The sequence below is a fragment of the Herpailurus yagouaroundi genome, unplaced genomic scaffold, assembly GCF_014898765.1.
Source record: "Herpailurus yagouaroundi ecotype Mexico unplaced genomic scaffold, PumYag 197, whole genome shotgun sequence".
Taxonomy (NCBI): domain Eukaryota; kingdom Metazoa; phylum Chordata; class Mammalia; order Carnivora; family Felidae; genus Herpailurus; species Herpailurus yagouaroundi.
Genome location: NW_024412428.1, coordinates 20,991,456 through 21,063,544, shown reverse-complemented (window position 1 = coordinate 21,063,544; position 72,089 = coordinate 20,991,456). Strand labels below are relative to the sequence as shown.

The window sequence follows — 72,089 nt, the reverse complement described above, 5'->3', positions numbered from 1 at the left end:
CCAGATCCTTCAAGAATGAAGGTTTGGGTCGCTCCATCAGGTAAAGAACCATGGCCAACTGAGGGGCTTGCTGAGGGTAAAGGGAATACAGAATGGGTAGTAGAAGAAAGTAGTTATAAATACCAGCTACAACCATATGACCAGCTAGAGAAACAAGGAGTATAGTTTTCATGAATATTTAAGCTATAGGATACCAAGGAGAAGAGTAAACATTACTTAAGGACTTTATCTCTTCTTCTGGATAAGGGGTTGGTGTGTTTTCAGCTGTATGCAAGATAGTTGTATTGTGTTTGGTGGAATTATGACTTTGCTATTGTCTTTATTTGGAGGTTAAGTATGGTTTAAGGAGATGCATATGGGTGCCATGCCTACAAAGTGTGGACTTGTGATGATTAATTTTATGTGTCAATTTGCTAGGCTATGGGGTACCCAGATATTTGGTTAAAATTTATTCTGGATGTTTCTATGAAGGTATTTTTGGGTAAGATTAGCATTTAAATTGGTAGACGGAGTAAAGCAGATTATCCTCCTTAAGGTAGGAGGGATTCATCCAATCAGTAGAATGTCGACCTTCCTCCAAGTAAGAGAGAACTCTTCATATATGACAACCTTTGAACTAGGAAAAAGGCTTTTTTCTTGCCTTCAGACTGAAACTGAAACATTGTTTCAGGCCTTCGGACTCAGATCAGAACTATTTACTATCAGGCCTCCTCTGTCTCCCGGTGGCCAAACTCACCTTGTAGATCCTGGGACTTGCCAAACTCCATAATTGCCAATTTCTCATAATCTCTCCCTCTCTCTCTGTATGTGTATATCTTTATATTCTATTTATCATCTATCTATCTATCTATCTATCTATCTATCTATCTATCTATCTAATCATCTCCTATTGGTTCTGTTTCTCTGAAGAACCCTCACTAGTACAGGGAGAATGGACATATCTCCCAAATCTATTCTCTGCAAATCTATTCTGCCCACAAGTAGGTGGAACATAACTCCCCACTCTAAGTGTGGGCTGTACAGAATGACTTCCTTCCAAAGAGTACAGTATGGAAAGGGGGGAAAAAGTAACTTTACAGTAGAGAAACCTGACGAAACACTACCTCAGTCAGGTGACCAAGGTCAACATCAACAGTGACAAGTGATGTTGATAGTATGTAACCTTGATATGGTGTGATGAAAATGGCACTTTACCTCTGTGGTCTTACTCCCCAAGAACTGTAACTCCATGGATCCAGCCTCAAGAGCAGGAGCATGGAGAAGTGGTGACTTGGGCTCTAATGCTCTCTTTTGGCACTGGGAAGGACTGTCCCTTTGCATGTATCAGCCCCAGGTTTTTTGGTGAGAAGTATGGTCTCCAAAGGGATGGAGTGATCATCTGGAGAAGGAAAGATAGACTTTTCATAGTATGAATTGGTGGAAAAGGTTATACTAGTTTTACTTATATTTTCTCTTTCCATAATTAGTATGTAACATTTTTGCCCTTTTTTGGGGTAACAACTTTATTGAGATCTAATTCATATGCCGTATATCTTATTCATTTAAAGTATACAATTCAATCGTTTTTAGTTTATTTACAGAGTTGTGCAACCATCAGCACAATTAATTTTAGAATATTTGCATCCCACCAGAAAGAAACATTCCCTTTATCATTCCCTGCCTCATTTCCTCCCTAGGCCCAGGCAACCACTGATCCACCTGTTTCTGCAGATTTGCCTACTCTGGACATTTCACATAAATGGAGTCATACAACACGTAGTCTTTGGTGACTGGCCTCTTTCACTTAGTGTTAATGTTTTCAAGGTTCATCCATGTTATAGCACGTGTCAGTACTTCCTTTCCTTTGTTGCCAAGTAATATTCCCTCATATGGATATACCACATTTATTCATTCATCAGCTTATGGACAACCAAGGACTGAATGCTTGTGTTCCCACCAAATCCACATGTGGAAGACTAATCTACAGTGTGATGGTGTTTGGAGGTGGGGTCTTTGGGAGATAATTAGGTCATGAGGGTGGAGCTCTTGATAGGATTAGTGCCCTTATAAAAAGAGGCATACAAGAGCTTACTCCCTCTCTCTCAACCCTCAGGAGGATATAATGAGAAGATGACCATTTGCAAACCAAGTAGAGGATTCTCATCAGAATCCAACCATGATCTTAGATTTGCAAGCCTCCAGAACTGTGAGAAATAAGTTTCTGTTGTTTAAGCCACTCAATCTATGATAATTTGTTGTAGCAGCCCAAACTGACTAAGATATAGACCTTTGGGTTGTTTCCACTTTTTGGACGATTATGAATAATGTGGCGATGGACATTCACGTATAAGTTTTTGTGTGCACATATTTTTCAGTTTCTCTTGGGCATATACCTAGGCGTGGATTTGCTGGGTCATTGTTAATTCTATGTTAACCTTTTAAGGAAGAGCCATACTTTTCCAAAGCAGTGCACCATGTTACATTCCCACCAGCAGTGTATGAGGGTTCTGCTTTCTCCATACCTTTGCCAACACTTATTATCTTTGCGTTTGATTATAACCATCCTTGTGGGTGTGAAGTAGTATCTCATTGTTTTGATTTGCATCTTTCTGGTGGCTGATCATATGAATTAATTGAGAGTGTTCTTGAAAACGATGGAGAATAAATCTTTCTTTCAGTGAATTAATGAAGCACGTTGCAGGCCCTGTTACCATTCCCATCATTTCCTGGAATTAAGGCACTGACTTAGACCATCAAGATCTCCAGATGGACCTTGGCCACAGCCTCCCACTGGCCTCCCTGCCCTCTACTCTTACCCTGCTCCAAACCATCATTCATACTGCTGCTAGAATTACTCAATTTCCCTTGTGTAAAATCCTCCTTTGGCTCCTCAGCCATGGGATAAAGGATAATCTCCCCAGCTTCGAATATAAGACCCTTCACTGCTGGATTCAGCTGCATTCCCCTGTTGCTGCCTGCGTTCCCCGACCAGGCTTGGTGCCTGTGCACATTGTCTCCTCTGCTTACAATGTTTATCTCTCAAAGCCTAGTTCTATTCCTTCTCCCACCGCAAGAAAGAAAAAGGTAACTGCCTCCTGCTGTGTCCCCATTACGCTTTTCTTGCACCATCACACCATGATGACCTCTTTTCAAATCTCTAGTCCCAATGACTCTGTAAGCAACTCAGAGGCAGAGAGCATTACTTCTTATTAAGCTACATACCCAGGGCCAGCCTAGCACCTGACACATCCCTTGGAGAGACTCAGCAAAAGCTTGTGGGCAGACTAGCTGAAACAAACTTGTGGAGATGTTTCTTTCTGGCAATAACCAGAATATATTCACTTTTTTTTTTTTTAAGTTTATTTATTTTGAGAGAGACAGAGCACACACACACACAAGCAGGCTTTGTGCTGACAGTGCAGAGTCCGGTCAGGGTGGGGGGTAGGCTCAAACTCACAAACTGTGAGATCATGATCTGAGCTGAAATCAAGAGTTGGACACTTGACCAACTGAGCGACCCAGGTGCCCCTCATGTTTGTTTTTCTTAATCAGATTGAGCCAAGTACCTATTATAGTTGATAGATTGAAGGTTTAAGAGACCCATCAGATATTCATTTGTTTGCTCACTGGGCAGGAATGGGTATGATGTCCAGTCAGGAGGCAGCTGAAGTGGTCTGGGGGGAAAGATGATGGTGGTTTATTTTCAGAACTTTGAAATAGCTGATGTGTAAAGATGCTGAAGCGTCCATACCTCTTCCTTATAGATGAGACGAAGTAAATGACTCGCCCCCTCATTTCCACACTCAGTTCCTGCACTCTCTACATTGATGGTAAAATGATTATCTGGTTTCCATCCATTAAGTCTATGACTCAATGAGGAAAATGGACAATTGTATCAATCGAGGGAACACTTTCTTGGGATTTTCTGTTTCCCTATGCAAAGGCTGGTTGAAAACCTTCCTTTCATGCATTCTCTAGGGCTGGGTCTTTAAGCAGAGGCTTAAAAAATTATTTAGGAGCTCTCTGTTGGCATCCACCCCACCCCTCCACACCACAAATGTCAGCTTTTAAAGGACAAGAATCACACATCTCTTTTTATATCCCCTTGCAATGCTTAGCTCACCCATAAACACTGGGCACTCAGTAAATGTCAACTAATGATTACATTCTTACAGATAGATGGACATGGAAGAAGCCAGAAATACTGCTGTTACTATCCTTTATTTAGTTTATTGGATTTAATTGTCAAATGAGAGAAGTGTTCTATTAGAGAAAAACAAGAGATTCTATCAGATGTGAATTAACAGAAATCTCTAGAACTATCCTAAAGCAAAATGAAACCTTACTTAGGAGTATATATAAAGTTTAAAACCTCACCTATTTAAATATAATGATAATGTTCTGGTAACACAGTAGTGATGAGCCACTTTCTGAACTAAGAACAACAATCAACTTCCGGCTATGTGTACAAATGAACTGCTATCTTGTTCTGCTGCTTTGCCAACACCACTTTCCCTCCTGCCTTCCTAAAAGCATCCCTTGTGCTTTATGTATATTTGGATGAAAATTAGGTGGGAGTCATGATCCTTTCAACGGTGGACAAAGATGAACACAAGTATTATTTTATTTTAAAAAGCCAGTTGCGCCATCTCTGTCGATGGGACTTCAGGGGAAGAGACGAAACATTTGTTGAAATTCTACCATGTGGGCCAGGCAGAAGGTGGGGAGGTAGAGTTGTTTAGGTCACAGCTCTTGTCTGGTTTGGTGAGGGAAGGAAGTGGAAGAGGAAACCTCCAAGGGGAGGTGCAGAGCCAAGAAATAAGTGTGGGCAGCATTCCAACAATGGAAGAGCCTGCAGGGTAGGGGTCAGGTCAGTAATGCTGTGAAATCAGGGTGGATGGAACAGGAAGGAGACGCAGGGAAAATGAGATCTGCTCTAGACGATTGGTAGAGGTAAAAGGAGTCCTGAGGGGTCCTGCCTTGCTGGAGAATTTCTGGGGATAGAAGCAGCAGCATAAATATCAGCATCAAATAGTAGAATAAGACTTCAAATGTCTGTCAAGGATTAGAGAAGGGGACATACAGTTAGGGGTAAAGCATGGGATTAAGAGAGGGCCAAAGGTGAGGTAAACATTATAGGACTGAGATGAGTTTGGAAGATGGGTTTTGTTCATCTCTAAATAAGTTTGCGTTACTTAAAATGCACTTGAAGAAAACTATAAAACTGCCTCAGAAGACCCGAGATTGAAAGATTGAAAGGAAATCATATTAATGGACAAAAAGACTGAATATCATAAAATGTCAATTTTCCTCCTATTAATTTAGAGTTTTAACACAATGAAAGCCACAACAAAATTTTTGTTTTATTTTTGGAACATGATAAATTATTCTGCAGGTTATCTAGAAAAATAAACAAGTGATAATACCTATGAGAAGCTGGAAAGGAAGAGTACCCATTGGGTATAAGCCCTATAAGGACAAGAGAACATTCAAAACAGCACTCTGTTAACACTGAACACTGAACTCTGTTAACACTGGTGCAAGGCTAGACAGCTTTGGGAAGGTTAGACCTATAACCAGTCCTAGAAATGCCATATAGGGGAGTAGTTAAGTATAGTGGGTTTGAACCCGCATTCTGCCACTTCTTGGCCATATGAATGTGGACAGTTTTAAAATGACGGTGACTGTAGCTACTTCATAAGGTTGTTCTGAATGTTAAATAAGGGAATGTATGTAAAGTTGTCAGAACAGTGCCTCGCCCACCATACTCAATCAATTTCACCTTCTTCTGTGGTCCCTCTGAAATGCAGAAATAAGTTATAATATCTTTACCTACACAATCAACTTTCAACTATCTTCCCAAACAACCTGAATTCACTAGATGAGTATTTGCCAAAGTATTGCACAACACCCTGTTCCTAAGAAAAGGAGTTCTTTGATTAAATGTTTAGGTAATGTTATACATCCTGTCTCCTTCTCTTGGTCACAAGCTGGTTTTCTCAAGTTCCATAGGAAATAGATATATTTCCTAAAGTAGTTAGACTTGGAACCATTTTTGCACAATGTCTATTAACATCCTCTAGAACTGGCATTCTCTGAAACACACTTTGAGAAACACTGTGTTGATTAGTAGATCAGTAGAAAAGCTTAACCACACATTATCTCCAAATACCAAGTGGCCAATTTTTATTGGCCAATAAAACAGAATAAAATATATCTTTAGTAACATATTAGATCCATATTTTACTCCAAGGCATATCTATCACACATGAATCAGTAGTCATCTTTAAATAATCAATATATAATGAAGATTGAAGCAGTTACTCAGATAATTAAAGCAAAGGTAGAGTTTTTACAATAGTTACTCAAGAAATTGTGCTTGTATAGAGCTGCCTTCTGTGGGCTTTAAATCTTCATTTTTCCCATTTTTTATGGCAAAAAGACTTCTGAATCACTGTTTCTTAAAAACTTTATTTTGTGCAAGGAACAAGAGAGTTCTTCAAATTAAATATGTTGGTTAATGACACCACAGAAATACAAAAGATTGTAACAGAGTATTATGAAAAATTATATGCCAACAATTGAACAACCTAGACGAAATGGATAAATTCCTAGAAACATAACCTACCAAAACTGAAGCAGGAAGAAATAGAAAATCTGAACAGACTGATTACCAGCAATGAAATTAAATCAGTAATAAAAAAACTTCCAACAAACAAAAGCCCAGTATCAGGTGGCTTCACAGGTGAATTCTACTAAACATCTAAAGAAGAGTTAACACCTATTCTTCTCAAACTTTACCAAAAAATAGAAAAGGAAGGAAAACTTCCAAGTTCATTCTAAGAAGCCAGCATTACACTGATTCCAAAAGCAATAAAGACATCACAAAAAAAGAGAAATACAGGCCAGTATCTTTGATGAACAGAGATGCAAAAAATCCTCAACAAAATACTAGCAAACAGAATCCAACAATACACTAAAAAAAAACATTTACCACAGTCAAGTGGGATTTATTCCTGGGTTGCAAGGGTGGTTCACTATTTGCAAATCAATCAATGTGGTACCTCACATCAGAAAGGATAAGAACCATATGGTCATTTTATAGACACAGAAAAAGCGTATGACAAAGTACAACATCCATTCATGATAAAAACCCTGAACAAAGTAGGGTTAGGGAGAACACACCTCAACATAACAAAGGTCACATATGAAAAACCCACAGCTAATATCATAGTCAATGAGGAAAAACTGAGAGCTTTCCCTCTAGGATCAGGAACAAGATAAGGATGTCCACTCTGACCACTTTCATTCGCCATAGTACTGGACGTCCTAGCCTCAGAAATAAGCAACAAAAAGAAATAAAAGGCATACAAACTGGTAAGGAAGAAGTAAAATTTTCACTCTTTGCAGATGACATGAAACTATATATAGAAAATCCTAAAGACTCCACCAAAAGACTACTAGAGCTGATAAATGAATTCAGTAAGGTCAAAGGATACAAAATCAATGTCCAGAAATCCATTGCATTTCTATACACCAATAATGAAGTAGCAGAAAGAGAAATTAAGAAAACAATCCCATTTATAATTGCAGTAAAAAATAATAAAATACCTGAGGTAAACATAACCAAAGACGTGAAAGACCTATACTCTGAAAACTATAATACATTGATGGCCGGGGCACCTGGCTGGCTCAGTTGGAAGAGCATGAAACTCTTGATTTTAGGGTCGTGAGTTGCAGCCCCACGCTGGTGTAGAGATTACTAAGAATAAATAAATAAACTTTAAAAAAAAACACTGGTGAAAGAAATGGAAAATGACACAAACAAATGGAAAGATATTTCATGCTCCTGGATTGAAAGAATATTGCTAAAATGTCCATACTACTCAAAGCAATCTGCACACTTAATGCAATCCCTATCAAAATACCAACAGCATTTTTTTTCTAGAACTAGAACAAACAATTCTAAAACTTGTATGGAACCACAGAAGACCCCAAATAGCCAATAGCAATCTTGCTAAAGAAAAAAACCCAAAAAACCAAAGGTATCACAATTCCAGACTTCAAGTTATATTGCAAGGCTATAGTAATCAAAATAGTATGGTACTGGCACAAAAACAGACACAGAACAATACAACAAAATAGAAAGGCCAGAAATGAACCCACAATTATACAGTCAATTAATCTTTGACAAAGCAGAGAAGAATACCTATTGAGAAAAGACAGACTCTTCAACAAAGAGTGTTGGGAAAATTGGACAGCTACAAACAAAAGAATGAAATTGGACTGCTTTCTTACAACATACACAAAAATAAACTCAAAATGTATTAAGGACCTTAATGTGAGACCTGAACCATAAAAATCCTAGAAGAGAACACAGGTAGTAATTTCTCTGGCATCATCCATAACAATATCTTTCTAGATATGTCTCCTGAGGCAAGAAAAACAAAAGCAAAAATAAACATTGGGATTACAACGAAATAAAATGCTTCTATACAGTGAAGGAAACAATCAACAAAATTAAAAGACAACCTACTAAATGGGAGAAGATATTTATAAATAACACATCTGGTAAAGGGTTAGTATCCAAAATCTATAAAGAACTTCTATAGCTCCATATCCCCAAACCAAATACTCCAATTAAAAAATGAGCAGACGACATGAACAGACATTTCTCCAAGGAAAACATACCAGATGGCCAACAGACACATGAAAAGATGTGCAACATCACTCATTATCAGGAAAAAGCAAATCAAAACCACACTGAGAAAACATCTCACACCTGTCAGAATAGCTAACATAAAAAATTCAAGAAACAAGTGTTGGTGAGGATGTGGAACAAAAGGAACCCTTGTGCACTGTTGGTGGGAATGCAGACTTGTGCAGTGGAAGACAGTATGGAGGTTCCTCAAAAAATTAAAAATATAACTACCCTATGATGCAATAATTGCACTACTAAGTATTTACCCAAAGAATACAAAAACAATATATTCAAAGGGATATACCCCCTGTGATTATTGATTGCAGCATTATGTATAATAGTTAAATTATGGAAACAGCCTAAGTGTCCAGCAATAGATGAACGGATAAAGAAGATGTGGTATATATGTGTGTACACACACACACAAACACACCACACACACAGAGGAATATTATTCAGCCATGAAAAAGAATGAAATCTTGCAATTTGCAACAATGCGGATGAATCCAGAGACTATAATGCTAAGCGAAATAAGAAAGTCAGAGAAAGACAAATACCATGTGACTTCACTCATATGTGCAATTTAAGAAAAAAACCAACTGTACAAAGAAAAAAAAAAGAGAGACAAATAAAAAAGTAAACTCTTAACTATAGAGAGCAAACAGAGGGTTACAAGAGGGGAGGTGAGTGCGGGGGATGGGCGAAATAGGTAAAGGGGGCCAAGAGCACACTTATCTTAATGGGCATATATATGTTGGTTAACAACCCAAATTTCCCAAATAAAGGTGCATAAAATAAATCCCAAAGATTCTAGTCTATTGTTACCATGAAATGAGTTTCACTGTGTTGCTGGAAAAGACACACCTATGTCAATTTCCTTCTGTTATTATTCCTGGTCGAGTAAAACCGCTGCAGAGCCATGAGCATAGTCATGCATGTCTTTGAAGGTGAAGACGGTCTTACTCGTCTTCACATCTCCTGGCCCTGCGCTTGGCACACTGTAGATGCTGAAAAATACTTGTCAAATGAATAAGGTCAGTCCTACAAAAATAATCAAAAAGAAAAACTTACTGTATAATGAGATTTCAAGAGCTTACTCAGTTTCCACCATCATTTCTGAGAAGAGCTGTGGAATACTTAAGTTATACTATCTTGTTTTTCAAGATACCTATCCAACAGGTAGGAACAGTTTTATGATAGCATGACAATTGCTTATACGAAGATATATACTTCCAAGATGTTGGAAAACTGTTTTTGTGATGAGTTTAAACCTTTTCCCTATAATTTAATTTATATTATTATATTTGCTTTAAAGTGTTCTTCAAAAGTGAAAATAAAAAAGGAGCTTTGGGGTTGAATCTTCATAAAATCTGAATCTGTAAAATCCAGCAAAAAATGAGGCTTTTCTAAAGATACTTCTAATGGGAGGAACAGGGTCTAGGAAAAAATTCCGAAATGACAACTAAAGAACATATATCATAGCAAACTTCATTAAGGTACTATGGATTTTCCAAGCTTCAGTGTACATAGTCCCATCTAATTACAAGGATATAACACAGGAGAAAAATAAAATGTCTTATCAGTCTTTGAGGCCACACCTCCATGTCTGCACATAACCCAGGGATGACAGTGGGTGAATCATTAACTGCTGTTTATTTGTGCTGATAGAGAGCTGTCACATAGATATCAAAAAGGTAGATATTTATTTCTTCATTTCTGGCAGCTTTACAAGTACCAAGCATTAAATAAGGGTGATCAAATATGAATACTACCTAATGGTCTATCCTGTCTTTGTCTCAGACAGTTGTATGAGGATATGTTTTATAAGGCTGCTAAACTGTCTTTCATGCTGTCAGTGTTAAAAATGATATTTTACTAAATTTCTAGCTTCTATCAAAAACTCTTTAGAAACCTCTAGAGATTGCTAATGGATTTATCTTATCACATGGCAGGGTAGAGTGAACTTTGTACAATGCCTGACAGAGTGCTTCTGTTTATTAATGAAAGTTGGATTACCTGGATTTTGCTGTGTCACCTAGGCCAAGACACCTAATCTCTCTTGGGCCACTTTGCCCATGTGTGAAGTGAGAATTAACACAAATAGCTTCCAGTATTTCTTGTTGCTTAACAACTCCATTTCAAGGGGCGCCTGGGTGGCTCAATCGGTTAAGCCTCTGACTCTTGATTTCTGCTCAGGTCACAATCTCATGATTCATGAGTTAAAACCCCTGCATCCAGCTCTGTGCTGCTTGGGATTCTCTCTCTGCCTCTTCTCTGTTTGTGCTCTCTCTCTCTCTCTTTCAAAATAAATAAATAAACTTAAAAACACCTAAAACTCAGTTTCGAAACTATGTCTCCCTATACCACCTCTGGGTAGAATAATCCCTGTTTCTTACACAGCATAAACATAAACCTTTTTGCCTCTAAGTATTTCTTTCTTAAGTTTTAAGGGTTGCTGCCTTAATTATTAGCACTCAGGAATTTGGTCAGTAAATCCAAGTTTAACCTACCCTAACCATCCATACTCACCCTGATTTTATGGATTTGGATAATATTCATTCTCAGCCTTGACTTCCAGACTGACAGGCCTACACGTCTAGTGGCTGGCCTTCTCTTGGTCACTTGTGCTATTTTTCTTTGGGTTTTCTTCAACTCACCCTTTCACCTGAAATGCGACAAGTAAACCATACATAGGTTAAGGAGAGACAAATTTTGTGTTTTGTTTCTTATAATGGTTGGTAAAATCCTCTGTTCAATTTTCAACCCCCTTCCTAATGGTTGCATTTTAGAGATACTTTTGTGACCACACCCTGGAATGGTAGCTATAGAGATCTCTTTCTGAGCTTAAATAATACATAGGAGACCATGGTACTCATAGTTTTGTCTATTTATCCCTAAACCTCACAGTTTTTTTGTTCATCACTTGTAAGTCACTGTTGTCTACTCACAAAACTGTGTGAGAACTCTGGCTTACCCTGTCGAGCTGGCACTATGTTCCTAAATGAACTTTAACATCATCTCCCCTTTCCAGAATTAACACAAAGTTAATATGACAAGTCCCAGTATAGATCCCTGGAACTCTTACATCTCCCATTTCTTTGTTTTCAGTTTAACTTATTTGGAGACTTGGCAACAGTCTGAATGAATTCAAATCACAGTTTTAGAAAACATCTACTTCAGCCTCTAACCAAGCAGGAACCATATTTATGATTTACGTAAACCAGCCTGTGTACTCATTACATGCTCTTATTTCCTGTATTCCTGATGCTTTGGCATCTGGGGGCCTTACTGACAGGAGAGGCACAGCCCCACCCCCAGTTAGCTGATTCCTAGAGACAGCCAGGATCCTGCCTTTCATTTACAAACCAACCAATCCAAAGCCCCACCTCGTCTATCTGGCTCATACACTGCCCTGTCAATACTCCCCTGTCCTAATCACCACAGGGCAAGGTACCAGACAATTTGAGACAGCCTCTATACCCCAGAGCCTGCTGAACCTATTTAAAGTAGCAAATCCTAAGTGTGTTTACCCTGTCTTGACCACGGAAACCACAATAAGGGCTCACGCTTTGCTTTCCCCTTGTTCCTTCTGCCTCCTGACCTAACCTGACGCTTACCTGTGTGTGCCTGTGTGGCATGGTGTGTCCTTTCCTCTTGGGAACTGTAACAAATTAGCTTTTTCAAGGGCAGTCATCCCCTGATCTGTTGGCCCACGATACCTCAGTAAAAAACCCTACATTTTAAAACAACTGTTAGAACAATTCCAGGGACCAGAAGTCCATTTCTTTGCAAGGCAGCAATTTCAGTGGTGAATAGAGTTCTTTCCCATCTTAAACTGCAATCTGCTTCCTTGTACCTTCCAAATAATTCAGCCTCCAGGGCAACAGAGAATAAATCTACCCATTTTTTTCAGGTGATGAACGATGAGGTATCAGAAACACATCTATGATTGCCTTTCCTGAAATACATTTGTGAGAATCACACAGATGAATCTATAGAATTTTTTGGCTTTATTTCTAGCCTCCTTCTTATGATGATCAGCATCTGACAAGTCACTGTGGCTTCAACAGTCCAGTGAATTGAATATTTTCTTCTAACATTCCCATAATCATCCATTCATTCATGGATTAAGCAGAACCTCAGTAGCCTGGTAGCCTTCACTAGTTTATCACTGTCCTTTTAAAAACGTAGTATCTACTAGAACTGGTCTACTGCACATGCAGTTTCATTACCACTATTAACTTTCCTGGGTCTGGGCATCAGGCTTCTGCTGGTGCCTGTCACAGTATCAACTAACAATTTACCAGATAAATTTATCAATAAAAGAGACAGTTTCCTGTAATCCTATTTCCAAGATATAATATTTTGGTGTATACTACTTCATACTTTTTCCTAGACCCCAGGTTTTTATTGGCTCGTATTATACACAGAAATATTTAACAACTTTTTTTTTTCCATTTACCAATATATCTTTGGTATTCTAGAGTGCCAAACTTACGAACTGCAATTAGTAGAGCTCCCTGAGGGCAGGACTACCTTAAGTATTTATGAAACACATATAAATGATACAATTGTTGAATGACTGTGTTGTAATGATTCCTATATAACCACAGATTACACATTTCAGCCAATACTGGGACAACTTTTCCTTTAAATTTCTAGAGAACTCTTGGATAGATAGTGTGTGATTTCATTTATTTTGCTAATTATATTTGACATTATTTTGTGTTTATACCCACTATTTCAATAATTTTGTCACAGTTATTTTAAAAGAGCAAGTTGAAAGGGGATCTCATATCTTATTCAGTAAATGGAAGAACAATAGTTAATTGATTCTACTATTATGTTTCTACTCATTCACATGAACAGCCCAATTGGCTCCCAACAGTATTTCCCTGCCAGGTTGCATAATTAGTGCAATTTAATATAAGTGGTAGCTGATTATATTCCATTTATGAGTTCTAGGTTTGGTTATATCTGTATACAGGGAAATTCTAGAGTTTTGATTGCAGATTTCTCCTCACAATCGTATCTAGTGTTTTTACATTTTCTAAAAGAAGTTATTGATTTAATGTATTTTATCAAAACTCGGCCAAGATCTCACTTGCATTTCTAGCTATGCTTTTGCTGGTCCATATCTAGACTTACGTTAGAAAATAAAGTTAACAATATCTAAGCAACAATATCATGCATATGTCTGTTTTTGTTAATGATTTAGAAAAGCCCTAAGTCAAATTGTTTTCTACCATTCTCAAATTAATTTATAATAGTCTATAATCCAAGTTAAAAATATGTTCAAATCATCTTAACTAATGAGCCAAAGGCAATTAAAAACCAAACTTTTTCTGGTTTATAGTATGTAAACTGATGAAAAGATTCTGTTTCAGCTAAGCGAAATTAGTCAAAGACAAGTATCATATGACTTCACTCATATGAGGACTTAAGATACAAAACAGATGAACACAAGGGAAAGGAAACAAAAAATAATATAAAAACAGGGAGGGGGACAAAACATAAGAGACTCTTACATATAGAGAACAAACAGAGGGTTGCTAGAGGGGTTGTGGGAAGGGAATAGGCTAAATGGGTAAGGAGCATTGAGGAATCTACTCCTGAAATCGTTGTTGCACATGTGCTAATTTGGATTAAATTATTAAATTATTAAAAAAATACATTATGGAAAATAAAAAAAAATAAAATTGAAGGGAAAAAGATAATTGATATCTAAAAAAAAACTATTTTGTTTCACATATCTAACATTACAAATCCTTGTTAATACTGAAATTACTGAAGTAACATGGATAATAAATCATTGATTTTCAACCTGACTGTGGAAAACTATACTAGTACCAATGGATTTCTGCAGTATACAGAAAGACACTGGGCATGGTCTCTTTGGCCAGGAACAAATGCAGGTATTTGTGTTTTATGTTCCATCTATGTCTATATTTAGCTATCATTAAATATTTAAGCTATGGGTTTATACTGTACTAATATTCTTCATGATGGCTTCATGAAAGGCTTTATTTTTGAGTTTCTCTTAGCTCAATGTAATTTTTTAAGACTTTATTTTTTATTTTAGTTTAGATTTACAGGAAAATTGATAAGGTAGTAGTTTCCATATATCCCCTCTCTGTCTCTCCCGTTATAAACATCTTACAGGATAAATGTATTTATTCATTTACAGTTAATAAATGAATATTGATACTTTATATTATTAAAATCCATGGATTATTCATATTTCCTTAGAGTTTTTACCTAATGTCTTTTTTCTGTCCCTGGATCCCACATTACATTTACTTGTTATATCCCCTTGGACTCGGCTCCTCTTGGGTATGACAGTTTCTCCAACTTTGTTTTTGATGACCTTGACAGTTTGGAGAAGTACTCCTCAAGTATTTTATAGGATGTCCCTCTACTGGAATTTGACATTTTTCTCAAGGTTAGACTGAGGTTATAGGTTTAGGGAGGTAATTTTCCTAAGAGGACTTAGATACCTGCAGATTAAAAACACACATCTATACTTCATCAAACTGTTGCCGAGGACGTAACCCATGCATCATTTTTAGTATTGTGCCTATCTTGTATGACTAGAGGCAGAAAAGATAGCCTTGAGAAAAAAATATGATTAAAAAAAGGTTGGCTTTTTAAAAAAAATAACTAAGAGGTAGATAACATTAATAAAGACAGCAAACAGTAGTCATTTTAATTTGCTTTCCAAAGTAACCATGTTCTTTACAAATGAAGACAGAACATCAGACAAAAATGCATAAATATAGTTAGTTCAATTCTGTATCTTCAGAGGTAAATTTAGGTTGTATATAAATTTACTTAAGTATATTTATGTTTTCAAAGCATACTGTCACAGTTTTATCTACCAAACAAACAATAAACACTGTGTAGGATTCTCTTGCCTAGGGGTCAAAAATAGCCTTAAATCCTTAGAAATTTTATAGTAGGCAATCATTCTCTCCTGAGCGGTGGTTCTCAAACTTTAGCGTGTATTAGAATCGCCTGAAAGGCTTATTCAAACACAGATTCCTGGGTGCTGTTCCTGGCAGTTTCTGATTCAGTAGGTCTGGGGCAGGGCCTGAGAATGTGCATTTCTATAAAGTTCCCAGGCAGTGCTGATGTCTGAGAACACTATGAAAACCACTTCTTAAGAGTCAACAAGGAAGCTACATTTATTAAGTGCCTATGATGATTCAGATGTTTTTCAGATATTAGCTTAATTAGTTACAGAATCTTATCAAGCAAGTATGAGTATCCCTTTTATAAATGGAGAACCTGAGCTCAGGGGAGCTAAGGAACTCAGCTGAGGAGGTAAGGGGATTAGATGGCAAAATTACAGTTCAGATCTCTGATTTTAATGCCCATGTTTTTCTAGCACAACACACTTTGTACTTGTTGCCAAAGGAGGGAAATGTACACATCCTCGCATGCTCTCTAGAAAAGGAAACTGTACCAATCACTGAGTACAGTGATTAATTCAGGTTAGTAGAGCATTAAAGGAATCTTAACTGAAGACTTGGCAAAGGCTCAAGGTCACAGAGAGGATTCACTGATCTCTGAACTTCTGAAATAATCAAGGATGAAGTGAATTTAATGTATACTTAACAAAACAGGAAGAACATGTATTTAGTGTAGTACTAAATATTCCTTAATTACTATTTTATTATTCCTTACAGAAAAACACATATTTAAATAAAAGTCCTTAAAAGAATAATCTCATTATATTTAAGTTTAAAGCAGCATACTATTCTAAATGTCTGCCAGTGTATACTACATCACCAATCAACCACTACTTACTCTGGTATTGAAGTAACACAGCATGATGGTCTTCAACAAAATGCTCTGACATTTACTGAAACATTTATCTCCTTTCACAAAGCAAATCAAAAGCAATGACAAACAAAATAAACAATTTAAAGTTTAAGAAAAGTGGTACGTTTTACAGTAAATAAATCACCAAAAAAGAAGTTCCCAATGATATATTTTCTGTCACTTTGTTATCCTCTGTATAAAAAAGAACACCGAGACACAAAATTATTAGACTGCAGACTTAAAATAATGAGGTCTAAATTTCAGAATGAGAAAAACCCACCCAACGCTACATCTCTATTATAAAAACAAATACTTTACGTAAGAAAGATTCCCTTTTAAATATCTATATACATATTTCTACTTAATACTGTTAATCAAACCCACAGTTATATTTATTTAAATAACAATTAAATAAACTGTCCAAAATGCAGATTTCATCTCACAGAACAGAAGTATTTTAAATCACAACTTCCAGATGGTATCTTGAATACACTGGTTCCTTAAACAACATTAACAAGCGTATTTTTAAGAATATATTTTCATCTACAGGTCAGGTAAAGCTTTATTAAACGGTAAACACTTTTAAAAGTGCAGAAACACAAGTTTCAAAAACAAATACACTCAGAAGATCTGCTGTTCAAATAATATTTTTTCAAAACCAGGTGGAGGAGTGTGATAAAATTCACTGAACTGGCAATCCAAAATTGCACTGTCATCAACTAGAGACAGAAAAAGAAAGAAAGAAATTAGAAGCCTTAATTAGAAAGAATACACAATTATAAAATAAACTGTCTTTATAATATCATAGTGTTAACAGGCAAAAAGAATAAATACATCTGCTGTCCAGGTTACAAAACATAATCCTACTTGATAAAAATAACCACAATGTAAAACCAAATCCATCAAAAACAATGAAAGGCTATATATCAAAATATTACTAATAATCAGATAGTGTGAATAAGAGTACTTAACTTTTTCCTTATTTGCCTACCTGTATTTTCTTAATTTTATACATTAAAATGTATTACTTTTTAAAAATTGTTTTATTTTGAAATAATTATAGATTCAAAAAAGTTGCAAAAATAGTAAGAGTTCTATGTACCCTTCATCCAGCTTCCTCTAATGGTAATAGGCTACATAACTACAGTATGATCTCAAGACCAGAAAACTGGACATCAATACAGTACTGTTAACTAGACTGCAGTCCTTATTCAGCTTCTACATTTTTTTTTTTAAATGTTTATTTAGAGAGAGAAAAAGAGTGTAAGTCAGGGAGGGGCAGGGAGAGAGAGAGAGAGAGAGAGAGAGAGAGAGAGAGAGAGAGAATCCCAAGTAGGCTCCATGCTGTCAGTGCGTAGCCCGACATGAGGCTTGATCTCATGAACCATGAGATCATGACCTGAGAAGAAATCAAGAGTTGGACACTTAACTGCCTGAGCCACCCAGGCGCCCTTCTACATGTTTTTACCAGCATTTACCAAAGAGAAATAAACGTATATATCCACACAAAGACTTGTACATGAATGTTGATCATAGCAGCTTTATTTGTAATGGCCCCAAACTGGAAAAAACCTAAATATCCATTGACAGGGGAAGAGAAAAACAAATTGTGATATAAGCACACAATGAACCATATATACTACTTGGCAACTAAAATGAATGAATTATTGATACATGCTACCACATAGATCAATCTCAAAATAATTATGCTGAGATAAGCCAGAGAAAAAAAGAATAATACAAACTTATGATTCAGATAATCGGTGGTGACAGAAAGTAGATCAGGGCATTGCTTGGTCGGGGCTGGGGTGGGAGAGGCGAGCAGGAGGGATTATAAAGGAACAGAAGGAAACTTTTAGGAGGGATGAATATATTCATGATGTTGACTGTGGTAATAATATGAATGTTCATTTCATAGCTACTTGTTAAACTACAGAAATATGATTAATGCACATTACTAAACTATGTGTATTTCATAATAAATGCAGGAAAAAGTTAAGTACTGAATTTGACATTCATGAAGCCACTAGAGGTTTTAACAAGGGTGGTTTCAGTGAAGTGGTGCTAAAGGCAGTCAGACAGGGCTGAAGAACTACTGAGTGATATAGCATATGGCGTAAAAACGAAGCCATATAAAGCAGGGTAAATAGAGGGCTAATGAGGGATATGAATTTAGGAAGGGTTTTGGGGGATAAGGAGGACTCGGAATTTTCATAGGCATTGAAGAGAGAGGTTCCTGACAGGAGATATAAGTGAAATAACTGACAAAGTGAAGTCCCAGAGTTGGGGAGTTTGAAATCCAGACTATACACTGTGTATTTTAACATGAAGCATACCACTTCATCTAAGATGGGACAGAAAGAAGGCAAGATTGGATCTGATCCAGAAAAGCTTTAGGAGGGTAAGGCTGGGAAGGTGGAGTGCACCATTAATAGCCTCATTCTTTATAAAGTTGAAGATAAGATCATCTGTGGAGAATGAGGAGGGAATTCAAGAAGCATAGTCAATGTGTAGAATGTAAAAGAATTGTCAAAAAACGTTGACAGCTTAGGCTGGAAGTCAAAACTTTGTAATGACACTCTTTTTGAGTGTGCCATATTTTTTTCCTCTCCATAAGTTCTGTGTTAAGAGCTGACAAAATGAATGGATGGATCTAGGATTAGAGATGGGAAGGAGGGATAAAGGGTAAAGGAATTTAAGTTAGTTAGTTAGTTATTTTTGAGAGCCAGAGAGAGACAGAGCGTGAGCAGGGGACGGGCAGAAAGGGAGACACAGTATCAGAAACAGGCTCCAGGTTCTGAGCCCGATGAGGGCTTGAACCCACGAACTGTAAGATCATGACCTGAGCTGAAGTTGGACGCTTAACCGACTGAGCCACCCAGACGCCCCATATTTATTTATTTTTAAGTAATCTCTATACCCAACATGGGACTCAAACTCACGACCGTGAGATTAAGAGTTCGATACTCTACCAACTGAGCCAGCCAGGTGCCCCTTAAGTTTTATTTTTATCTGTGATAGTAACAAACTATTAAAATATTTGGCTTAATTTGACTAATTTACTAATGTCAATTTATAAAATATATATTATTTACTATCTATAACTTTACTACATTAAAAATTATGCTGAATCAAAGAAATAATTTGGAATAAAAATTTTATTTGCTAAACTAATTTGTGTAATTCATTCTACTGATATTTATTTCAGACTCAGTTTTTTAGAATATTAAGCTACATTTCCAATTATTTAAGTAATTAAAGGAACTGCTTTTAGGCTTGCCCAATATGGCAAGGAAACTAACTGAAATCAAAGTTAAAAATACACTTTTGCATGCAAAGACAGAGAAGGTAAAATCACTGGAAAGTAATTTTTAGGAGAAAAGAAGACTAATGAAAACCTTAACTAAAAAGTAAAGCATATGGGGTGCCTGGGTGGCTCAGTCGGTTGAGCGTCCGACTTCAGCTCAGGTCATGGTCTCACGGTCGGTCCGTGGGTTCGAGCCCCGTGTCAGGCTCTGTGCTGACAGCTCAGAGCCTGGAGCCTGCTTCAGATTCTGTGTCTCCCTCTCTCTCTGCCAGGGGAGCTGTTCACACTCTGTCTGTCTCTCTCTCTCTCAAAAATAAATAAACATTAAAGAAAAAAAAAGTTAAAAAAAAGTAAAGCATAGGCTTTGGTTATTATTATCCTATTATTAAATATTTACATTTGTTATTTGAATACTTTTCTGATGTCCCAGTCTGTCATCACTAACACTGCTACCTTTCTAATAAATTACTATAAAAATTAGTAATTAGTTTTTATTATAGCTCAAATCTAAAAATTTAAAGTAATTAAATGAGAAAATACTTTTAGATCTATTAAAACCACAGGCAGAAAAATCAGATACTTGTTGCTTTAAAGTTGGGAACATAAAAAATAAAGCAGAATAGTGACAAAGGCACTGTGCTTATGTTTGTTATTTTCTATAAAGAGAGACACCTTCCTTTTTAGAGACACATACTAAATATTTATGAATAAAATGATATATAACATCTGACATTTACTTCAAAATAATCCAAGGAGGGAAGGTGAAAAACAGGAGGAGTATTAGGGGGTAGATGAAGCGTTACTGGCTCCAAGTTGATAATTGTTTGAAGCTGGGTGATGGGTACATGAGCGTTCATTATACTATTTTACTTCTACACATGCTTGAAATTTTCTGTAATAAAAATTAAAGTAATTAAGTGGTATAGAGTCATCTCTTAAGTAACCCATTCTTGAAGGGATATACTTGTACAGAAATTATAATACATACATATCAATACTATTCAAAGTCACAATTTTCTCTCTCTCTCAAAAGAGTTTTAACACTCAAGTAATTTTATAAAGGTGACTAATGGTCAATCTACATAAAATTCCCATCTATAGTTCCACAATATTCTTTACAATTACATTTCTTCGTAACCTAAATCTCCCCAATAACTGGCAGAAAGAGCTTTGTAAATTCAGTAAAGCTTTTTGGAATGTTCTAGAATATATGAATACATGATTCAAAAAGGGAATATGGTTATTATATATTTAATTATATTCAATGTTTTGGGCAGTTTTTTAATACATGGGGAATAAAAAGCTTCCTTAGTACTGCGAAGTGGGATTATAGTATCCTACTCAGTACATTTCATAAAAAAAGGTCCTTATTAACTTGTCCAGATTTTTTTTTAAGTTTATTTATTTATTTTGACAGAGAGAGCCAGAGAGGGGCAGAGAAAGGGGCAGAGAGAGAAAGAATCACAAGTAGGCTCTGCACTGTCAGCACGGAGCCCAAAGTGAGATTCGAACTCATGAACAGTGAGATCATGACCTGAGCTTAAATCAAGAGTTGGACACTCAACCAAATGAGCCACGCAGGCACCCCAACTTGTCCAGATTTTTGAATGACAGTTATTAAGTTAAGGAAAATGTCGAGTAAAAGTTAACATATATAATAATATTTAGAAATATTTTAGCTTACCATAAACAACAGGATACACTGTCCCTCGTATACCTGATGCTGGACAATGCATATTTTTTCCATTCAAATATACATTTAATTCTACATGGTCATATGTAATACCCTAGGAAGGAAAAAAAATGTTAAAAAGTAAAAATATAAATGTTCCAATAAAAAAAGCCTAAATAGTCAAAAAGCACTACTGGGAAGCATGGAAAAAATTGAAGTAAGGTGTCACAGTAGCTTTCATTAAGGGTTTACAATTTGGTAGAGTTCTACTTGAACTGAGCTAAAAAAAATTAGTGGTGATTATGTGGGAGCAAAGTCATGTAAAGTCCCAAGGGTTCACATCAGAGGTAAAACAAATGAGGAACAATTTGGAGTCTGAGTTATTATATTCAGATAATCTGAATTTTATATTCTGAATATTAAGATGATATAAGTACTGCCTACCATGCACAGAGAGGCCTTTAAAACTCATAGAGAAAACACTGCTCTCTCTCTATAGAATTTGATCTTTTTTTTTTTTTAATTTTTTTTTTTCAAACATTTATTTTTGGGACAGAGAGAGACAGAGCATGAACGGAGGAGGGGCAGAGAGAGAGGGAGACACAGAATCGGAAACAGGCTCCAGGCTCTGAGCCATCAGCCCAGAGCCTGACGCGGGGCTCGAACTCACGGACCGCGAGATCGTGACCTGGCTGAAGTCGGACGCTTAACTGACTGCGCCACCCAGGCGCCCCTCTAATAGAATTTGATCTTAAGGGGGGAAAACAATGAGGTTTTTAGCATTAGGGCTTACTACCTGTCACTGTTCTCAAGTTGTGAAGAAGTGTCTTTAACTTATTTCTGAAAAGAAATACATTTCCATATCTCTTTACCTTGCTCTCGTATATGTCAAAATGTATTACCAAAGTGAAGCTAGTGCTTACAATGGACTATAATTGGTAGTTAGAACCCAGCTAAAAACAGAAAAACAACAGCTCAAAAGACTAAGAAAAAAAAGTAGAATAAAAATAGATCACTCTGTGTATCTATACATTATTGATGGTACAAAAGTCACAATGGATACTAACAATTATTATTAATACATACATTAAAATGCTGGAAAACACTTAAAAAGCCTGTATTATCTACCAAGCACTATTCTAAGTACTTCATGTTTAATCATTTGATCCTCACAACAAGATGGGTATTATTATTATCATCCCCATTTTACAGATGAAATAGCTAAGGCAGAAAAAGGTTAAATAATTTACATAAGGTTAGAGAGTTAGGAGGTGGCAGAGCTGGGATTAAAACCCACGCAGTATGGCCTCAGAATACCCTACTTGCCATGCCATACTACCTCTCTTTAAAACTTAATGTCATAGTTACTACCTGATGACAGAAAGCCAGCTTTTCTTTGAAGAATTAAGTAGACAGTTCTTTCAGTAGAAAAATCATCATCAGACCAACAAGCAACTGCTCCAAGGAATTCTGACTGTGGATATATTTTATTTTATTATTTTTTTTTATTTTTTTAATTTTTTTTGTCATTTATTCGTTATTAAAAGATAGAGACAGAGCATGAGCAGGGGAGGGGCAGAGAGAGAGAGACACACACAGAATCCAAAGCAGGCTCCAGGTTCTGAGCTGTCAGCACAGAGTCCGATGCGGGGTTTGAACTCACAAACCGTGAGATCATGACCTGTGCCGAAGTCGGACGCCCAACCGACTGAGCCACCCAGGCACCCCCTGACTGTGGATATATTTTAGAGGTAGAAAAAGATCTGACACATGATCTAGTCTTAACTTCCCTCACCTTCCAGTTAAAACAACAAAGGTCCAGATGAGTCAGTATGTTAAGTGCTATAAAAGATTCTCCTCAAACCTTAGCAAAGCCATGGTTAAATGATAATTTATTAAGTTACAAAATATTGAGAGAGACAGTTTTTGCAGTTTTTGTTTCATTTCAGTTTATGTATTTAAATATAATTATAAAGTTAAATGATAGCTGGGATTAGTTTCTGTAATGAAGAGGCCTTTTTTTCATTCAAAAAACAAAAACAAAATTACATAAAAATAATGTGTCTTCTCTTTAGAGGACTACCTTACGGGACATCAGGCCTGTAATCTAGGCACCCTTCACCACCTGGTGGCAGCATATACTGCCAGCAAGCAAATTTTAAAGCCCAAACCTGCAGCATAATGGTAAGGTCTCAATACCAAAGAAAGAAGTGAGAAAGGATATGAGAACCCCCAACTCCTACTAGCAGGGTTTAGTTCCAACTATTTCTAATTTAATCTGTCCTTTTTATGATCTAGAAACTAGGTCTGATTCCACCATAATGACACCAAAAAATCTGACATAATTGTTTGCATGTTCAGTGAACAGACTCTGAAATTAAGCTGCCTGTATAATAATCCTGGGATCCCTCCATACAAGAAGTTACTTAACTTCCCCTAATCTGTAAAACGGTGATAATAATACTATCTATGTTACAGAGTCATTATGAGGATTAAACAATTTAAACCCTGCCAGGCATTTAGAACAGTGCCAGGCCTATAATAAATTCTAGAGAAAAGCATTTGCTATTATTAGTAATGTTATTATTATTACATAGAATGGTTATAAAACTTCTCTCAAACTTCTCTCAAAACCACTATGGAGGTTCTTCAAAAAACTAAAAATAGAACTACCCTACGACCCAGAAATTGCACTACTAGGCATGTATCCAAGGGATACAGATGTGCTGTTTCGAAGGGGCACATGCACCCCCATGTTTACAGCAGCACTATCAACAATAGCTAAAGTGTGGAAACAGCCCAAATGTCCATCGATGGATGAATGGATAAAGATGTGGTATATATATACAATGGAGTATCACTCGGCAATCAAAAAGAATGAAATCTTGCCATTTGCAACTATGTGGATGGAACTAGAGGGTATTATGCTAAGCGAAATTAGAGAAAGACAAATATCATATGACTTCACTCATATGAGGACTTTAAGACACAGAACAGATGAACATAAAGGAAGGGAAAATATAAAAACAGGGAGGGGACAAAATATAAGAGACTTTTAAATATGGAGAACAAACAGAGGGTTACTGGAGGGGCTGTGGGAGGGGGGATGGGCTAAATGGGTAAGGGCATTAAGGAATCTACTCCTGAAATCACTGTTGCACTATATGCTAATTTGGATGTAAATTAAAAAAATAAACACACACACACACACAATAAATAAATAAAAGGCTCAAATTCCCCCCCCCAAAAAAACTTCTCTGAAATTAAACTGAAATAATGCAATTTTAGAATATAATTTGCACTTTTCAAAACTACATACAGAAGGAAAAAAGTAAGCTTAAGCCAGGTATGTTTCCTAGTGCTGTGGGAGGCCCTATGGGTATTATATGATTATTGTATGAATATAATCATTTGGTCAGATGTTGAAAGCTTATCTTTCTTGATTTCTCCTCAGAGAATGGCATATGCCTTAAATTCTACACATATGAAAATGTTTTTCCTGTCTTATACTAAACTGATAAGAAAAAATACTACACTTGATCTTGGCCAAAAGGCTAAGAAGCAATTGTTTTTCCTGTCTTATAATCATTTCTACTTTTCCTATGCCACTGTCAGCAATTTGGTGAAATTTTTTCTCAAATGTTTGAACTAAGAAGATAAAGGTAATATGGTAGGGTGGTGTTTTACTTTTCTTGATTCTTCATATATTTCACCTTTTTAAAGTTCTCCTTTTATCAGGATGGGTACAAAAACTCAAAGTCTAATTTAATAATGCTGACAGACTAAAAATGACATTCTTAAATCTGTCAGTTTTTGGTATCAGTCACTTCAGTGAATGAGATAGGAAGGCAAGAATAGCACACAGTAATTCAATACATCAACAAAGAAAAACATTTGTTACTGATTATCCTTGCTTATGTTTGAATTTCATCTTAGTGTAAACAGCGTGATAGCCTCAACCTGACTTCAAGATTCTCTTTCAAGAAATATCCATTTGAGTAAGAGTGTTTCGTATTATGGACATCTGGCAATGATCTACAAATACAAAACCAGCTATTCAAAAAGATGAACAGGGAAAAACAGATTTCAAAAATGGTTTATGCCTTTTGACTCCTACAACACTTTCAATAATTTACCCATTTAAAAACTAAGTGTTCTTTATACTTTTTAAACTGCAGAAGAGATGGAAGATCAGACCCCGGTTAAAAACCTTATTTTCCACATTTGTCTTCATTCTTACCAAAATACTGTATAGTTCTTTAATTCAATAACCTGGATTTACCCTGTGTCATCTTATTAGAAACTTTCCTTCATTATGTATAGATTCCTTTCAATTTGGTACCAGAGCCACGAACCCAAGGTTCTATGCAGAAAAGCACCTTTGCTGAAGGAGATCCTAAGACTTTGTCCCTCATCAAGAGCTAAAAGCCTGAAATCTGTGTAGAAAGTTCTTCAATAATAGCATATAAAAAGAAATAACTGGGAAAGACAGAAAGGGTCTTTGGATTACATTTTCAAGAGGGTGGCTTTGGTAATGACTTAAATATATCTAGTTGGGAATAAAAATAGAGAAGTCTTAACAATATGTAACTCTTTCCATCCCCTGCTTTCCAAAAAAACTTTTCTACAATCAAACCTTAGGATTTTGAGTCCAGTTCTTTGAAGAGTTGTGAAAGTGAAGAAGTTTAATAAGATTAATGAGGATCAACACTCCTAATAAAATGCTATTAAAAGAAGTTCATAACAAATTAAATATAGGCATACCTTATTTTACTGCACTTTGCAGATATTGCATTTTTTTTACAAATTAAAGGTTTCTGTCAACCAAACGTCGGGCAACTCTATCAGTGCCATTTTTCCAATAGTATTTTCTCACTTCAAGTCTGGGTCACGTTTGGGTAATTCTTGTAATATTTCAATCTTTTTCATTATTATATGTAACAGTGATCTTCATTCAATGATCTTTGATGTTATCATTACAATGATTTTGGGGTGCCACAAACCACGCCCATATAAGACCAAAATTTGAACAATAAACGTGTGGGTTTTAACTGCTCCACTGACCGGCTGTTGCCAGTCTCTCTCCTTCTCCTCTGGGATCCTTATTTCCTGAGACACGATATTGAAATTGGGTCAATTAATAACCCCACAGTGGCCCCTAAGTGTTCAAGGGAAAGGAAGTCACATGTCTCTCTAAGTCAAAAGTCAGAAATGATTAAGCTCATGTAGAGAGCCAAGATAGGCCAAAAGCTAGGTCTTCCGCACCAATTCTGCCATGTTGTGATGCGAAGGAAAGTTCCTGAAGAAAATTAAAAGTGCTACTCCAGTGACTATATAAGTGATAAGAAAGTGAAACACCTTCTTGCTGATATGGAGAAATTTGTGGTGCCTGCTTAGAAGATCAAATCAGCCATAATACTCCCTTAACCCAAAGCCTAATACAGAGCAAGACCCTACCTCTCTTCAGTTCTGTGAAGGCTGAGAGAGGGGGGGAAATGACAGAAGAAAAGTGTGAAACTAGCAGAAGTTGATTCATGAGGTTTAAGGAAAGAGGCCATTTCTATTACCTAAAAGTGCAAGGTGAAGCAGCAAGTGCTCATGCAAAAGCTGCAGCAAGTTGTCCAGAAGACCTAGCTAAAATTAGTGAAGGTGGCTACACCAAACAACAGATGTCAGTGTAGATGAAACAGCCTTCTACTGCAAGACGATGCCATTTAGGACTTTCATAGCTAGAAAGGAGAAGTCAACATCTGACTTCAAAGCTTCAAAGGACAGGCTGACTCTCCCGTCGGGGGCTAATGCAACTGGTGACTTTCAGTTGAAGCCAATGCTCATTGACCATTCCAAAAATCCTAGGGCCCTTAAGAGTTATGCTAAATCTACTCTGTGTGCTCTATAGCTGGGACAACAAAGCCTGGATAACAGCACTTCTATTTACAACATGGTTTACTGAATATTTTAAGCCCACAGTTGAGACCTACTGCTCAGAACAAAAGGCTCCTTTCAAAATATCACTGCTCATTGACAATGTATGTGAGATTAATGCTGTTTTCATGCCTGCTAACACAGCATCCATTCTGTAGCCCATGGATGAAGGAGTAATTTCAAGTCTTATTACTTAAGAAATACATTTCGTAAGGCTACAGCTGCCATAGATAGTGATTCCTCTGAAGGACTTGGGCAAAGTAAATTGAAAACCTTCTGAAAAGGATTCACCATTCTATTGAAAAAAACATTTTTTTTAACATTTATTCATTTTTGAGAGAGTGTGAGCAGGGGAGGGGCAGTGAGAGATACAGAATCGGAATCCGGCTCCAGGCTCTGAGCTGTCAGCACAGAGCCCGATGCGGGGCTCAGACTCACAGACCGCGAGATCATGACCTGAGCTGAAGTTGGACGCTTAGCTGACTGAGCCACCCAGGTGCCCCGAGGATTCACCACTCAAAACATGGCCTAAAAACATTCATGATTCATGGGAAGAAGCCAAAAGATCAACATTAACAAGAGTCTGGAAGAAATTGATGGCAACAAAGAGTTGGATGCTAAACCTACTGAGCGACCCAGGTGTCCCCCCCTGGTTTTTTCTAATATGAAGGTCAGCAAACTTTTAAAATTGTGGGTGAAGATTTCTCTGATGTGAGAGAAGCAGGAAATGTTGATCGAGAGCCAAGCTGTCATTAATTCTCCTGAATGGGAATAAGGGCTCACACTAATTTTCCTGGCCAGTGGCAGCTCTAGAAAGGAGAGCAGTTAGGTTAGCCAGCAGCATCTTTATCAAGTGCTTTCTCTGGAACATGTACCTCATTAGATCTAATCCCAGTGCTTCGGAATTCAAACTGCAAACTCCCAAGCAAAACTATATACACTAAAAGCCGTTCAAGTTGAATAATTTACAGTGGAAAGCAACTCCACAAGAAAACTCACCACCACGTCTCCCTCCTGTGGGAGGCTGTTTGCTGGCAGCCTATTTTTCTCCTCGTTGTTGTGGTATAGGGCTCCATCATTCCTCATCACCAGACTGTGGGCATCTCGGCCAAGAGGAATCTGATTCAAGTTAACTTTCTGAGTTGCGACGCCAATACCCCATATTCCTAAAAAATAATAGTTTAAATGCCCCCAAAATCTGAAGAATATGAAACAAGGGGTTCTTTTGTTTTTTTTTTAATTTTTTTTTCAACATTTATTTATTTTTTGGGACAGAGAGAGACAGAGCATGAACGGGGGAGGGGCAGAGAGAGAGGGAGACACAGAATCGGAAACAGGCTCCAGGCTCCGAGTCATCAGCCCAGAGCCTTACGCGGGGCTCGAACTCATGGACCGCGAGATCGTGACCTGGCTGAAGTCGGACGCTTAACCGACTGCGCCACCCAGGCACCCCAAGGGGTTGTTTTTAAGAGAGTGTAAATTGTTTTTAAAAGAAATGGCACACTATCACTAAACTATCTTTTATTAATTTTTTATTTAAAAAAAAAAATTTTTTTTTTCAACGTTTATTTATTTTTGGGACAGAGAGAGACAGAGCATGAACGGGAGAGGGGCAGAGAGAGAGGGAGACGCAGAAGCGGAAACAGGCTCCAGGCTCTGAGCCATCAGCCCAGAGCCTGACGCGGGGCTCGAACTCACGGACCGCGAGATCGTGACCTGGCTGAAGTCGGACGCTTAACCGACTGCGCCACCCAGGCGCCCCTTTTATTAATTTTTAAAAAAAACAAATCTTTTAAAAGTAGTTTGCAAACGACCCTATATTCTCGACAGATGGAGTACAGCCTAGGAGATAAGAGAGGGCCCTGAAGCTGTAAGGACTAGGTTAAACCTTGGCTTAGCTATGTCCTCTGGGGCAAGTTATTTAACCTCTCTCTGCTTCCTCACCTGTGAACTTGGGATTCTAACAGTACAGACTTCAAAAAGTTATTAAAAGATATAGCAAGGTAATCAAGTAAAGCACCTGTAACAGTGTAAGTATTCCCCCCACAATCGGTTAAGTGAAGCAGAGTATTTTTAGATGTTAGCTATTATCATCATCACTATTCTCTGAAAGATGTTTTTAAAAAGCTACACGTTGAATTTAAAAGGCCTAGGGTTCCAGCCAAGCACTACTTTGGAGAAGTGGGAAATTAGTCTTTAGTTTTTACATCTATATAATATGTGACAAATAATATAGGACCTGGTCAAAATTATGGAGAGGAGAAAATTAAGGATGAAGTGTAAAATCATTTTCTTACCCGTGCCTTAAGTCAGTGGGCTTAAAATCTTTTGGTCTAAGCTGATTTTAAAGCAAGCAGCTCTCCTCTTAAGCAGCCAAACAGAATACCTAAAGCTCTGGATTTTGTCTCAAACTGTTTCCTTCTCAGTTTTTATCAAAATCAGTTAGGAGAAAATCTATAAATGGAAGAAGGTTTCAAGGTCATGTTGCCAATCGATTAATTTTTCTGAATTGAGCAAGACTATCAAAAAGTTTCATGTCTGGGGGCGCCTGGGTGGCGCAGTCGGTTAAGCGTCCGACTTCAGCCAGGTCACGATCTTGCGGTCCGTGAGTTCGAGCCCCGCATCAGGCTCTGGGCTGATGGCTCAGAGTCTGGAGCCTGTTTCCGATTCTGTGTCTCCCTCTCTCTCTGCCCCTCCCCTGTTCATGCTCTGTCTCTCCCTGTCCCAAAAATAAATAAACGTTGAAAAAAAAAAAAAGTTTCATGTCTGGATATCACTGTCTGGGCTTCCTAAATAATCTGACTATGTAATTTATTCTCCAGAGTGGGACAATTTTAAGAGTAACAGAAGGTAATATTGATTTCATGGGACAACAGTTCTAGGCAGGGTTACTCTCCTTACTCCTAAAGAACTGTGCATGCTGTGATACATTTTGGCATAACTGCCTCAGGCTTTCATTGAGAGATCAATTTACAGACTCCAACAATGTATTTATTCTAGGGATGTCACTGAAGATGTCATCTTTTACAGAAAATCCACATAAAAATTTGCACTGGATGCAAGGATCTAGAAAACATTTGCTTTTCTTGAGAAAAGGTATGTTTTACTTAAGATTTTAGTAGCCAGAGATATTTTATAAAAGAATGGAGGACAGATTCATATTTATTTCATATACTTAGCAAAATCAGTATTTTGAACTAATTTAGAAAACAAGCTCCAGAAAGATGCTTTATACCATTCAAGCTTGTCGAGTAAAAGTATGATTTATTCCCTCTACTTTTCCTATTCTACACTTATACTTACATTATTCATACTATATTTCACTAGTAATTTTTTTATAATAAAGCTTTAAAAATATATTTCTCCATATTCAATATGGCTACAAATTATCTAATCATTATTATAATACTCAAGCAGAAGTGTTGTATGATTCAAGAAACTCCATAAGTTTTTAATGAGAAGTATAAACATTAGCCTTCTATCAGAATTCTAAATTTGCTGATTGCTTCAGAAGACAATGAACTTGGGCATCTTAACAAGAATTAAGAGGGAAAAAAAACGGATTATAAGATTGATTTTATGCTAAGATAAAACATCAAGAGTCTACACCTTGTATGCTTGACAAAAGAAAACATTTAGTATCCAAAGGCGCATTTAGTACCCATTAATAACGCTAGTGCCTAACACTGATCCTGTGTGCCCTGTCTTTAAAACACTTTCATTGGTATAACTCATGTGAAGCAGGATTACAGTTCCTGTAATCCCATTTTACAAATAAGAAAACTGAACCTAAAGTATAATTTAACTGGAACCACCCGAGGGGTGGGAAAAAGGATCTTCCAAATAAGTTTCGTGCTTTTTTATTGCCTCATTAATCTTTTCCATATATCGAGAACTGCTCTTAATAGTTACAACAATTAGGACTTTTAATAGTAAAGGACCATTATACCGACCTGTGGACTGGATTTTGAATTCAAAGTAGCTTTTGTTTTGATGTAAAGGGGCACTGGCTAAACAACCTCCTGTTCCACATATTCTTCTTCCATTTTTTACAATGACAACATCTGTTCCTAAATAAAAAATACACAGTGTGAAGTTTTTTATTTTCTTATCCAACAATCAAGGTTACTTTCTTTCACTTTTAATTCTAAATCAAAAAAATAGCGATGCTATATTTACTTTGAAATTTAGAAATGCTGATAAATTCAGAACAATTTTTACTTCTCCCCCCGCCCCTTTTCCCCCCCTGAGAATGTTTATATTAATATTCATTTGCGGCTACAAATCCTGTTTGGGCAATTTAGTAGTAACTCAGTAGGAGGAGCACCAGAGGCGCTCCCCTCACCTGGGAACAGCTGACGAGTCTCGGGAGGCGGCAGCTCCGAGATTCCCGTGAAAATGGGTAGGTGCGCACAAGCACCTCCCGATGACAGGGGCAGACAGGGCTGCGTAGCCTTGAACACAGAACAGGGCCGAGGTGGAGTCCGCCGCGAGACGAAATGGGATCGAGGGCAGCAACTGAGAGCAGGGAGCGGAGGGCGGCGCCCGGAGAGGCAGGGCCGCGCGTGGGCGTGTGGTCCCTCCGACCCCTCACTGCCCCCGACCCGCCGCGCCCCACCCGGCGTGGGCCGTTGGGTTTGGAGAAGGGAGGGCCCTTACCCATGTGCTGCGTGTCCAGCTGCACCGCCGGCATCTCCTTCAGAGGGATGTGTCCCGTCCCGCCGTCCCTGCAGCACCGCAGGCAGCAGAACACCGAGGCAGCCATCACCCCAGGACCACCGACTCGGCCGCCTCCGCTAGCCGCCGGCCGCCCCAAGCCCGCGGTGACGCCGCCCCTACGCCTTTGCTCCGCCTCCCGCCCCCTCCCGAGCGCCGGAGGTATCTGTGTCGAGCGCGCAGACCGATACAGCGACGCCCCACGCCGGGAGGGCGCAGTGCAGGCAGAGGTGAAGCCGGCCTGTGCGGAAGATGCGAGGAATCTGCGCGTGGGGAGGGGCGGGGTCGAGAAGGGGGCGGGGCTGGAGGCGGAGCAGGGGCAGAGGGCGGGACGGGCGGGACGGGCGGAGGACGGCGTGCGCCTGCGCGCGGGGTCGTTTTTTCCTTGGCGGGGCTTCAAGTTTGAGTTCTTACGTTGAGCAATGCTCAAGGCGTCGGCTTCTCCGCCTGGTTTGCAACCGTACGACGCTGCGTTTTAAAAACTGTTACCCCCAACTTTGACATTACCTTTAGGGATGAATTGACAGAATCAAGTCAGGCTGGGGGAGTGGAAGCCCCGAGGTTTTTCACACACTCCCATCCTCCCACGGCAAGCTCGGGGCTGAGAGAACTTTACCTCGACCAAGCCTCCTCCTCCTACCGTAGCAGATTTCTGAAGAATTTCTTCAAATTCTAAATAGACACACAGGCCTCAGAAGTAATGGTTGTTAGTGACTTCACCGTGGATGTGCACCCAGCGCTCTAAGTGGGCCCTGATGCATTTTAGGTGCAGAGATGCGCATCCCGTGGCTCCTGATGCCACGCGGTTGGGGCTCCCAGGAGGCCGTCCAGGGAGGATACCTCTGGGAGGTACCGCTTGACGGGCCTCTGCCAAGCTCACCCTCTTCGTGGATTGGGGGTTTCTAGGAGTGTGAAGAGAACTCCCGAGGGAGCGAGGATGTCTGGTCCCCCAAGGGAAGACCTCGGTTCCTACCATCTGCCCCTTTCTGCTTCCAAGTAGGAGGCCCACAGGGTGGTCATCTGTCATCTCCTTGCCTGCTTACGTCATCTGTGCCTGGTCGATTTCATATCTTTAAATACAGGGGTGCCTGGGTGGCTCAGTGGGTTTAACATCCTACTCTTGATTTTGGCTCAGGTCATGATCTCATGGTTTGTGGGTTCAAACCTGGTATGGGGCTCCACGGTGACAGTGCAAAGCTTGCTTTGGATTCTTTCTCCCCCTGTCTCGTTGCCCCTCTCCTTCTCGTGCACGTGCACACGCTCTCTCTCTGTCTCTCAAAACAAATAATAAAATAAACTGTATTTTAAAAAATTGTTAAATACAGGTTGGTGCCTGGAGATGGTCTTCAATGACCTCTAGCATTAACTGGGCTCAAACCTTTATTCCCAAAATGGTTTCCAACCTGGAGGCTTCACCCAAGTTCAGGCTCTGGGAAACAGATGCAAGATGCCCATTTCATATGTAATGGTTTCCTATACATAACTTTTTAGTGACCTGAGTGCAAATATCCTTAATGGAGGGGTTTTTTTTTTGTTTGTTTTTGTTTGTTTCCTCCCAAGGAATAAGAGAATTTTTTCTGGGTCCTGGGCCTCTTTGCAGTCTATACAAATGATCTTTTCATTACAATAGGGAAAACCTCCAAATTCTATACTTTGAGATTTAGTTAACCATAGAATTAATATCTAAAGGTGATTATTAAAGTGACTGAGGATAGACTCTCACTGCCTATAGAGTACTTTCTTGGTAATCATTTTACACATGAAATTTTTCTTTTACTGAAAACCATGCTCATTATTCTGAGGGTTTAATTAGGGTTCGGTTCTCTTTCCGTTGGGGGGAGGGGGGAGTCGAATGTCATTCCCTGAGGTAGGCACTCTTTCATGTATGTATCTAGTTGAATTCTTGAAAGTTTTCTGGGTAGATATTGTCCCCACTCTATATGAAGAAATAGGATTAGAGGGATTAAAAAACTGGTGTAGCCTCAGATAATTAGGAAATAAACAAAGTAGGATTCAAAGCCCATCAGTCTGACTCCTAAGCCTGTATTTGCTCCACCAGGTCATGCTGCCTCTCAAATTATGAAGATCTAACTCTTGTAATAAATGCTGAAATTCTTAAAAAAAATAATAAATGCTGAAATTCTTTTAAAAAATGTGCTTTCAATTCAAAATGCAGATTTGCACTTTATTTTTGTATGTTTCATTAAACTCCATATTGGCTACAAGCTGCCATAATTCACGTATAGACAATATCAAAATAGCTGTTGTTATTAGGTAAAATATTTATTCATAAATCTTGTTAATATTTATCAATTATGTTTTAATAATATCATTAATATTATTAATTTTTTGATATTTATTTTTTGACACACACACACACACACACACACACACACACACACACACACAGCATGAGCGGGGGAGGGGCACAGAGAGATGAAGACACAGAATCTGAAGCAGGCTCCAGGTTCTGTGCTGACAGCTCAGAGGGGCTCGAGCTCCAGGAGATCATGACCTGAGCCCAAGTGGGACACTTAACCGACTGAGCCACCCAGGTGCCCCTCATTAATATTATTAAAAGTAGTACTTGTATTAAATATTTAACGAATATTTAGACCATTCAAGTTACTCACATCTTCAGTGAAAAGCCAGACTATTAGATGGCATGAATTGGCCATGACTGTAGAAGCAGAGTTGCTATAGTCTTTCCTGGCTGGAAGAGTAAAGTGCTGGGCCACTGCCCAGTGCACTTTGCCCCCAATGTAGCAACTCAAGTAGACTCAGCAGTATGAAGCAAGCAAAACCAGTTAGCTCCTAAAACAGACTTCCCTGTCTTGGCAGATGAATGCCATCCATGAGCTCACAGACCTTATCCTTCTTATATCTGGGATTTGATTATCCTTTCATTATTATTTTCAAAGGAATTGTCCTTTCTTTTTGAAAAGCACAATGCTAAAGATATTTTGACAATCTTTCACAGCTATCACTTTAAATAACAATCACAAATAAAGCCTACAAAAAGTTTCCCAATAGTTAGTTAGAAGGTCGTTTATCTAAGTCAAAAGCAATAAGAGAGAATGACTACTTGAAAAAAAAAAAAGTCTGCTTCAGCGACATATGCCAGGAACTTGAGAACTGATAGGACAATAATGTAAAGCATGTGTTTCCGAGTTGAGTTTAACATCATGCTCAGGATTTTCTTTAATGGTTTTTATGCCAACCAGACATCTCCTGTTAGTGAACTTTACACTCTGTACTGGGTCACACAAAATGGTTTCTTTTTAAAAAACTCATTAATCAGTTATTAAGCCCAACTTTTTTCTTGGGGTACTCCAGACCACATTTGTGATCTTTCAAAAATCAGAAACCTTACAAAAAACTCATACTTCTAAAAACTAAAAATATTTCTGGGGTCTTGATCTATTCATTACTGTAATTTTGAGTCATCGTAACTAATATTTATGTTGTGCTTACTATTACCGGGCAATAATAAATGCTTTTTATAAACTAATTTAATCTTTGTAACAACCCCATGAGGTGAAAGCATCCTCCACTTTACACATGGGGAAGCTGAGGCACAGAAAAGATAAGAAAGGTGCCCAAAGTCACACAGTCAGTAAGGGATAAAGCTGCACTCAAACCCAGGCAGTCTGGCTCTAGGGTCTTAGTTCTTAACCACTATGCAAACTGCCTCCCTAGGGTGCTACATTTAAGAATAAATTCCTAATTTTTGTTTACATCTCTTCCCTTACCTCAAGCTGACATTTAAATTCAGCTGACATTAATTGCACTCATTTAATCTGGATTTGCCAAAGTATAAAATATCTTACCTATATTCAACAACCAAAAATTAACAAGAAACATTGAGAACTTTCTCCTGCAACACTTCCACTTTGTTAGCAACACATTGGAACATTTAGGAAGGGTGTCTTTCATAGGGTATCTCTAAATGATCCAAAGAAAAGGATAGTTAGTACTTTGAATCGCTAAAACAGTTAAAACATGTTGGATACTTGGAAAATACAGAGTTCTGGCATTAGGAGGAAAGAGAGGATGGGGTAAAATAAAGGAATTGGATAGAGGTATAGAAAAAGGAGAATAATAGAAGATAAATCAGAATAGTTTTTAGTATTGAAAAGGAAGAAAAGAAGCCAAGTGCTCTGTAAATAAGACCTCAGGGAATAAAAAATGTGATTTGCCAGGGCACCTAGGTGGCTTAGTCGATTAAGCATCCAACTCTTGATTTCGGCTCAGGTCATGATCGTATGGTTCATGGGATCCAGCTCTGTGTTGGGCTCTGTGCTGACAGTGCAGAGCCTGCTTGGAATTCTTTCTCTCCTTCTCTCTCTGCCCCTCCCCCAGTCTCTCTCTCTCTCTCAAAATAAATAAACATTTATTTTATTTTTTTCAACGTTTATTTATTTTTGGGACAGAGAGAGACAGAGCATGAACGGGGGAGGGGCAGAGAGAGAGGGAGACACAGAATCGGAAACAGGCTCCAGGCTCCGAGCCATCGGCCCAGAGCCCGACGCAGGGCTCGACGCAGGGCTGGAACTCACGGACCGCGAGATCGTGACCTGGCTGAAGTCCGACGCTTAACCGACTGCGCCACCCAGGCGCCCCTATAAACATTTATTTTAAAAACCCATGATTTGCCAGGAACTTTCAACCTGGAAGAACTGTGCCTTTATCTGCTTCCCTTCTGGAGAAGAGAGAGAAGGCTGTCATAAACTGAGGGGGGGGTTTGTGATTTCTCCCCAACCTTAGCTTCTCTTACTAAAAGTGCAGGTGTCCTTGTGTACTTACACAAAACTTTCCCTACCAATTTAGATTCTAGGTACAATTTCTGCAATAATTAGGAGAAAGAGATATTAGGATAAAGAAAAGAAAAAAAAAAAAAAGGAAGCAAAGCAAAGGTACTACTGGGGTAGGTTTTGCATTCCCAGAAGAAATTAAGGAAGGATAAGACACTCCTTGTTTAGCAGTACAGAAGCTACCTAAACCTTCACTTGTCGTCAAGGAGCTGATGATAAGTGTTTTGTGCAAAGTTTCTATGGCCAAAGATAAGGCTACATAGCCTGATATTATGGAAAGGAGGTTGTAAAAACACTTAGTTGGCTGGATCAAATAGTTCAAATAAATGTTTCTCAAAGCATCTCAAACATTGAAGTGATTCTGTGTCTTGGGACTGAAGTGGGCTGGGGAACAAGAAGTTACCATCTCGAAATTATGAAACCAAAAGGCACTGGACATTTGCAGGAGGATCAGACAGAGGAAAAAAATACTTCTTATATGCAATATCTGCAAAAGAACAAAATCATAAGTATCTCATTGAAATTGTGAGAAAGATCCCAAAATGTTTCTTATAACAAGGAAGGGAAATGATTTATTGGTTAAAATGTACCTAACATTAGTTTAAGATATGTACAATGTCACACAGTGTCTATGGTTTTATTTTTGTGAGTGTAGAAAAATTTGTAGTGTTTTTTATAAGGTTTTACCTATAGTTGCAATCCCTCCAAACCTATTTTCTCAATAGTGGTCCTGCACATGAATATTCCAAATGCAGGTGTTGTCAGAATCCTGATTTTTATATTGAGAAGGACGTGTTTTACTTCCATCCATTAAGACATGTGTGTCTATGAATGTAGATGTGGTCCTGGGTCGGCCTAGTTTCAGTTTGGGGCATAACTCCTAGGCCTCTAACCTTTGCAGATCCTGTAAGCTGAGTCACAGGGAATGTGAGACTACTTAAAATTGTTGGTAAAGTTTACAGAACTCTGGAATATTTGAAAACTACTTTTAAAAAACTCACTGTGAAAGAAAAGACTTTGAAATACCAGCAGTGTGAGCTAGCTCCAAGGTTATGTTTGCCAAGAGGACTTCAGTGTAGGAAAATGGAACTGCTAAGAATTGAGCATAATTAAAATACTTTTTTCCCCTCTCACTTTGGCTATTCCAAACATTTAACCAAATGCTTTAAAAATTATTATATATGGCTTCTTTCAAACTTCCTGTTTGTATCGTGTCTACCATCTAATGTAGATCTCAATTTATGCCAAATACTTAAAATACTCTCTAAAAAGAGATGCAAAGCTTTGGAAAGGAGGCAAAGGAAAAAGTTAAGAAGATACTTGAATTTTCCTAAAATATCACAAAAAAAGGTAAAATCCCATTTTATATGTTCTTAATTCATCGGCACCCTGTAAATGTTCCTAAGAACAGCAAATGAATAAAGCCCCTAAAATAAATACAGATATTATAATCACACTTCATCTAAAACCCAGAAAACAGTATGTAAACTGAATTCTTAGAAATAGATTTCTACATTAAATGCACTAAGGTTGCTGTAGAAAAGAAATCTATATACAGAATTTATTTATTTAAAAAAATTTTTTTTAACGTTTATTTATTTTTGAGACAGAGAGAGACAGAGCATGAACGGGGGAGGGTCAGAGAGAGGGAGACACAGAATCTGAAACAGGCTCCAGGCTCTGAGCTGTCAGCACAGAGCCCGACGCGGGGCTCGAACTCACGGACCGCGAGATTATGACCTGAGCCGACGTCGGCGCTTAACCGACTGAGCCACCCAGGCGCCCCTATACAGAATTTAAAAATAATAAAAGCTTTATTGAGATTTATCACGTATGATAAATTCAACCTTTTAAAGTGTATAAGTCAAAGTTTTTTAGTTTATCTACAGAATTGTGTGACCATTGCCATCACCTCAAAAAGAAACCACATACCCCTTAGCAGTCACTCTCCATTCTGCTGCCACCTGGCCCTTGGCCATCATTAATCTACTTTCTGACTCCAGGAATTTGCCTATTTGGGACATTTCATATAAATGGAATCATACAGTTGTGGCCTTTTTGTGTGGATTTTTTTCACTTAGCGTCATGTTTTCAAAGTTCACCCACGTTGTAGCCTGTGTCAGTCCTTCATCCCTTTTTTGTGGTCAAATAGTAGGTATTCCACTGTAGTAAATGTGCCATATTTTGTTTATTCATGCATCAGTCAATGAACATTTGGGTTGTTTCCGTCTCTTGCCTATTATGAATAATACTGTTAGGAACATTTGTGTGCAGGTTTTTTAGTGAACGTGTGTTTAAATGTTCTTGGTCATATACCTAGGAAAGGAATTACTGGATCATATGGTGACTCTACATTTGAAGGTTGAATAACTGCTGAACTGTTTTTGCAAAGTGGCTACATCAATTTACAATCCCAGCATCGTACAACTTCTCCACATCCTCACCAGTACTTGTTATTGTCTGTCCTTTTTATCTTAGCTATCCTGTTAGGTCTGAAATAGTATCTCACTATAGTGTTGTTGTTGTTGTTGTTGTTGTTGTTGTTGTTGTTGTTGTTTTCAATGTTTAATTATTTTTGAGAGACAGAGACAGAACATGAGCGGAAGGGGGCAGAGAGAGAGGGAGACACAGAATCTGAAGCAGGCTGTCAGCACAGAGCCTGACGTGGCGTTCAAACTTATGAACCATGAGATCATGAGCTGAGCTCAAGTCAGCCACTTAACTGACTGAGCCACCCAGGCGCCCCTCACTGTAGTTTTGATTTGCATTTCCTTAATGATCAGTGATGTGGAGCTTCTTTTCACATGTTTATTGGTGATTTGCATATCTTCCTCGGAGTAATTCTATTCAGATCCTTTGCCCATTTTTAAATTGGGTTTATTTATCTTTTTGTTCTTGAGTTGTATAAGTTCTTATATAACCTGGGTACAAGTCTCTTACCAGATTATATAACTTGCAAAAAATTTCTCCCACTCTGTAGGTTGTCTTTTCACATTCTTCATGGTGTCCTTTAAAGCACAGAAATTAATTTTATGAATCCCAATTTATCCAGTTTTTCTTTTGTCACTGTGCTTTGGTGTTATATCTAAGAAACCATTACCTAATCCAAGGTCAGAAAGATTTACTCCTATGTTTTTTCTAAGAGTTGTATTATTTCAGCTCCTACTTTAGGTCTTTGAGACATTCTAAGTTAATTTTTCCGTATGATGTAAAGTAGGTATTCATTTTTTTTTTTTTTTTTTTCACAGACATCCAGATGTCCCTGCACTACATGTTAAAAAGGCCATTCTTGGGGCACCTGGGTGGCTTGGTCCGTTGAGTATCCAACTTCAGCTCAGGTCATGATCTCCCAGTGTGTGGGTTCAAACCCCACATCAGGCTCTCTGCTATCAGCACTGAGCCCGCTTTGGATCCTTCGTCTCCCTCTCTCTCCCTGCCCCTCCCCTGCTTGCGCTCTCTCTCCCTCTCTCAAAAATAAATAAACATTTCAAAAAAAATTTTTTTTAAAGGGCCATTCTTTCCCCCATGGAATTGTCTTGGCATCCTTATTGAAAATTACGTAAGACTTTGTAACTCAGATAACAAAGGTTTTGTTTGACTAAGAATAGTCATGGTTGGTTTAATCTGAATATGAGCAGTCAGAAAGCAGATACCAAGATCTCTTAAATACCTGTGTACATATTTTAAACACGGTCATAACGATTACTGGGAGTTTTTGTGTCAACTAGACTAGTAGCAAAACCACATTCCCTCTTGGATCCTTCAGGGGGCCCTCCATTTTGTTGGTCTTTATCTTTCCTACCCTATCTCTCCTCATCAGTTCCCAGGATGCGGCATCCTGGCTTTGATCTTTACCTCGCCAGGAACTCTTCCTTTAACCATTGGTTCTCATCCTCATCAGACTCCACGCTTCCTTTTTACACAGCTAATACTTTGTCCTCTTTACTCTCCTGAAATGTAACTCATTGATAACGTATCTATATAATTTCAGAAAATCGATATAATGCCCTTACTATTAAATAAGGAGGCATACATTCAGTTGTTTGTGATTAACAATATCTTGGAGATCAGAACCTTTGATAGTATCAGAGAATAGCGTCTGGATGGAGAACAGAAACTAGTATAAAAGGCTAAAAAGAAGTTGTATGGTACTTTCCTCAGGACAGTGTTAGATTAGGAGTGAAAAACAGTCCAGGAATAACCCCCAAATAAATAAATAATTTCAATAAGTAATGTTCTTATCATGACACTAAAAATTAAATATATATTAAATTAAATAAATATAAATATGATGGCAGTAGTAGAAGATATTTTTCAAACAATCTTGTTAATGAAATTTAATAAAATCCGTGCACTTAGTATTTCAACTAATTGTATACTATTAGCTTTGAGTCTATTAATATGATTCTATAATCTTGTCTGTTATGTTTGCAGTTGGTTTTGTTGCTTTTGCAGTAACTACACTACTGCACTGAGTCCCATTTCAACTAACTAATTAAGTAATTAAGTAATGCAATGAGTAAGAAGCTCTTTCCAAGAAACTAGGTATGAACATTTTAGGTGGATTTCAAAGCTTGTGTGATTAGACTGATTAAATTGCTCTTTGGCCTCAAAATCTTCATGTTTTCTCTCTCTCTCTTTTTTCAAAGTGGGTTTCACGCTAGGTGTTCAGGACTTGAACTCATAACCCTGAACTGAGGTGAAGAGTTGGATGCTTAACCAACTGAGCCACCAGGGAGCCCTTTCTGTTTTCTTTTGTTAGTTTTTTTAAATTATGTTTTAATAATTTCTGCTAAGTTGGCTAACATGGACCTCATTCATTTCAAATGTATAAAGTATCCAATTTGTTAGTTTAAATTAAAAAAATCTTTAAATCTATTTATGATGACTTTTAAAATCATAGTCAAGTGAGTGCAATACATTTCCAATTCAGCATCATTAAGCATATTTCTATCTATTAATTGCAAGGATGGAAATTGAAAAATCTTGAACAAAATGTTTTTGTAAATAGTGTAAGTTTGTTAATAAATTCCATGATAGTATCTTTGACTTTAGTGAAGTTGTTCTTATTTTCTTCCAGCTTGAAAAAGAATTCTCATTTGGGGCACCTGGGTGGCTCAGTCGGTTAAGCATCTGACTCCTGATTTCAGCTCAAGTCATGATCTCGAAGTTTCTGAGATTGAGCCCTGTGTCAGGCTCTGCTCTGACAGCACAGAGACTGCTTGGGATTCTCTCTCTCCCTCCCTCTCTGCCCCTCCCCTGCTTGTATGTGCTATCTCTCTCAAAATAAATAACTAAACTTAACAATTATTTCAAAAAAAGGGACTTTGCAAATGTGATGAAGGATTTGAGATGGGGAGGTTATTCTGTATTATCCAGGTAGGCCAACTAGTCAGAAGGCTTCTTATAGGTGGGAAGCAGAAGGGTCTGACGGGGAAGGAGGTGGAAACAGAGGTTGGAGTGATGCGGGCCTCCAGAAGCTGGAAAAAGCCTTGGGATGGATTCTCCCTTAGAACATCCTGAAGGAATGCAACCCTGCAGACCCAGTTTAGACTAATCTCTACAATTTTAACAGTAAATTTGTGTTGTTTTCAGCCACCAAATTTGTGGTTTCTTGTATGGAAACAATAGGAAACTAATTCATGCAGTAAAATACATAAAGTACATAGCTTGATGAGTTTTTATAAACATATAGACCTGTATAACCATCCCCCACATTAACATCCAGCACATTTCCTGCATCTCAAAGTTTCCCTTTGCCCCTTCCCCTGAAACTCCTCACACACCAAAGATATCTACTATTCTGACTTCTTTTACCATTAGTCAGTTTTCCATGTTGTGGAAGTTTTTATAAACAGAATCTTACTATATGTGTTCTTTTGTATTTGGACTTCTTACTCAACTTAATGTCTGTGAGAATTATCCACTCTATTGTTGTATCAGAAATTTGGCTTTTTTTTAATGCTATGTATTTTTTAGTATTACATACATCTATTTATCCATTTCCCATAGACTTTTATTCTTTAGAAGATTAAAAAAAACCACATTCCAATCATAGTATGATGATTTTCTAACATTTCCCTTAAATATCAGAAATATATATTTTTGCCAACTTTATCAGAATTTCTCTGTAAAATGTACACTTAATCTTGATGGTTTCATTGCCTTACTAGAAAAGCAAATTGGCAGAATGGATACTTTATTTGTGAACAAAGTTATGAAACACAACTTCAAATAAACACTTGAATATCACCACTGCCTTTTTATGTCGGACATTTTGAAATAAGAGCTAAATAAAAACATTCATACATGTACACTATATATATATATATATATATATTTACATATATGTGTATATGTACATATATACGTAAATATATGTGTATATATATATTTACACTATATATATATATTTACCATGAAAGTGAGAGTACAAATGTAGGCCGATAGTGGTATAGTAGTCCCCTCTTATCCATGGTTTCAGTTTGAAGAAGACCTCAAAGTGTAGGACACCCTGAAACAAGGGGCCTGGGGAAGAGGCCACCTAGGTTAAAGGGCTGAACTGATTTTAGGGCAACCCATTGTTTGATGATAGAAAGTTCCCCATTCGCCAAAGGCATACAGTGGATAAATGTAGGATGAATGATACCATTTAAATGTCACCCTTTAAAATCCACTAATGAAATAAGAGATCCAGGCAATGATCATCAATGCATGCTCAAACTATTAGCTGAAATGTTGATGGGTAATTTTCTAATGTACTGAAACCACCTAAATCCGCTGAATAAGTTTAGCTTCACTAAAAGTAGAAAACCTGACACTACGTCTCCTAATGTGGGGCAATAGGAAGAACACAGCACAAATGCAGAGTATTTCTGCCTTGAAAGCTGGAGCTGAATCTGATGAAATTTTCAGATTTGGCTTCTAGTTTGTAAGAAATATGGACATGGAGAACAAGTTAAATGACTCTGTCATAACACCATCAGCCAAATCCAAGCATAGTATTGTCAAGAACTGTGCAAAGCTTGGGATTTTACCCTGCTTATAAGCTAACACGTTAGCCTGTTCCCGTTTTGTGGATGCTGGCAGAAGACACAAAATTCCTGAGTCAGAGACAACGGACTTTATTGCTCACCGCAAAAGTAGTGTATTCAGAGCTTTGTGTTCCTTTGTGTTGTTCCCTGTGCCTCACGAGTCCCACAGAAGTGACACAAAGGGCCCGTGATGGATGCCTGGGCATGCAGTGAATTGCATTAGAGGAAACACTGAGTGTAGGAGATTCATTGTTTGTCTAGTAAGTGAACGTCAGAGGAGACATTACTCCAGCTCAAGACACAACCTGCAGAAATGGGCCCTGTAAAGAATGGTCAAGGCTTTGCATTCATGGCATGCCCAGCAAGAACATGCAGGGACACTCAGGGCCCATGGCAGACTGCCTCTCTCAACAATCCACCCCTCAGCCCACAATAACACATTCTTCACCAAGCTGAATTTTTACATGAGTATGCCACCCCATCAGCTACTCTGATTAATCTGACCACAAAGGCTGAGAGCAAATTCATTTAATTTGTCTCATTCAGCATTTAATCAAAGCTTCTATCAACAGGACTCCAAACAGCAGGCTGAGGCCACCTTGCAGTCTTCACCTTAATCATACCCCTCTCTGCCAAGGGCACAAATTCAGCCAACTATGAATATGTCCCAAAGGGGATCAGCAAGTCTTATTTCAGACAGCCAGGATGAGGTCCAAGGCAAAGCTATAATCCATTATGATCCACACAAGGGAGTTTAAACTGACCTGCTGATCTACAGTGTCTTTGCCAATAATTACAGAGTGCAATAGCTAGGCCAAAAAGCAACTCCATTTCCAACAGTGGGTTATTCTGTAGCCTACACTTTCCCACATACAAAAATATAACCTGATGAGCACAGGTCGCTCCACTTTGGGATTTGTTGTTCAACTTGGTTTGGGTCACCATTACTTTGGTTAAGCCACATGGGCATTGTCACCCAGTAGTTATAGTCTAGATCACCATATATGGCATAACTAAGGCCACTTAGGCATCAGGAGAAGCATATGAATTTTTTTGTTTGTTTGTTAGCCAGCAGTTTTTTTTTTTTTTTGTAAATATAACTTATTGTCAAATTGGCTAACATACAGTGTGTACAGTGTGCTCTTGGTTTGGGGGTAGATTCCCATGGCTTTAGCTAGCAGTTTAATCAACGCATTTCTCACCTACAATTGAGTGAAAATAGTTACCGAAGGGCCATTTAATCTACACTTTTACTGATTTGGTGTCATTTGTCTTCTGGTTATTTTTTTTAAATTTATTTATTTGTTTTGAGAGAGAGACAGAGAGAGAGCATGAGATGGGAAGGGGCAGAGAGGGAGGGAGAGAGAGAACCCCAAGAAGGATCCATGCTGTCAGTGCAGAGCCCAGTGGGGGGCTCAAACTCAAGAGCCTTGAGATCATGACCTGAGCTGAAATCAACAGTTGGATGCTCAACTGACTGAGCCACCTAGCACCCCTGTCTTCTGGTTATTTTAATGATCCTTCTTATGAGAAAATGGAGAAACTCCCTGAAGAAAAAAAAAAAAAAGTGGAGTCATCTTGCTCCATTTTACTCATCACTTTGTTTTAGTGCATAAAATAATGTATTCCAATTGTATTTGAAAATGGAGGCTCCTGATGCCTAATTAATGTAGTTCTGGAATTCAGAAAGAAAAACCCTCTTATTCCAGACAGGTTATTTTGTGGATATCAACAAACTGATGGAGAGGTAAAAGGCCCAAAACAGCCAACTCAGTACTGAAGAGGAGCAAAGTCAGACGACTGACACTACCCAACTTCAAGACTTGTTATCTTTTTTTAAGTTCATTTATTTATTTATTTTGAGAGAGAGAGAGAGAGAGAGAGAGAGAGCAACCACATGAACTGGGGAGGTGCAGAGAGAGAGAATTCCAAGCAGGCTCGGAGCTGTCAGTGCAGCTAAGACAGGGCTCAATGCGGGGCTGGATCTCATGAACTGTGAGATCATGACTTGAGCTGAAACCAGGAGTCAGACGCCCTGACTGACTGAGCCACCTAGGCGCCCCACTTCAAGACTTAGTATAAAGGTACAGTAAGAGAGAGAGTATCTTACTGGTGAAAGTATAGGCAAATAGATCAATGGAACAGAATAAAATTACCAGGAATAGACCCTTATAAATGCAATCAACTGACCTTTGATGAAGGAATAAAAGCAATAAAATGGGGCAAACACAAGTGTTTTCAATATATGATGCTGGAACAGCTAGACACCCACATACAAAATAATATCTCCAGACACAGACCCTACACCTTTCACAACAATTAACTGAAAATGTATCATAGACATAAATGTAAAAGGCAAAAGTATAAAACTCCTAAAAGATAACATAAAAGAAAACCTAGATGACTTTAAATATGGTTATGACTTTTTAGACACAACACCAAAATCACAATGCATGAAAGAATGAATTGATAAGCTGGACTTCATTAAGATGAAAAACTTCTGCTCTGTGAAAGACAGTGCCAAGAGAATGAAAAGATAAGCCACAGACGGAGAAAAAATATTTGCGAAAGACACAGCTGATAAAGAACTGTTATCTAAAATGTATAAATTCGTGGGGCGCCTGGGTGGCTCAGTTGGTTAAGTCTCTGACCCTTGGTTTCGGCTGAGGTCATGATCTCATGGTTTCATGAATTTGAGCCCCACATTGGGTTCTGTGCTGAAAGTGCAGAGCCTGCTTGAATCTCTCTCTTCTCTCTCTCTCTCTCTCTCTCTCTCTCTCTCTCTGCCCATTCCCTACTCGTGCTGCCTCACTCTCTCTCAAAATAAATAAACTTAAAAAAAAATTTTTTTTAATGCACAAAGAACTCTTAAAACTCAACAGTTAGAGGGATGCCCCGGTGGCTCAGTTGGTTAAGCATCAGATTTCAGCTCAGGTCATGATCTCTCTCTCTCAAAAATAAATAAACATTTTTTAAAAACCTAAAAAACAAAACAAAACAAAACTCGACCATTAGAAAACAAACAACTTGATTTAAAAATGAGCCAATGACTTTAACAGACATCTCTCCATAGAAGATATACAGATGGCAAATAAACATATGGAAGGGTGCTTCCCATCCTATGTTATCAGGGAAATGCAAATTAAAGCAATAATGAGATACCACTACATGCCTATCAGAATGGCCAAAATCTGAGAATGACAACATCAAATTTCAAATTCTAGTGAGGATGTGGAACAACAGGAGCTCTCAATCATTTGCTGGTGGGAAAGCAAATGGTAAAATCACTTTGGAGCAGAGTTTGGAAGTTTCTTACAAAACTAAACAGATTGCAAGGGGCGCTTGGGTGGCTCAGTAGGCTGAGGTTCTGGCTCTTGGTTTTGTCTCAGGTCATGATCTCATAGTTCAAGACTTCAAGCTCCACATCAGGCTCTGGGCTGGCAGCATGGAGCCTGCTTGGGATTCTCGCTCTTCCTCTCTGCCCCTCCTCTGTTCACACTTGTTCTCTCTCTCAAAAATAAATAAATAAGCATTAAAAAAAACAACAACCCCACACATATTCTTAGTATATGATCTAGCAATTGTGCTTCTTGGTGTTTACCAAATGAACTGAAAACTTATTTCCACACAACAAAACTGCCTACAGATGTTTATAGCAGTAAGGAAAACTGAAATTTGAAATTTAAAACACATTTAAAATAGTACCTCCTATAATAAACATCTTATTTATAAATCTATGATATATGGGCAGGATCTGTTTGCTGAAAACTACAAAACACTGATGAAACAGGGGGAGAATATCTGGAGAAATGAAGAGCATGCTGTATTTACAGGCTGGAAGACTCAGATTGTTAAGATGCCAATCCTCTCCGGTTTGATCTCCACATTGAGCACAATCCCAAGGAAAATCTCAGCAGACATATTTTAGATATTGACAAGGGAATTCGGCTTTTATATGGAAAAGGTTATGAAATGAGAAGAGCCAATTTTTTAAAGAATAACAACACAAAATAAAAAAGTTGGAGGATTTACACTACCCAATTTTAAGGCTTATTACAAGGCTATAGTAATCAAGACAGTGTGGTAGTGTTAAAAAGATAGATGTATACATGTCAATTGATCAATTGATCAGAATAGAGAGGCCAAAAGTAAACCTACAAAAACGTAGGTGCAAAAAACTTTTGATAAAGTTACAAAGGCAATTCAATAAAGAAAAGATAGTGTCTTCAATAAATGATGCTGGAATAATTATTCACCCATGAGCAAATGAAAATCTAGACATGTAACTCATATAAAAATTAGCTCAACAGACCTAAATATTAATGTAAAACTATAAGACTTCTAGAAAAAACCAAGCCATTGGAGATCTTGGATTTGGTGATCTGTTTTTAGAAATGACACCATAAGCACAACCCATAAAACAAAAAGTTGAAAAACTGACTTTCATCAAAATTAAAAACTTTTGCTCTGCAAAATAATCTGTTAAGAGAATGAAATAACAAGCAATAAGTGGGGAGAAAATATTTGCAGATCACAACCCTAATGAGGAACTTGTATTCAGAATATATAAACTTTTTTTTGCTATAATTTAAGTAGGCTCTACACCCAAAGTGGGGCTTGAACTTATAACCCTGAGATCAAGAGTTGCATGCTTTTATGTTTTCACTCATATATGGATCTTGAGAAACTTAACAGAAGACCATGGGGGAAAGGAAGGGGAAAAAATAGTTACAAAGAGGGAGCAAGGCAAACCATAAGAGACTCTTAAATACAGACAATAAGGTGAGGGTGGATGGGGGGGTGCGGGAGAGGGGAAAGTGGGTGATGGGCATTGAGGAGGGCACTTGTTGGGATGAACACTGGGTGTTGTATAGAAGCCAATTTGACAATAAATTATATTTTAAAAATTAAAAAAAATAAAAAAGAGTTGCATGTTTTATTCACTGAGCCATGCACCCCTGATGCAATTTATTTTTTTTTCATATCAATTCCAGTATAGTTAACATATGGCGTTATATCTGCTTCAGGTGTACAATATGGTGATTCAACAATTGTCTACATTACTCAGCGCTCATCACGTTACGTGTCCTCTTAATTCCCTTCACCTATTTCACCCACCCTCCCACCCACCTCCCCTCTGGCAATCAGTTTGCTCTCTCTAGTTAAGAGTCAGTTTTTTGGTTTGTCTCTTTATTGCTTGTTTGTTTTGTTTTTTAAATTTCACATAAGAGTGAAATCATGTGGTATTTGTCTCACTGACTTATTTCACTTAGCATTATACTCTCTAGCTCCATCCATGTCATTGCCAATAGCAAGATTTCATTCTTTTCTATGGCTGAATAATTGTATACATATGCCACATCTTCTTTATCCAGTCATCTACTGATGGACAGTTGGGCTCCTTCCATAGTTTGGCAATTCTAAATAATGCTGCTATAAACATAGGGGTGCATGTATCTTTTCAAATTAGTGTTCTTGTATTCTTTGGGTACCCAGTAGTGGAATGACTGGGTCATATGGTAGTTCTATTTAGAATGTATAAAGAACTCTTTAGCCTCAACAGTAATAAAACAACCCAATTAAAAAATGGGCAAAATATCTGAAAAGAAACTTCCCTAAGAAGATATATGGATGGCAGATAAATATATGGAAGGGCATTCAACATCGTTAGTCCATTAGGGTTACATAACTTAAAACTACAGTGCATCACTACTACACTTCTATTAGAATGGCTAAAATAAGGAGATGAATACAAAATGTTGGCCATGACGAGGAGCAACAGGAACTCTCATTCATTGCTGCCAGAAATGCAAAATAGCACAGCCACTTAAGAAAAAAATTTTGCCATTGCTTACAAAGTTAAATATACTTTTATCACATGGTCCAGCAGCAATCCTATTCCTAAGTATTTACCCAATTAAAACGAAAACTTATGTTCACACAAAAATGGGTAGTAAGTATTTATTCACAGCTGCCTCCGAACAAGTAATCAAGGTGTAAAGGAATAAACAAACTGTGGTAATCCATACAGGGGAACAACATGCCCTGTATTGATTCATGCCACAACATGGGCAAATCTTGAGTGCATGTTAGTAAGAGCATAGTTGTTGGGGCTGGGTGATAAGTCCATGGAGATTCGTTATTATATTCTCTACTTTTGTGTATAATTGAGTATTTCCATAATAAAAGTTTTTAAAGGGTGTTTTATTTTGATGACATCATAATGCCCATGTATGACACAAATGTGACTCAGCTTCCATATTCTGAGGCCAGAAGCCACATCTGAAATGTTGCACAGCAAAATACCAGTTAAATGAAGATCAAATCTGGTAATGTGAATGATTGTGTTTTATTACCTTAAGATTTATACTAAGAAAGCTTTTTGAGTGGTTTTCAGCACCCAATTCTGAGAGGAAATAAGACTTATTGGCTTTAGGAATTTAATTTGTCTGGGTACTAGAAACAGTGCAGAAAGCCATGCAGAAGAGTCTGGACTCTGGCAGTGAGTCAGGCCAACTGAGTTCCAGACCTGTCAGGGGTACAAGTGGGATTCAAGCGAGTGCCTTTCCTTCTGTGTGTTTGTCAGTGTAGAGTATGTTACAGAAGAAAGAAGTTTGCTACAACCTGGCTGTACTTGTATTTTCTTTAACTTGAGACTGGAGTTCGACAACAGCTAGTAATGAATCATTCTTATGGATCCCTTGAGATCATTTTTAAAAGCTTATTTATTTTCAGAAAGAGAGAGAGAAAGAAAGAGAGAGAGGGAGAGAGAGAGCTCTCTGTGTGTGCACAAGCAGGGGAGGGGCGGAGAGAGAGGAAGAGAGAATCCTAAGCAGGCTCCTCGCTGCCAATGCAGAGCATCCCACCAGCTGTGAGATCATGACCTGAGACAAAATCAAGAATCAGTTGTCTAACCAAGTGAGCCACCCACGTGCCCTGAGATCATTTCTGAAGATGATGCTCATGGGGTTCTACTTACTCCCCAACATAGGACTACCTGAAAGTTCTTCCCTGCTGTTTTAAGCTGCAATCAGACCACACTGAAGTTTCAACACTTCTACCCTCACTCTACCAAGAAAATCATCACTCGTAAAAAATTATGACTAATTTCTCAGGTGATAGTAGTGTTCTGTATGTTAGTAGGGATTTGGGATACACAGGTGTAGGCATTTGTTAAAACTTGGGGACCTACAAGTAAGATTTTGCATTTAATTGCATATAAATTTCACTTCAAATTAAAAAAAAACCATCAACAAATCTTTAACTCTAGTTAATGATATGTGTGTTGAATTATTTAGGGGGACATATAGTGATGTTGGCAATTTACCTGGGAATGCATAAAAAATAAGATGAATAGATAACTGGATAGAGAAATAAATAGATGTGTGATTAAGTAAAATAAAATATTAGGGGTAGAATCCAGATGGTAAATGTACAGTATTCATTATAAAATTGTCTCAATTTTGCTATATGTTTACACATTTGCATAATAAAATGTTGGAAAAAATATCAAGAAATGCAGCAGGAAATGCAGAGGCCACGACTATGATTAGATCTGTATTCTGATTACCAGGTGCTGTAGTCTTTTAGACTTCATCTAATTTCCTGGATTCTGATCTCTTGCGGTTTTTACTACTTAAAACTACTTACCTTATCATTCCTCTACTTTGGCTTTCTGGTTTACCTGTTCATTTGTTCATTCATTTTCAAATACTTATTTTTGCCTACTATGAGCCAGGTATTGGGGAATACAATTTTGGCTCTGTTCTTATGGGGCATTCCATCCATGGCTTAGTCCCAGTAACCAGTACCTGTACTCCCTCAATTCTGTCAGGAATGCTGGTTCCTGCATATCTGGCTGAGGCTACAACTGTCGGGACCATTATCATGGGATACTACAGACTCCACACCAAGGTCCTAGGAGGCTTTAGGGGGCCTATGAAAAATGTTTTATATTTAAAAAAAATTCTCCAATTTACAAAAAATAAACTGCAAAATCCTCTATATTCCCTAGCCTGTAGAAACTGAACTTCTCCCTTTCTCACAGTTTTGGATCCCGTAGGACTGCCAACTAGCATTTCTATTCCCAGTGGCCATTCTGGTCCTAATGTAGATGCTTTGGGGAGTAAGGTGCCCCAAGAGTCAGATGGGTGCCTAAGCTATCAAAGCCTTATGTCACTGTGACTTTATTCTTTGGACTCCCTTTGGCTGACTCCTCGTTCACCGGGCTATCTTCTGATTCCCCTGTTGATCTGCAGAGAGAATCCACTGTTTGAGTATTTCTGATCCCTGTGGCAGTGGTTACTCAAGCAAACCAGTAAAGTAGCTTATAATTAAGAGTTGTTACATCATATGTCTAGAATTCAAGGAGAAAAAAACACCACTCATGCCAACATCATCATCATCATCATCTCATATGACTATTAATTTCTTAGTGTAAATTAAGTTGGTAATATAATGACTGAGAAAGGAGGATGGGGAATATTTTGGCCTTAGTTTTGAATGGTTCTAGTTGACTCATGGCTCCTAAAGACTTTTTCTTAGCTTCTGAGTCTGTTCTCCCATTGTTGACTTTACTTGCCCTCTGATGTCATGCAAGGCCCATTTTACAGGCTGAGACTTTAGCTTCTGTTTCTCCACTTTTAGCTGTGTTATTTCAGGATCCCTCCGGTAAGACCCAGTCAACCCAGGGTCCCTGGGCCTAGTGATGCTCCTGTGGCCTGTGCTCACTGCATACTCAGAGCTGGGACCTAGACAACTTTTATGCACATAAACTTCCATGATTATAAAGATTTCCACCCTGTACATATATTGACAGATAAGGGGTATTGGTTGTAAAGACTTTGTTTGAACAAAAGCGAACGGCAGAACGATGCCCTAGAAACCAGAATTTAATAAAGACTGAGAGCATTATGGAATATCTTATTTTTGTTGGTTGGTAATTATGCTTGGATGATTCACAAAATTACTGTAACATTCCTGCTTTTGTTCCCCCAGGAAATCCTTCTCTATTTTAAATAAAGTGCATTTTATTTATTGAGTGCATTTGGTACCTCTACCCTGCTATATAATTCTACACTGTAAATAAACATAAAGAGCTGCGTGGTTTGCCTATTTTAACAGAGGATTAGCTCCCTAGAGAGAACAGGGATTTGTATCTTTTTTCCTTTAGAACCAAAAGGAGACAGAAGACAGCAGTTTGCAAGGACTATATGCTGAGATGATAGAATCTTGAGTTATCTTCACATCTCTATTCTGTTGTGTTTGTTTGGATAACTAAACAGATAGAAATCCACTCATCTGATAGGGACTCCAAAGAACTCACTGCCTTGAACCTACCCCAGCTTGACTTTATCTTTTATGCATTTCTCTTCTGTGAGTGCTCAAAAAAGCTACAGAGAAAAAAAAAAGCGTGTGTGTGTGTGTGTGTGTGTGTGTGTGTAACTTGTTTTTGTTAACATCAGTTATTCAATATTCAGTATTCAGTATTATTCAATTATATTCATCTAATATTATGGCTGCTGTAATTGGCACACATTCTTTATAAACATATATACACAGCCTAGCAGCATACAGTTCAATACAATTTGGCACCTCTGATGGAAAGGCATTGAGCAATCTTAAATCTCTCGTGGAACAAAGTAGGGTATAAACCAGCCAACCAACCAACTCTACAAAGGCACAACATGGGAGATACAAAGAGCACTGTACTAGTCCTAACCTTCCTAGAACCTAGGGGATATTCTGGTTAAAGGCCAAATTGATACTTTAATTAAAGAATTATGATATAAAGGATTATTAATAAAATGATTAGAACTTTTTTTATAATTATATGAAGGAGAGTCTGTATTTACTCATAAATATTATTCATTATGTGTTACATAAATAGTATTTATTATTATTTGTATAACAGGTAAAGTACTATATGCTAACCATTCTTTAGGAGTTTTTATTTTGTGTTAAAGCTATATGAGAAAATACTATCTAGGGGCGCCTGGGTGGCTCAGTTGGTTGAGCGGCCGACTTCTGCTTGGGTCATGATCTCACGGTCTGTGAGTTCGAGCCCCGCGTCGGGCTCTGTGCTGACTGCTCAGAGCCTGGAGCCTGTTTCAGATTCTGTGTCTCCCTCTCTCTGACCCTCCCCCGTTCATGCTCTGTCTCTCTCTGTCTCAAAACTAAATAAACGTTAAAAAAAATTTTTTTTTAAAGAAAATACTATCTAAACCTTTCTACAAGATGTATGAAATTCTAACATAACTGTGGAAGTTCAACACGTTTGAATTTATCACCAGGCACAACACATTAGTGTACCGTCCCCTCTACCCCATCCTTATCCTCACTACCTCCTACCATCCTACCTCCCCTGAATTAGGGCAGAGAAAAGAAGAATAAATATGATATAACCAGGTGAACCTTCTGGTCAGCTTTTACCACTACCTACCAGCCACCTTGGTCATTACAGTGACATTTGTGTATTTGTTTTACACGCTTTCACTCAGTTTACTTCACACAGCTTAATGTGCTATGTTTAAAATTTCTACAGGTACATTCTTCTTTAAAACATTTTATTATTTTTTGAAGTTTACTTATTTTGAGAAAGAGAGAGAGCAGGGCAGGGGCAGAGAGAGAGGGAGAGAGAATCCCAAGCAGGCTCCGCGCTGTCAAAGCGGAGCCTGAAGCCGACTTCACGAGATCATTGACCTGAGCTGAAATCAAGAGCCGGACGCGTAGCTGACTGAGCCACCCAGGCGCCCCCTTACAGGTCCATTCTTAACATTTCAGACATGCATAAAAATTTAGGTTTTGATTTTGTTGATTGCATAAAATTGGGGTGGGGGTTGTTGTTGTTTGGTAATAGGGCTCACATTTGCTGAGAATTAGGGGAGGATTTTCAGGGGCAGGAAGCCTAAGCATTTTCTGTTAAGCCATTGGCTGAAAACACTTGGGTTAAGCGCAATTATCTTGGGCTGGGCTTCAGCAGGTCAGAGTGTGGCCACTTGCCTTAGGTGCTCACTGCCTCCCACCTGCACCTCCCCCTGCACCCCTCCCACTTCCATTAGAGGCACCTGTTTGAGAGGGTGGGCGTGGGGGGAAGGGGCTTTCACCTTCCACTCTATGGACTTCTGTGTTGCCTGCATTTGTCACGTATTTGCCTGCGTGTGTGTGTGTGTGTGAGAGAGAGAGAGAGAGAGAGAGAGAGAGAACATTTAAGCTCTACTCTCATTAGTCTGCTTTTTTCAATGACATGTATTTCTTACATTTTAATTGTAAATGTAAGATGTTCGGGGCGCCTGGGTGGCGCAGTCGGTTAAGCATCCGACTTCAGCCAGGTCACCATCTCGCGGTCCGTGAGTTTGAGCCCCGCGTCGGGCTCTGGGCTGATGGCTCAGAGCCTGGAGCCTGTTTCCGATTCTGTGTCTCCCTCTCTCTCTGCCCCTCCCCCGTTCATGCTCTGTCTCTCTCTGTCCCAAAAATAAATAAATGTTGAAAAAATTAAAAAAAAAAAAAAAAAGATGTTCATCATGGTGCAGCCCCTGCCCTGTGGCTACTCATACTTCATATTCCTCTCTGTTTCCCCAACCTTCTCCTGTCTCCCTTCTCCCTTTTGCTTTTTTCTCGACTTTCATGAGGTTCCAATTTTGTCTTTTCTTTCTCTCTTCTGCATAGATTTTTGTGAACTACACCTTTGTAAGAACTGTTTTAGAGATTTCATCCAAGGTCTTTATTTGTAATTACGTCCACTATTTGTTGCTATGATGGCTGTTCCTTTAGATCTTGGTTTAAAGAAATTTGTCCAGAGTGACTACTGTATTGAGTGACATATTTATCATCTTTATTTCTCTTTTATTTGTCCCCTCATGTATTTTGAGAAGAAATTAAGGAAAACGTGTTCTTCCTCTTCCTCCAAGTTCTTCCCCTCGCTTGGCTTGTATAGCATATTTGTTAACAGCAGGACTTTCTTTTAAAGTGAAAGGAAAGGAAATCATTGCTAGAGGAGACAAAGTTAACTAAAAGGCACACAGGGTTGCTGGGTATGTCCAGAGTCTGATTTACATTTGAGAAGAGGAGCAGAGGTAATTTTTATATTTTAGAAAGTCAGGAAGTCTCCTGGCCTAGTTTCAAAAACATGACCAGAGAAATTCTATCAAAAAAACAAAATCCAACAAAATCTAGTTGGGAAGATAAGCTAGAATCTCCTTACTAAAAGTCAAAGATCTTGGTTGTATATTTTAAAGGCACTTATTCATTTAATGTGGAAATGCATAGGTATCCTCCTGGCCCCTATTTTTTTTTTTTTTAATGTTTGTTTATTTTTGAGAGAGAGTACCAGCAGGGAAGGAGCAGAGAGAGAGGGAGATACAGAAGCTGAAGCAGGCTCCACGCTCTGAGCTGTCAGCACAGAGCTCCATGCAGGGGCTCGAACTCACCAACTGTGAGATCATGCCCTGAGTCAAAGTCGTGTGCTTAACCGACTGAGCCACTTAGGTATCTCCTGGCCCCTATTCTTAACTTCCTCTCTCTCTCTCTCTCTCTCCCTCTCTCTCTCTCTCTCTCCTTATCTCAAATCCTGACCTTTCTCTGCATCCCCTCCCACACCCATCTTGGAGGGGGGATGGTCAGGACAACTCCCAGGTAGCCTGGGTCTCTAAGGGAACATAGGTTACCCAGATTATTCCTATGCAGGTCGTCTGTTTCTGTGCACAGAGAAAATGCTAGAATGAGTCATAGTCCTCCCTCCCTAACAAAAGGGCATTGTACTGTGGTGTTTGATTTGGGCTCTTGTATGCCACTTGTGGTTGCAAACTTATGGTACAGGAGGCACAGTTCTAGTAACACAACTCTCAAGTTGAATTATAATGATCTGATTTGGGTGTGCCCCGATAGACTGTGAGATCCTTTAAGGCTGCGACAGTTTTATTTATCTTTGATCTCCAGCCCTAAGCACACTTGTGCCTAGCTCAGGATATGTGCTAAACAAATGTTGCTTCGTAGGAATGCTACAGGAGGAGGGGGAAAGGCTAAAGCTGGGCTGTACCCAAGAGGGGAAGAGGTCCCTTCATGAGGCCGCATCACCTCCATATGGCCAGCAGAGGGCGGACTTGCATCAGTAGCTAGAACGCCGTTCCTTTGCCCGGGTTTGTTTACTGGAGCGTTACCTTTTGGGTGAACCCAAGGCCTGAGCTGAGACTACAGAAATTTAAACTTAAACCTGGCACATACGCATTAAGACGTTACCAATTGTACAGAACAAGCCTGGGTTATGTTCAGTCCAAGGGCACAAGAACAGGCCGGAATTAGCTTAAGGAATACTAAGCCATGACCTCTCTGGTAGAATCAAACTTAAAGAGGAAAAATTACCTGGATATTTTTTCAGGAAATTTTAATAATTTTAAAGCTGAAGGCTCATTACACTCATTCGACAAACTAGTTCCTTTAATCCAGCTAGCACATTTCTCAGATGAGGAAGCTGAAGTTTGTGAAACAGTCCTCTAGACTCCTCAAGAGGATATGTCTATAGAAAAAGTATACTTCTTTCAAAACTGGGTTTTAGGCATGTTTTGAAAACACATGGAAAGGTGGCCATTTGGAAAAACTGCATCTAGAATCCTTCTATCTCTCTTTCACACTCTCTCTCATATAGATTTATGTATGTATATAATATACATATAAAAATATGTAATATGTAAATGTAAAAATATATATGTATTGTATAGTAAATAAACTATATTTTATATTTACATATAAATAAAATTGAAATTAAATTTAAAATATAAATATAAATAAACACACACACACACACACCCAGGCCTTTAAAGAGGCAGCAGAGTCTAGTGACCCACCCAGACTTTCTGGATATGAATTCTGGTTCTGTTCTTATTAACTGTGTGACCATAAGCAAGTTACTTAACCTCTTTGTGACTTAATTTCCTCATCTATAAACATAGTTAATAACAGTACATATTTTATTAGATTGTTTTAAGGATCCAATGAGCTAATTTTTGTAAACCTCCTAGGACAGTGCTTGGTACATAAAAAGTCCTGTAATAACTGCTGAATAAAAATTTGGAAAGACACTATTTTAATAATGAGGATAACATTCCAAGGGCACTTTTTTAAAAGATTGGAAGTTGGCTTTTAATATACCTTTTGGGATGGGAATTGGTTGCATAATAAATGATAAAGGTGTGGGAAAGAATGTGTGGTTAAATAACCTGACCACTAGATTGAGAGCCAAGAAGCCTTACGTTAATATTTTAGGAGAGCCTCTAGTTTCCAATGTCCAGAAAAGGTTTCTGATAATGTTTTTTTTCTCATTTGGAAAGCTTAAAAACAACCCTAAACTCAAATCCTCAAATCTTCAAAGAATCAAGTGCTTGGAGCATTTTAAATGTACCTGCTCCTCCTGCTGGCTAGTTTCCAAGGAGTCCTGACTCTTTTTCCAAAGCTGGTTGAAGCTGGTTGTCGGTCCACATCCCCCTCCTTCCCTGGGCGTCTCCACTTGAAGGTAGCCTTTACTTGTGTTCTGCTTCTCTGCTGAGGCTGTAAGGACTAGCTGGCAGAGAAAAGGAACAGTATGCCCATGCAGTGGGGGAAGGCTGGGAGGTCTCAACTTCAGAGTAAGCCTTGGCAAGTCCCCTGCTCTGCGTGAGACCTCTCACATCCATCCAGAGACCAGGGCGGGGGCAGTGTGGCCCAGCTTTAAGGGACTGTCACTGGACAGGTTAAGGCAGCTCTAAGAGGTGCAGAAGAGGGGACCCTCGGATTGGTATCACAGGCTCTACTTTGGGAGAAGCACAGCAGAAAAATCTGCCTTCCAGGGAATGCCCCAGGAGCAGAGGCTTGAGTGGGGGAACAGGGCTGTAGAAGGGAAAGGGGTCCATAAAAACAAACAAACAAACAAACAAACAAACAAACAAAGACTGTGAGGGCGAAGGGCAGAGTAGGTATGGGAAGTCCTGGGCTCTGGATTCAGTGAAAAGTGAAAACGAGGTGCCTGGCAGGTTCAGTTGATAGAGCATGCAACCCTGAATCCCACATTGGGTATAGAGATCAAGAAAGAAAGAAAGGACGAAAGGAATGAAGGGAGGGAGAAAAGGAAGGAAGGAAGGAAGGAAGGAAGGAAGGAAGGAAGGGAGGGAGGGAGGAAGGGAGGAAGGAAGGAAAGTGAGCACAATGTAGTAGGCTGGGGCTTAAAGTCCCTTAAACAGAACACAAGAATTCTCCGTAGCAAGAAGGAAGGGAGGGGCCAGAGCACTTCTCTGGCTTCTCAAAGTTGAAGATGTGTGGGAATTACCTGGGCGTCGTGTTAAAACTCAGGTTCTGATTCAACAGGCCCAGAATGCCACCTCTGATTCTGTATTTCTAACAAGTTTCCTGGTGAGCCTGCTCGTCCATCTAAGACCCTACTTTCAGAAGCAAGAGTCTTTTCCAGTTGAGTCTGGAGGTCATGGAGCAGAGACCCAGCCACTGGGCAAATTCTTTCAGCTCCAGTTCAAAATTAAGGTTGTTTTTTTCAGGTTCCCAGGTAGTATAAGCATTTAAGGAGAAGTTCAGTTATGGCGCAGGGAGGGAAAGGCGCCTCAGATTTTGGGACTCCTCACCAATCTCCCAGGGTGCCTGGCAGCTAAGAAGAAGAATGGCTGGTCCACCAATGAGTGGAGGGAATAATAATCACGGAGATAATAATCAGGGAGATCTGGTGGGACAGAGATGCTAGCAGGAAGGTCCCTGAAGGTCCCAGAGCAGCCCCTAAATTCCCCACAGGCAGCTTTTCACGGGCAACCTGGAGGCTGCCTTTGAGAGGTTTGGAAAGAAGATACAGGGCTAGCCCACAGAAGCACTTGTGAAACCAGCTGACCCACTGAGAGAAGCTGCTAAGTGGAAGACAGGCAGAATGGTATCTGTGCTAGGTTTAAAACAGTTTTCCAGGGGGAAATGAGGACAGGCCAAGGCAGCCAAAAAGGGCTGGGTGTTGCCTTTGCAGAAAGCTGAGCTACACTGACAAAGAGTGTTGCCAGGTATTGAACCAGGCAGTGTGGTATTTTTGCATCTAGTGTATTAAAATGCAGCAAATACCTGAAAAATCATTATTATTTCAGATGTGCTTTTCTTACATTTGGATTGATTTTTAATCGGCAGAGGTTTGTAATTTCAGCGTTTAGTTACTCTTCCTGCTAAGTATCGAATGGACAAACACTACCTAAAGGCGATTTAGGATTCTTTTGAAATGTGAGGAATCCTTTTATGTATCTGTGTGCAAGTAAACTGTTCCAACACTAATGTTAAGTATTCTGTTAAATAAAGTAAAAGCCCATCCCTTGGGAGGGGAGGGTGCACTCGACAAAAAGTGTTTTGTTTCCTCAGTCTCTGTGGGGTGGATATTTCTGTAATCCTATTTACCCAGGAAGCAGGGAAACACGGTCATCTTTGGGGCCGTAATAAGCGCCAACGTTTACTGAGCGTTTACTATGTGCCCAACGCTGTGTGAGACTGGATGTCTTCTATCCCTTTCTGCAACAGTTCCACAAGGGGGACATTCTAATTGTCCCCATTTTACAGTTAGGGAAACAATCTCAGAAAGCACTGAGGCCCCAAACCAAATTCCTCTTTTCTCTCAGACCCCTCATCCAATTTATAACAAGTTCTCTCTGTCTGTGATAATTCCAAAATACATCCAAAACTCTGACCTTTTTTTCATATATATTTTTTAATGTGTATTTATTTTTGAGAGAGAGAAAGAGAGAGGGAGAGAGAGAGAGAGCAGGAGCAGGGAAGGGGCAGAGAGAGAGAGAGGGGCAGAGGATCTGAAGCAGGCTCTGCACTGACCGCAGAGAGCACTATGCGGGGCTCAAACTCATGAACTGTGAGATTATGACCTGAGCCGAAGTCAGACGCTTAGCCAACCGAGCCACCCAGGAGCCCCTAACCTTTTTCCACCTTAGCTCAGGGCCTCATTATCTATCTTGCTTGGATTTTGCCTTACCCTTCAACTGCCACCCCGCCCCCAGCCCAGTACAGTCTTCCCTACACACAGCAGCCAGAGTGGCCTTTTTCTTTTTCTTTTTTAAAAATGTGTTTATTTGAGTATAGTTGACACAGTGTTACATTGGTTTTAGGTGTACAAGATAGTTGATTTCACTTCTCAAAACTTGATGTTGTGCTCACTACAGTGTAACCATCATCTGTCACTATGCAGCACTATTAAAATGTCGCTGACTATATTCCCTCTGCCATAACTTTCATCCCCATGCTGAATTCATTCTGTAACTGGATGCCTGTATCTCCCCAGAGTGGTCTTTTAATTTTTTAATTTTTTTAAGGTTTTCGAAGTTTATTTTGAGAGAGAGATAGAGAGCAAGTCGGGGAGAGGTAGACAGAGGGAGAGACAGGATCCCGAGCAGGTGCCACAATGTCAGGGCACAGAGCCTGATGTGGGGCTTGAACTCATGAACTGTGAGATACGTCCTGAGCCGAAATCAAGAGTTGGACGCTCACCCAACTGAGCCACCAAGGCGCAACTCTCCCCACCCCCCGCAAGAGTGGTCTTTTTAAACTTTAACTCATAGAGCTTACATTCTAGTGGGAGGAAACAGTAATTAAAAAAATGTCTAGGCTATCAGATAGTAGTAAGTTCTATGGAGAAAAATGAAGTAGAAAAGGAGAATAGGAGGGAGCCTGGGTGATCCATTTGGTAGAGCATGTGACTCTTGACCTCATGAGTTTGTGCCCCACAATGTAGAGATTAATAAAAAAAAAAACTTAAAAAAAAAAAGAAAGAAAAGGAGACTAAGGAGTGCTGAGTGGCAGTGAGGGGCCACCAGGATGGCTGAGGGGATGGCCAGGAAGGTCCTCCCAAGAAAGTGACACTAGAGCAGAAACATGAAGGTGACAAAGGAGTGAGCCAAGTGGATTCTGGAGGAAGAACATTCTAGACAGAGGGAAGAGCAAGTGCAAAGGCCCTGTGGAAGAGTGTGCTTGGCGTGTTTGTGGGACAGCAATGAGGCAGACGTGTCTAGAGCACAGAGAGTAAGGTATGGCAGTAAGCAGAGGTCAGAGAGGTCCTGGGGGTGGTTTGGGGAGAGGGCAGTCCATGTAGGAACTTGGAGTTCCCTGCCCCACCCAGGGCTTGGAGACTGAGTGGGTGGGCAGCAGGGGAGGAATATGAGCAGGTCAGAGATGTGCCTGTGAAGATGGGCAGGAGTGGTTGCAGGGAGCCTTGCTTGGAGTCAGAAACAGGAACAATACTGGAGGCCAGGGCAGTGCAGGAAGAGGGCTCCCATGCTGCCACAGGTCTGGGAAATGAGGATCAAGCATTGGGTCTGCCAACGTGGAAGGCTTAGCAAACGAGGAGTTTCAGTGGGACAGTGGGACACAGCAGGCTGGCAAGGGTTCAGAGGGGATGCAGAAAGAGAAGGTGAAGGTGGTGAGCAAAAGTGGTTGTGCTGTAGAGACGGTCAGAAACATGAGGTGGTGGCTACAGGGGCAGGTGGGTCATCAGGAGGTGGCCTTGTGACAGTGGAGGAAAGTCCTGCTGATGGCACCATGAAGGAGAAAGAAGGACACTCACCAGAGAAGGCTGGAGGGATGGAGTGTGTGCACCTGCAGGAGGGCCTTCCTCCCTGGCACCCACAGGACAGAAGGCAGGGATGGGGGACAAGTGCAGGTGGGAGCTTGTGGAATCCTCTCTGGCTTGCTTCTATTTTCTCGGCGAAACAGGAAGTCTGTCAGCGAAGACGAGGATTGGGGGAGGAAGTGTTACAAGTCTGAGGAAAGAAAGATGATGGGCAGCTGAGGGGTTGAGTGTTTATGCAAGGGAGAAGTTATTATACTGGACTTTGGAACTAAGCTGGTTAAGGAGGGAAGTGAGGATATGAGAGAGGGGAGGAGCAATAAAAAGGTAGGAAAACAGGGGCGCCTGGGTGGCGCAGTCGGTTAAGCGTCCGACTTCAGCCAGGTCACGATCTCGCGGTCCGTGAGTTCGAGCCCCGCGTCGGGCTCTGGGCTGATGGCTCGGAGCCTGGAGCCTGTTTCCGATTCTGTGTCTCCCTCTCTCTCTGCCCCTCCCCCGTTCATGCTCTGTCTCTCTCTGTCCCAAAAATAAATAAACGTTGAAAAAAAATTTGAAAAAAAAAAAAAAGGTAGGAAAACAGTAGGCTGTCGGACCCACAGAGCTGGAGTTGGGGTACTACAGGGATATGCAGAAGTTTGGGGGTTGGGGTACAAGAAGGGTAAGAAGACGGGGGTGGTGGTGGAAAGCAGAATGCTTCACGCACCACCATTCTCTCTCCTACACTGTTTCAGCTCACTTGCCTTCCTGCTGTTCCTCCAACGCCTGAAGTTGGTTTCTGCCTCAGGGCCTTTGTACTTGCCATTCTCTTCACAACTTTTCATGGCTTGTTCTCTGACTTTACTTAGCTCTCTGCTCTAACGTCATGTCCTCAGGGAAGTTTTCTCTGATCACCTACATTGAAAAAGGTGGTATCTGTCCCCTGACTCTGTTTCATTTTCCTTCATGGCATTTATTGCATCCTAGAATTATGCTCTATTCATTCATAAGCTTATATTCTGTGTTTCCCACTAGAATACAAACTCTGTAAGGGTCAGAATATTGTCTTGTGCACCATTATATCCCTAACACTTAATGGGCGCTCAATAAATATTTACTGAACAAAAAGTGAATGAATGAACCTGCCCAAGGTCACTCAGGTAGTAAGTGATGGAGCCACGATTCACTCCCAGAACTCTGACTCTGGAGCTTTTGCTCTTAAGCACTCAACAGGGTGAAGGACAGACTAGACAGAGAGAAGGGGGCCGCCACAACTCCCCCGGAGATCTCAACCTCTGAGATTTTAGTTGCTTCCTCATGATGGAGTTTGAGGGGAGGAAGGGAAAAGCAGTTATATTGGAAGCTTTATTGCAAAAGGCAGAAAGTAGAAGAAAATAATTTCCTGAGTAGAAAAATATCTAGAAGGACAAAAAACCAAATCAGTAACAGTGTACAGGTCTGAGACTGGAGTAATTGATCAAAGGTCACTTAAGCCTATGTGTGATGTGTGTGTGTGTGTGTGTGTGTGTGTGTGTGTGTGTCAAAGAGAATGCATTAAGGGAGTGCTTTTGGAATAAAAAATTAAAATGCAAAAAAATACCCATTTGTCTTATAAAGGGGGGGAATGGAAACTGCAGACAATCTGGTGATGAAAGTAAAGTTTAAAATTTTAAAAATATTTTTTTAATGTTTATTTATCTTTAAGAGACAGAAACAGATCACAAGCCAGGGAGGGACAGAGACAGGAGGAGACACAGAATCCTAAGTAGGCTCCAGGCTCTGAGCTGTCAGCACAGAGCCCAACGTGGGGCTTGAACTCACAAAGCACAAGATCACGACCTGAGTCGAAGCCGGAAGCCTAACCAACTGAACCACCCAGGTGCCCCTGTGAAAGCTAAAATTTAAAGTCACCTCTACTGGGAGAACAATAGGTTTAGAAGATTAAATCATGCAAATACAAAGCAAGGATTTTAATCCATTGGCTGGGTTACATTTAAGTCCTCGGTGCCATTAGGAACAACGCAAAGCGGCAATGCCTGTGATGCAAAACTGATTCCTCAGTGTTATTTTCCATTTGCGAACGGGTTGGATCCATTTGAGTCAAACTGTGCTTCTGCAGACTTGGTTGCTTCTCTTGGGAGTGGTCTTTCAAATCAGGTTACAGAAACAAGCAAGCGACAGCAGCTGCAGAAGCAGATTTCTACTCTCAAATGTGAGATGAAAATGTGAATACTGAGAGTTTTCCTTTAGTGTGGAAAGTGACCGGCTTTCTTGGTAAAGTTGTTTCTTCACAGGGTCAGAGACTGGGGCAGGGGGCGGGGCGGGGGGATGGGCGGTGTCCACATGCCCTGAAGAGTCAGCCAGGCCCCTTTCAGGGCAGAAGTTGGGGTCATGCAGATGGATGTTTGAATCCAGTTCTGCTCCTCATAGTTGGATGGCTCTGGTCAAGGCGCTTGACCCTGGTACTTCCCTCATTTGCAAAATCCTTGTCCCTCCCGGGGTTGCTGTGAGGGTTAATTGAAGTGATGTGTGTGGTGTCACAGAGTCATTTGCTTGATAAATGGAAGTCATTATGTAAATTGCTGGCAGACTACTACTTGCTTTTGTGCACTCCTGTTTTTGTTCTAGCTCGTCATTCATAGACAGTGTGACTATATAATTTATCATCCAAACTGGGACCCTTCTGAGAATGAAAGAGTACAGCGAACCAGACAGGACTCTGGGCTCTTGGGAGTGGTAGGTCAGGACTAACCCCGGGCAAGCCTGGATGTCTGGTCACCCTCCCTAAGACTCACTCGTGGTGAGACTGAGGATCGGGTGGCAGAGAGCCGGCTGCCATCAGGCTGCCACCATTCCTCCTGCTGGAGCGATGACAGGAAAGAAGGGGACAGGGCGGGTGAAGTCAGGCCTTGCCTGTTTTGGTAAGCTGGTTAGGAACTAATGACCCAGTCTTTGGGAAGTGTTAAGAATGGAAGAAGCCCTCTTTCCCTCCTTCCTTGCCACCTTGGGATTTGGCCAAGGGCTTCCCTCTGTTGGGCCCAGATCGGAGTTTAAAGAAGCCGGCATGTGCCAATGTAGCATCAAACCCATGAGATGAGGGTGAGGACCTCAACACGGTTGTAAGCACGCTTTGTCTTGGGAGCCAGACCACACGGATGTATGTTACTATGTTTATTGCTCTGTTACTTGCCAGTGCAGTGATACCCAAACTTGCAGGAATTTAAGGATAAACTGGAATTACTTTAAGACACCCATTGCCAGGCTGCCACTATAGACCATCTGAATCCAAATCTCCTGACATTCCGGGCAGTTTCTATGACCAGCCAAGGTTAGGAAACGTTACCCTTTCATTTAAACTTTCTAGCTTTGATTTGGTTTTGCCATGGGATGTTAGGAAATGCCTTTTATGTGTAACATTGTGTCAACCATACTTCAATTTTAAAAAATGCCTTTTGGGGCGCCTGGGTGTCTCAGTCAGTTAAGCGTCCGACTTCGGCTCAGGTCATGATCTCATGGTCCGTGAGTTCAAGCCCCGCGTCGGGCTCTGTGCTGACCGCTCAGAGCCTGGAGCCTGTTTCAGATTCTGTGTCTCCCTCTCTCTCTGACCCTCCCCCATTCATGCTCTGTCTCTGTCTCAAAAATAAATAAACGTTAAAAAAAAATTAAAAAAAAAATGCCTTTTGTTACCTTGTGCTGGCGTCTCAGATAGGAAAGGAAGAAAGATCTGAGCAGGCTTTGCTGGAGCAAAGATAATGAGGCCAAGATTCCCAGAAGAGAGATGAATCTCCGGGACAGGGTTTAGGGTTTGGCGGTCTCTGCTTCTGGCCTGGCAGTCACGTGAGGGCTGTTTTTCAGTGTCAGCCTTGGAGGAACTGAGCTTTGTTTTTATTATAAAAGCAGTGATTCCATGTCCTTACACCTGGCTTTCTCTTCTTTCCCCATCATGATTCCAGAAAGAATTATTCATACTTCCTGTCTCTACTGTCTTCATTCTCATTCACTCCTGACTGCAATAAAATGAAGACTGATCTGGGCAACCTTGGGCCGGTTAGTGAATGACTCCAAGCCTCGGTTTCTTCGCCGTAACTTCCATATGAGGTCATGCAAGAAAAGCATCTACCATAGTCTCTGGCACTCGGCAAATATGTGATCTTAATTCCTTCGCTGTCTTTGCCTACTTCTGCCCCCAGGACAGAGATTAACTTTCTCTTCCTAAAATCATTAGTGACCTAATTGGAAGATTCAATGGTTCACTTTACTTCTCTTCCTAATATTCAAGACTATACTCAGTTCTTGAAATTCTTATTCTTTCCCCGGTGTTTGCCCCCTGGTTCTTTTTCCTTTACAGACACCTTATTTTAAGTGTATTAATGGAATTATGTAGTTATCAAAAAGTATCATTTTGAAGACTGTGGAAAGACACAAAAATGATTAATTTCCTAAGCAAAAATAGTGCCATATATAAATGCTACATGTTAAAAATAGGTAAGGAGCTTTTGGTCTTAAGAAGGCATTATGTTGATGTGATCCAAAGATAGCAGTCTTACCCAAGTCACAGCTACAGCCACAGCCAAGATCCCCCGAGGGCAGTAGACATGTGGGGAACACTAGCAAATGAGAATTAAAATACCGTTTGCTATGGACAGTCTGGTGAGCTGGGCCTGAGCACCGCTTTGAGGTTCAGGCCTGAAGACTTCCTCTAACTTCCAGGCACAGCCTCTTACCTCTGCAGGAGGACAGCAGGGAGACATACAGGTCCTCCGCCTGAGAGGGAAGAGATCTGGTTTCATCAGGGAACAAGGGGACTGCAAAAGAGAAGAGAGATTACCTCTTGGGTGTGCCGGGGCAGGCTCCATGAACTTGAGAGAGAAGATTGTGATCATCTCTTTCTGCCTCTGCATTCAGTGAACTTCAGGTTGAAATCTACCAGGGTGGGAGTATTTTTACACCATAGAAATTGGTAAACACTATAAAGCACGGCTTCCCATCCCAGACCTTTGCCAAAGCTGAATGTTAACTAGCAGCACGTCACAGGGAGAAGGCAGAAAGCACGAAATACTCTCTTACTCTGAGTTGGCTCTGGGTATTAAACGCAACATTCTGTTTCATTGTGGGAAGAACGTTAGATCCATGTCTGAGTTCGTATCTGCAATAATAAAGATGACAATGATAGTAACACCTATTGACACTTCTAGGTACTGTGTTTCACCATACCAAGCATTTCCCATGCATAACCTTGATTTCTACTCATCACTTTATGAAATAGGAACTGTCATTACCTCTGTTTTACAGATGAGAACACTGTGAATCAGAGAGGAAGTAATTTGTCTCCTGTTACACTGTTGGTGAATAGAAGATTCCAGATTCCAGGGGTGCCTGGGTGGCTCCGTTGTTTAAGTGTCCCACCCTAGATTTTGGCTCAGGTCAGGATCTGACCTTTCTTTCTGCCCCTCCCTGACTTCCATGTGTTCTCTTTCTCTCTCAAAATAATTAATGAAAAGAATGAAAAAAATTCTATAAAGAAGAAGAAGAAGAAGAAGAAGAAGAAGAAGAAGAAGAAGAAGAAAACAACCCTGGATTCCAATCCAAGTCCTCACTAGAGCCTCAGCTCTGACCTCCATGATAACCCCTTGGTGGGCAGAGAGGGTGGCAAAGTTCCCTCCTCAACCAGCAACTGACAGTGTGTGTTACTATGATAGAAACATCTATTCTTAAAAATACACATCCTTGTGTATTGTGACACGATTATTATATAAGGTTTTTAGTTGTGTAAAGTAATACTATTTATTTTCACGGATATTTACATATGTAGTAAAGGTGTAAAAACATACATGGAGATAATGTGGGCACATAGCTATTTTTTATATAACTTTTTTGTGTATTTAAACTATCTTATGATAAAATTTTAATATATTTCTGAATAAGGTAATCAGGCTGGTTTTATAGTAACATTATGGGTAGTTGTAACCATTTATTTAAAAATTTTAAGTGTTGTTATATTGTCTTTTCAGTTAAAAAATTGTTTTTTAGAAAGGAGTCCGTGCAAAATCTGGTAAATCCTGAACAATGTCTGTAGACAGCTGAATTCTGTAACATCAGGTTCCTGGTTTTGAGAATGTCCTGCAATTACATACGATGTCATCATTGAGAGAACTGAGTGATACAATGGATTATGATTAGATTATTTTTTGTTATTATTTATAATAATATATTATAATAATAATGTTATATTTGTATTTGGATATGATTAGATTATTTATTGGTTATTTTTAGATGAATTAATAAATAAAGTTTATTTTGGGGCACCTGGGGGGCTTCGTTGGTTAAGCGTCCCACTTCGGCTCAGGTCATGATCTCATGGTTCGTGAGTTCAAGCCCCGCATTGGGCTCTCTGCTGTCAGCGCAGAACCTGCTTCAGATCCTCTGTCCTCCTCTCTCTCTGACCCTCCCCTGCTCATGCTCCTGTGCTCTCTTCTCTCCCAAAAATAAACTTAGAAAAAGTTTCTTTTTATTTATTATTTTCAAAATGTTTGAGAGTCTCTGTTTTAATGGAGGCCTCCTCTGCCCCCAGGTACTGTTAGATGTTTTCCCTGTATGTTCCCACCCTCTACCACAGCAGTTATCACTCTGTAGGTTATGTTTATAAAGTAATATATACTTTTAAAATGCTGTTATTCTTTTCTAGGAAACTTTTCCCACATTTAAAAATTGAGCTATAATTCATATACCATAGAATTCTCCCTCTTTGAATTGTTAAAATTCAGTGGGCTTTAGCATATTCACAAGGTTGTGTGCAACCATCACCGCTATCTAATTCCAGAATTATTTCATTACCCCCTGTACTCATTAGCGGCCACTCATCATTCTTCCTTCTCCCCTGTCCCTGGCAACCACTCATCAACTTTCTATTTATATGATTTTTATATGCTTTTTCTGGACAATTCATCTGAATGGACTCCTGCAATATATCAATATATGGCCTTTTGACAAGCTTCTTTCACATTCAGTATCATGTAGTCGTTAAAATCCATGCTGTAGCATGAATCAGTATCATTCCTTTACACAGCTGAATACTATTCCTTTGAATAGACATACCACCTTTTGCATATTCATCCATCAGTTCATGAGCATTTGGGTTACTTCTATTTGGGGGGGGGAGTATTTTACATAATGCTGCTATGAACATTCATATATGTTATTGTTTGTACACATGCTTTCTTTTTTTTAATTAATTTTTTAAATGTTTATTTATTTTGAGAGAGAGAGAGAGAGAGTGCACAAGCAGGGAAGGGGCAGAGACAGAGGGAGAGAACCTTTTCTAGCACAGAATCCTAATCTAGCACAGAGCCTAATGTGGGGCTCAATCTCACAAACCATGAGATTATGACCTGAGCTGAAACCAAGAGTTGGTCACTTAATTGACTGAGATACCCAGGTGTCTCTGTACATATGCTTTCAATTCTCTTGGGAATATATCTAGGAGCAGACATGTCAGATCATATACTTAACTCTGTTTAATTTTTAGAGGAACTGCCAAGTTTTTTTCCAAAGCATAGGCCAGCAACTTTTAAAAGAACTTTTTTTTAGGACTATAAAGATATACATCATATAACCATTAGAGAAACTTTGAAAAATCCAGTGAAGAATCAGGACAAAATAAAGGTTATTTCCACTTTATACTACTATGGATAACAATTGTTGACATCGTGATCAGTCTTTTTAATATGTGCATATGTATGCGTGCGCACACAATCTGTGTTATGCTATATATATACACCTTTTGAAATTTGCTTTTCTCCACTTATAAGAGACATTAATTTTTCAAGTTGTTAAATAGTCTTCTAAATCATTTTGTAAATGGCTACATATTGGGGCGCTTGGTTGGCTCAGTCAGTTAGGCGTCCAACTCTTGATTTCAGCTCAGGTCATGATCTAATGACTCACGGGATAGAGCCCTGCATCAGGCTCTGTACTGGAGCCTGCTTGGGATTCTTTCTCTCTGCCTCTCCCTGCTCTCTCTCTCTCTCTCTCTCTCTCTCTCAAAATAAATAAACTTTAAAAAATGGCTACATATTATTATTTTGTATGAAGGTACCAGGATTAATTTAACTCATATCGTTTTGATAGATAATAACAATATTTCTAATTTTCCTCTGATAGCTGTGTACAAATATTCTTGGCATATAAATTGTGGTGTTTATGACTACTTTTGTAGGATAAATTCCTAGAAATTGAATTAAGTATATGTATTTTCAGGTTTTTTAATACAGATTACCAGACTGTCCTCTGAAAGGCTGTATCCATCTATGTTAGTTTCCATCAGCTAACAAGATGGCCTGTGTGACTCATTGCTGACCTATTGGTCATTATAATGGTTTAAATCTCTGCCAATTTAATGGACTAAAACAGGCTGCAATAACATTTTGCTTGGTATTTTTTTGATTCTCATTAAGAATGAACATTTTTTCTCCTGCTTATTGATCATTTGTATTTCCTTTTTTAATGTCCTGTTTTTCATGTATTTGGCCTGTTTTTCTGTCTAGGTGTTACCTTATTATTCATTTGGAAGAGTTCCAATTGAGTGTCTTTTTCTTTTACAAATTTTTCTCTTTCCTTTTTTTTTTTAATACATTACAAAAGTAATAGATGTTTAGTGTAAAAATATAAAAGAATTATAATAATATAAAACATAAATACTGAAAAATTCCAAATTTCACCCTCTCCAACTGACAGTTTGGTGTATATTCCTCCAAATGTTTTTTCCTATCCATATTCTACCAATTACATTTCTTTTCAAAATTAGAATATGATACACATGTTGTTTTTAACTTGATTTTTCACTTACTGCCTTCTTTTTAAATATTTTTTTAATGTTTATTTATTTTTGAGAGAGACAGAGCACGAGTGGGGGAGGGGCAGAGAGTGAGGCAGAGTCTGAAGCAGGTTCCAGGCTCTAAGCTGTCAGCACAGAGCCTGACACGGGGCTCGAACCCACAAGTCATGAGATCATGACCTGAGCCGAAGTCAGATGCTTAACGGACTGAGCCATCCAGGCACCCCCAATTTACTTACTATATCTTATATATGCCATTGTCAATACATATAGCTTTATCTTTTCTTTTTTTTTATGTTTTTAATTTTATTTTTGAGAGAGCATGAGCAGGGAGGGGCAGAGAGAGGGGGACAGAGGATCCAAAGCTAGTCCCTGAGTTTGAACTCAGGGACTTTGAGATCATGAGCTGAGCCACCCAGACACCTGCCTTCCTTTTAATAGTTGTGTGCTATCACGACTATATTGTGCTTTAAACATGAACAGTTTTACATTTTTATTGAGTTATATCATTAAGTCTTTTTTGTGGCATATTGCTTAACTTTTGTGCAGTGGAAGGTTTTCAAATTTTTATGAGAATTCTCTGATGGACTGTTCAAGAAATTATCTTCATTTTCCAAGACAAGCTATGCCGTGAAAGAGTGTAGACTGTTGACACATCTTGTAAATTCTATAAGGAGTTTGAAAAGCTGCTTTGCAAATACGGGGGGGGGGGGGGTGGAGATAATGTTTTGATCAAA

General features: G+C 39.2%; 1 protein-coding gene, 1 long non-coding RNA gene and 1 pseudogene across 2 annotated transcripts; all 3 read right to left on the bottom strand.

Moving 5' to 3' along the window:
• Positions 1-15,352: 15,352 nt before the first annotated feature.
• SPRYD7 (SPRY domain containing 7) lies at positions 15,353-32,263 on the bottom strand. The gene is made up of 5 exons (XM_040448360.1): positions 32,068-32,263; positions 31,362-31,478; positions 28,408-28,574; positions 21,496-21,598; positions 15,353-17,223 (listed from the first exon to the last, which is right to left on the bottom strand). Exons 1-5 carry the CDS (start codon positions 32,171-32,173, stop codon positions 17,126-17,128), a joined length of 591 nt encoding a protein of 196 aa, XP_040304294.1. The 5' UTR covers positions 32,174-32,263; the 3' UTR covers positions 15,353-17,125.
• Positions 24,936-25,049, bottom strand: LOC121013061 (uncharacterized; annotated as a pseudogene).
• A 29,431-nt stretch (positions 32,264-61,694) lies between the features above and the next one.
• Positions 61,695-67,954, bottom strand: LOC121012933 (uncharacterized). The gene is made up of 3 exons (XR_005782413.1): positions 67,587-67,954; positions 67,244-67,324; positions 61,695-62,736 (listed from the first exon to the last, which is right to left on the bottom strand). It is a non-coding gene; the product is annotated as an uncharacterized LOC121012933 (long non-coding RNA).
• Positions 67,955-72,089: the final 4,135 nt, after the last annotated feature.

Excerpts from the sequence above, each read along its gene's own strand:
- SPRYD7 (XM_040448360.1), bottom strand. The coding sequence starts at position 32,173 with ATGGCTGCCTCGGTGTTCTGCTGCCTGCGGTGCTGCAGGGACGGCGGG. Across the intron at positions 28,575-31,361 it reads ATTCAAAATCCAGTCCACAG|GAATATGGGGTATTGGCGTC; the intron begins GTCGGTATAATG and ends ATTATTTTTTAG. Across the intron at positions 17,224-21,495 it reads AGTGTATCCTGTTGTTTATG|TTGATGACAGTGCAATTTTG; the intron begins GTAAGCTAAAAT and ends TTCTGTCTCTAG.